This window comes from Thermobia domestica, chromosome 14, assembly GCF_964235325.1.
Source record: "Thermobia domestica chromosome 14, izTheDome1.hap1.1, whole genome shotgun sequence".
NCBI classification, from domain to species: Eukaryota; Metazoa; Arthropoda; class Insecta; order Zygentoma; family Lepismatidae; genus Thermobia; species Thermobia domestica.
The window spans coordinates 131,950,723-132,022,811 of record NC_137467.1 but is presented as its reverse complement, the minus strand read 5'-3'; the positions used below and the strand labels follow the sequence as shown (position 1 = coordinate 132,022,811).

At 36.4% G+C, this 72,089-nt stretch overlaps 1 protein-coding gene and 2 non-coding genes across 3 annotated transcripts; 1 reads left to right on the top strand and 2 right to left on the bottom strand.

Annotated features, from left to right (window-relative positions):
• The first annotated feature begins 22,627 nt into the window (after positions 1-22,627).
• On the top strand, positions 22,628-22,698 carry TRNAG-GCC (transfer RNA glycine (anticodon GCC)). Its single transcript has one exon. It is a non-coding gene; the product is annotated as a tRNA-Gly (tRNA).
• Positions 22,699-23,439: 741 nt separating this feature from the next.
• Positions 23,440-23,510, bottom strand: TRNAG-GCC (transfer RNA glycine (anticodon GCC)). Its single transcript has one exon. It is a non-coding gene; the product is annotated as a tRNA-Gly (tRNA).
• An 18,424-nt stretch (positions 23,511-41,934) lies between these two features.
• On the bottom strand, positions 41,935-47,136 carry LOC145670007 (uncharacterized). The gene has a single exon (XM_081738348.1). The coding sequence runs from the start codon at positions 47,134-47,136 to the stop codon at positions 41,935-41,937; it is 5,202 nt and encodes a 1,733-aa protein (XP_081594474.1).
• Between the last annotated feature and the right edge of the window lie 24,953 nt (positions 47,137-72,089).

Genomic DNA, 72,089 nt, shown 5'->3' with positions numbered 1-72,089 from the left:
GAGGGATGAAGCAGACATAATATTTCATCCAACAAAAAAATAAAGACAGCTGGGAGGAACTTGAATGCGCGAAGAGAATGACTAACATTTCCCTGCTCTCTCGTTCTTCCTTGTTTTAAGATTTAAGAAAAAATAAACTTGTCTACGCAATTAGAAAAATAATTGTCGTTAATTGTTTGAGTAATTGTGGAGTGTGGCAAAAATTTTGGCGCCAATTGAGATGGCGCGTGTGGCACACTACAGTGTGTTGGTTGCTATAGTTTACCAGTAAGTTCTCCGACGAATGTAAGAATGTAGATTTTGTTAAGAATACCGCCGTGCACTTAAGTAATTTTCCTTTTCTTTTGAATAAATGTAAATGGTACCTTATGTAATTATGTAATGGCATGTATTGGAAAGTAACGGCAGGTCTAAACGTAACTCACATCATAACGCATATTATCCCTGAACTACCAACCTAAAACCATTGTGGAAAGTGCACCTTGAATCCTTCTCACCTTCATATGTATCCTGTGACTTGACCAGTTTTTTTATCCTCAATTTGAACCTTTATACTCCGTACACCTGCGGGAGATCGTTTTTTAAAATCCGAATTATATACACATATATACAAAAGTGATCTTGAAGAAAGGTCTCATGACGTGTCCCTGTGTTAAATAAATAACTTAAAACTATTCAAATAATAAGTTTGGAAATGGATCGTCTAAGAGGAGAAACATCCTCTAGTGTAAGTGATTTTTTTCAAAATCCCGAGATGGGTATATACGTCGCAGTGTGCGAGTGCAGATATAAACTGCTAAAAGTTACGAACTAAATATAGTCGATGAATGGTTTTTGTAAACCAATAGTTATATATATATATATATATATATATATATATATATATATATATATATATATATATATATATATATATATATAAACACAAACTAAGTTAAATGGAGCGAAATGTTTTGGACACTATGAATAGTGCGTGATTTGTGATTTGAACGCTCAAAATCATTAATATTTTATTACCCGATGTGAGGTAGAGACTCATATAAGTTCTGATACACCAAAAGTTCTTTTTTTTTCTTTTCTTCCCTCTTTGTCAAATTTTTTTTTTCAAGTGAAATAAGTGTCTTTTTGCGTATGTCGCAAATCATAATTTTGCTTTAGCATGCCTAAGATACGATACATGTAATTATATTTTTTTTCTTTCTATTTGTCAATATGATTGAATATACAAAAATTTACTAAAATATAACACTATGTACTCTATTAATATATAACCAAGAACTTGTGCTTTTAATATTTTCTTCATAATTACTTGTTTTGTCTTTTCTTTTCACTATGAATGTAATAAACTATTTGTACCCTTGTAGCTAGTTGATTTTCCTTTAAACATATATACACTGTCCTGAGTGAGTGAGCGTGTGAATGCCTGATAGATTTAATTTAAGTAATTTGTGTGATATCATTTGTCATATTAACATCTGTAATATATGTGTCATGTTTTGACATATGTGTTAAGGTAAATAACCTAGGTCATGAAGGACCGTCACTAACGTCGAGGAGTGAAGCAAAAATAGCAGGATGAGCCTAAATACGGCATCTTTCTTCCAGGAAGTTGAAATTCTTATTGATACGATACATCAATTTATATTGAGTTTATAAGTCTGATTTTTTTTTTCCTCTTGGCTAATTCATATGTGTGGTCGATCCTAGAGAACAGAGTTCAGATGCTGGATGGTTATCAATCACCGGTTGGAATAACAGTTCAAAGAATGATTTCACCTTTCTCGTTTCCAGGTCTAGGTCTGGGCAATCCCACGGTCGTGGTGCCTGGAGCTATGTCTGGGTGGTATGAGGGAACATGTGTCTATTCCGAAGCATTCCAAAATTGATTAGTCGTTAATAACGTTTAGAATGATTCATCTTGCAACGACTTTCCCGACCTTTTACTATATTTCCGGAATTATCCAGTAATCTGTTTCTTATTAAAATACCCTATTTCTTTTCTTTCTTCTTTTCCTACCTCCTTCTTTTACCCTTCTACTTTCTTCTCTTTCTTTTCTATTTCTAAATGAAAGAAAACGGAGTCATGATTGAGAGTAGTCGCTATTGGCACGGTCAATAAGTTGTTTAGATGAGTTTTCTTCGTAATCGTCCTCGTTAAAGAGAATTATTTTTAGCGACTTCTCTCCAGTACATTGCACGTTATTATTTTTTCTTCGTTTTTTTTCGTTTTCTTTCAATATTGGCTAACCGTGACAGGATCTGTTGCCCTGGAAACGGCGGTTTCTATGGCAACGGATTAACGTTTTCTTTCAATATTGGCGACCGTTGACATCGGACAGTTACCATGGAAACAATTGTTTTCCCTGGTAACGGATCTGAAATTATTTATTAAACACTGTTTAGGATCGAGCACATATTGACTTGGCCACAAAAGGTGCATAATTAAAAAGTTACGGTGAGATTAAATAATTATAGTCATTGGCTGTTCTGCTATCTTTGTCTCTCTCTGTAGAAAGGGGGAAATGAAGGAATTTGCTAAAGTGACTTCTAAAATTTGAAAATGCTGGAAGTTGACCCAAGGAGGGAATTAGATAGGAGTCCCTTAATTTATGAATAGTACCTGATTAATAAGTATAGTTAGTTTATAAGGATATACTTGCATGTGTTTATATTGTGTCTTTTTATATGGATACTATGGCAACCAATAGGGAAGTAGTATCACACGAGAACGCGGAAGTCTCATGTACACAATGTACTTTAGAAAGTAGTGAGAAAAGAGCTCGCGTCTCTCGTAGGCTAGTGAGGTGTCACGAATGTGGGCTGAAATAGATCCATTTCAGTTGTATTAATTTAGAGGATACTGCTGAAAATGCAGAAAAGGTCCGGGCTGGTGAAATTGTTAAATACTGCAAAGAATGTGAGGGGAAGCTCCACCAGTCGCGTGAACCCATGAGTTTATCCTCTGAAAAAGAAAATGAACATCCCGATTCGGACGGTGAGCGAGGGTATAGTACCCCGAAGAACCGAGGCCAAATATCTCCAGTGGAGATATCTGACCTCGATGATGATGAAAAAGATGGGGATCCAATTGGTGATAAACCCAAAGAAAAGCAAAGGAAGACTGTGTCATCTAATAATGACGCTCTCCTCCTTTCATTGCAACAAATGCTACAAAAAATAGATGAGAAAATAGATAAGAATAGCCAGGAAATGAGACGCGAAATGAATGAAAATAGCCTGGAAATGAGACGCGAAATGAATGAGAATAGCCGAGAGATGAGACGTGAAATAAATGAAAAATTTGATACCTCGAAACGAGAAACCGAATCTCGATTCGAGGTACTAACCCAGAAAATCGACAACATATGTTCGGACTTTGCTTCCTCAATAACTACGTTGAGGGAGCAAACGTCTACTGAAATTGATTTGGTCAGATGCGAGGCTCAGCAATCTCTAAAGCAGCTTCAGCAGGAGACTGAGGATAAATTAGATCATGTAAATTCTGAAATTGAACAAATGGATACCAAATTGCATAAAATCAACAATAAATTAGAAACACAGCAGGCCGAAATTGATAGTTTAAAGTCAACCTTGTCAGACTTATCATTGGAAACCAAACGGGAAGTAACTGACCAGAAAATTTCGAAAATTCAAAACGAGATAGTAAATATTCAAAAAGAAATGACAAAATCTAGTCGCGAAAAATCAGAGGTAACCTATCCTTTCCCCGGTAGCGATTCCTCAGAAATATTACCCGCTATAATAACTACCCGTGGCGCAGGAAAAGAAAATTTAACGTCAGTTGATGCACGGGATATTGCGACGCACTACCCCATGCATCGGTCAGAACCAAAGTCGTGGTTCAATTCCAATAGTGTGCCGAATCAGTCGAGTGTTGTGACGACTACGGTCACTAGCGTGAGTGCTCCCTCCTTACATGGAGGTATACCATCACATAGCGTGTTGCCGGGAAGAGGAGATGGGTGCCATTCTGAGTCGTTGTTCACGGGTGCGATTGGTCCGGGGATGGAGCCCAACATATTCAATACGACCCACAAAATCCCTTTCACTTACATGGGTAATTATAACACCGCTACTACGTCGTCGGTGGTAAATCCGGTGACGACTCCGATTGTGCAGGATAATATGTTAATTCCCAGTAACTATTCCCCTGCTTATGTTAGTATGGGTTCCAAGGTTTCGCTGAGGGACATCGAACGTTTTCCCACTTTTGACGGGAATATTACCAATGGACAGCCTCGTGTTTTCCTGCGTAGATTGCAGCAGTGCTTAGAAATGTATCGGCTAACCGATAGAGAACGTTTACAAATAGTTGAAAAACTTTTAATTGCAGCATCAGGCGCGTGGTTTGCTTCTATTAAATATAGAATTCATACGTTTGATGATTTTCTGATCCTTTTTAAGGAAGAATACTGCAACGAACATATAGAGAGGCTTCAGAAACGCAACCTCCAATCTTTAAGATATGATCGAGCCAAGTATGGGTCCCTTTTGGACTATGCTTGGAAGATCATCGAACTGTACTATCAGATTGCAGAAAATCCATCGCAAGCCGAGCTAGTAGACATAATAGTGAACGCTCTTCCACCAGATGAGTCGCGGGCTATTGCTTCCCACTTATGCCAAACGGTGCGAGAAGTTACGTCACGCCTAGCTGCCCTGTGTGGGAAAGAAACTGGAGGCCCACCAAAGAGGTATTTCGCCCGACAAGCAAAAGTTGTGAAACCCGTGAAAAGCAAGGCAACGGCTAGTTGCCAAACGGACTTTCTGAGTTACACCCAAGCTGGATCTCGCTATCCGAGTGGGAGTGGCTCAGAAAGCAATCAATATAACGGTCGACGTCTGTTCCGTAACCGACCGATGTTTAACAATCGCCGGGGTTATCGCCCCTATGACCGCACAATGGGGGAATCGAACCCGAATAGGGACGATAATAGAAGGAACTTTAATGGGGCGTACCGGAGAAGAGAAAACGGTAATGGTCAAAACGGCAATGTTAACAATAACTGTGCAGGTAGATCTCAGAATTCTGCCCCTTCGCAAATACCAACTAATGGCGGAAATGGAATTCTAGCGAATCGAGGGACTGATAGTCGAGAACCTAGATCTTAATGTCATTGGATATGCCAGTCGGCGAGTGAAACCGTATGAGTTGTTTCTTTCAATATCTCAGCTGGAACTCCTGTCCGTCCTGTTCCCTTCTGAACATTTTTTAGCAGTTAAATTATTGAAAAATTGCGCTGTATTACACAATCTAAAAGGTGAAAGTATCGGAACTCACAATTTCCAAAATCTTAAGCTTTTCAACTGTACCGAGGACAAAAAACGGGAACTTCTATCTCAATACCCAAAGTGAATGTTACACTGTCTCATTTGAGTGCATGAGAGTATGAGTGGGTAGTTAGTTTATTAGTATTAATACATGTTAATTCTATTCAACAAAATTTTGTTATTCAAACAAAATTTTTTTTAACGACGCCGGGAAATTCGATCACTCTTCTGTGTAGTGAGTAGTACTTTAATCTTTCTCCTTTCGTTGGCGCCGCTTTCTCTCCCATGTTTCTTCCTTCTTACTTCGAGATTTTTTTTATTTCAACCTTCCCCCCCCCCCCGATTTTGAACTTGTCGCTTACGATTTATTTAACGTACAACTCTGATCTGAAATTACCAGCTGAGACGTTGCAAGACACGATTCATGGATAAAGTAGATAGTGATTGAGTCCTCCATCACATTTTGACCTATCGCCGAAATGAACAAAGACTTCATATTTGACGACACTTAAATTACGTTCTTTCACCGTCGTCCCTTTTAAGTTTTTTTTTAATCCATTGGTCACTTTCTTTTCTGTGTTTCGTTTACCTTGTAGTTGGTCTGGGCCCAGAAATTGTATTTTAGGTTATCTAGTTATATCTTTAGAAATGCTCTGTGTTACGTGCCTGCCTTCCAAAGTTTTTTTTTTCCTTCATGATTTAAACACGAGTTGATTATATAAAAGTGAAAAATTTATAGATGCGCGGTATCAAGTAAAAATCGATTTTCTTTTTCATATGTAATGTCGGAAGTCATTTGTTTTCTTGGACAATGTTTGCAACCTGTTAAAAAATTATTGTTGGGGTGATTAATTTAAATGTGTGCGCATTTATAATAAATATATATAGAGAGAGAAATGAATACGTCGAAATGTATATGTAAGTAGTATGTGAATATGAGTAAAAGTATGATATTAAATGTATTATGAATATATGTAAGAGCGCTCGTGTCTGTCCCCCTAAACGTGTGTTGGTTGCTATAGTTTACCAGTAAGTTCTCCGACGAATGTAAGAATGTAGATTTTGTTAAGAATACCGCCGTGCACTTAAGTAATTTTCCTTTTCTTTTGAATAAATGTAAATGGTACCTTATGTAATTATGTAATGGCATGTATTGGAAAGTAACGGCAGGTCTAAACGTAACTCACATCATAACGCATATTATCCCTGAACTACCAACCTAAAACCATTGTGGAAAGTGCACCTTGAATCCTTCTCACCTTCATATGTATCCTGTGACTTGACCAGTTTTTTTTATCCTCAATTTGAACCTTTATACTCCGTACACCTGCGGGAGATCGTTTTTTAAAAATCCGAATTATATACACATATATACGAAAGTGATCTTGAAGAAAGGTCTCATGACGTGTCCCTGTGTTAAATAAATAACTTAAAACTATTCAAATAATAAGTTTGGAAATGGATCGTCTAAGAGGAGAAACATCCTCTAGTGTAAGTGATTTTTTTCAAAATCCCGAGATGGGTATATACGTCGCAGTGTGCGAGTGCAGATATAAACTGCTAAAAGTTACGAACTAAATATAGTCGATGAATGGTTTTTGTAAACCAATAGTTATATATATATATATATATATATATATATATATATATATATATATATATATATATATATATATATATATATATATATAAACACAAACTAAGTTAAATGGAGCGAAATGTTTTGGACACTATGAGTAGTGCGTGATTTGTGATTTGAACGCTCAAAATCATTAATATTTTATTACCCGATGTGAGGTAGAGACTCATATAAGTTCTGATACACCAAAAGTTCTTTTTTTTTCTTTTCTTCCCTCTTTGTCAAATTTTTTTTTCAAGTGAAATAAGTGTCTTTTTGCGTATGTCGCAAATCATAATTTTGCTTTAGCATGCCTAAGATATGATACATGTAATTATATTTTTTTTTCTTTCTATTTGTCAATATGATTGAATATACAAAAATTTACTAAAATATAACACTATGTACTCTATTAATATATAACCAAGAACTTGTGCTTTTAATATTTTCTTCATAATTACTTGTTTTGTCTTTTCTTTTCACTATGAATGTAATAAACTATTTGTACCCTTGTAGCTAGTTGATTTTCCTTTAAACATATATACACTGTCCTGAGTGAGTGAGCGTGTGAATGCCTGATAGATTTAATTTAAGTAATTTGTGTGATATCATTTGTCATATTAACATCTGTAATATATGTGTCATGTTTTGACATATGTGTTAAGGTAAATAACCTAGGTCATGAAGGACCGTCACTAACGGTTTAAATCGGCTCGAGGAGTGAAGCAAAAATAGCAGGATGAGCCTAAATACGACATCTTTCTTCCAGGAAGTTGAAATTCTTATTGATACGATACATCAATTTATATTGAGTTTATAAGTCTGATTTTTTTTTTTCTCTTGGCTAATTCATATGTGTGGTCGATCCTAGAGAACAGAGTTCAGATGCTGGATGGTTATCAATCACCGGTTGGAATAACAGTACCAAGAATGATTTCACCTTTCTCGTTTCCAGGTCTAGGTCTGGGCAATCCCACGGTCGTGGTGCCTGGAGCTAGGTCTGGGTGGTATGAGGGAACATGTGTCTATTCCGAAGCATTCCAAAATTGATTAGTCGTTAATAACGTTTAGAATGATTCATCTTGCAACGACTTTCCCGACCTTTTACTATATTTCCGGAATTATCCAGTAATCTGTTTCTTATTAAAGTACCCTATTTCTTTTCTTTCTTCTTTTCCTACCTCCTTCTTTTACCCTTCTACTTTCTTCTCTTTCTTTTCTATTTCTAAATGAAAGAAAACGGAGTCATGATTGAGAGTAGTCGCTATTGGCACGGTCAATAAGTTGTTTAGATGAGTTTTCTTCGTAATCGTCCTCGTTAAAGAGAATTAATTTTAGCGACTTCTCTCCAGTACATTGCACGTTATTATTTTTTCTTCGTTTTTTTTTTTTCGTTTTCTTTCAATATTGGCTAACCGTGACAGGATCTGTTGCCCTGGAAACGGCGGTTTCTATGGCAACGGATTAACGTTTTCTTTCAACATTCTGAAGAGTGATGAGTCCAGTTTTATATAAAAATAATTCATATCTTACTATCCTCGAAGGTAAGTTTAGAAAGCAAGTTGAGGAAGGAACAGAGTGTAAATCGGTGACTTTTTCTTTTTCTTTTTTAAGAAAAAGAAAAGACTTAGTAGACAGAAATTCTAATTGTTCTGACAATACAAGAAAATATTATCTTCTATTACTCTGTAATTGGATAGAATAGATCTTTGACCCTCATAACATGATTTTCATAATATCTTTATTTCAGTTGTAGGTTTTAAAAAACAAGACTTTTTTATGTCTCTTTTATAGTTATTTACGGTACAACTGTTATCATTTTTTTCTTTTTCGCAATATATATTTATTTGAGTGTGTGTATGTGTTTACTTCCTTGTTGGCAAGTGTTCCTAGTTAATCATAAGCATCGGAAAAGCAGACTTTGGATGGACTTTGTGCCCAGATTTAAAAAGACACGCAAATGAAGTAACGGTGGAAAGGGAAGGGAGGAGGTGGAAAAGAAGAAGCGAATCTTGAACATTCCCTTCCCTCGTTCCTCCTCCCTCTACTACGTTGCATCATCCTATTAATTCTTACAACATTGAAGTCAATCAAAAACTAATGAAGGGGTTGACCTAATCTTAGCACTGGATGACCCTTCTGAGTCCAGCTGTATACGTAGATAAGGGGATGAAGAAAAAAATAATAATCGCAGTGGCTTTTTTAAAGAAAAAATAAAAATAGTAGCGTCGTATCCAAAGGTCAGTTTTAGCGTCGTGTAAAGTCTTTTTTTAAAAAAACAAAAAATCTTGTTTGTAAACTGACAGATTTATGATCTCTTGTACACTATTATCTACAAGACAAGTTATTGTGCGTATGCACATAAACAACTCGTTTCTTTTTCTTTTATAGGATAACGTTAAGATAATATTACAAGTTTAATAGAGCCTCTATGATAGATATATTAGTAAAAAAAAAAAAAAAAGTGACTATATTATAGTACTATCTTCGTCCCGTGTATACTACGTTTTATAAACCAGTGTTTTAAACGTGCAACGCTGGTAAATGTGTTTTATTTTTGCTCATATACATTGCAGGATTTAAAAACGAATGGAGAAAGAGTGGGAAAGCACAATCTAATAAATAGGGTAGTTTTGTGCTTCTTAAAGTGGGGTCCGCAACACATTCTCCATTTTAGAAGCTACTAGCAGATTGTCCGTCCTTCGCGCTGGTTGAATACGTTTCATTTTGGATATAATGGGTAATGGAGGCTGAATTTGGATTTAAACAGCATCGGAAGTGTCACGGTTCGTCTCAGCGACCCTGAAAACTCTGTAATCAACAATAATATCGGTCATTTTCTATCATTTTTATATATCTTCCCCTCTCCCTCCCTCGAGTTAAAAGTTGCGGGGTTGAATTGGATTTAAACAGCATCGGAAGTGTCACTGTTCATCTCAGCAACCCTGAAAATTATAGATTCAACACTAATATCGGCCACTCTTGATCATTTCTAAACATCTTCCCCCAACCCCTCCCCTAAGTTGTACTGCCAAAGTAAATGATAAAAACCATCCCAGGCCCCAACCTCATCTATGTTGAAAATTTGATCAAGATTAGTCGGGTGGTTTAAGAGTTATGAAGTCACAAACATGATCATTTTCAATTTTATATATATTAGCTATAAAATGGCTTATAAAATAAAGTCCATGCTTTCCGTGCAAAATGTAAGGTATATTTCTTCCTTCATCAATGTCACCAAATGTTCTGTTTGTTGAATCCCGCCGTCTTTGCACAACAAAAACGTGGTAAGTCACATTTTGGATCACACTGTACAATCATCATCTGGACAGGGGCGGATCCAGGACGGACTTCTGGGGGAGGGGGTTGTAATACTGCTACTTAGAGCTACTTTTAAGAGCTCGAAACTCTGGGATGGATTTTATTTATATATAAAATAAGAAAGTCTCCTCTGCTGGGGGCAATCACCACGATCACCCCCCTGGATCCACCCCTGCATCTGGAAGGCACGGTGACCAAACAGTAAAGCGTACGCCTCTGGTGTTAGCAGCCTTGGATTGATCATAGAACATGTGGGTATGGTGGACAACGTAATGTTCATGGTTTTCTCATTTTTTTTTTTTTCGTTTTCTCCCAATGCTTGTCCCCAAAATTATTCAATAATCATTTATTTTTATAATCATTTCTGTACATCAACATAAACGAAGTAACCACGGAACCTTAAACTGGAGGATTGGTTTTGTCTTTTACACAATCATTAATATAGGTAATTACTTTAACCGATTTTGAAAATGCAGAAAACTCAAATTCATTGAAATTTGGTGGGAACGAAAGTTCAACTGTTTCAAAAGAATTATTTTCGTTTCCAAACAACATGCCTACCAGGTAAAGAACGCATAGGGCAACATAATTGCACATGTATATGTATAGTAGAGCTATACGTTTCCTTATCCTGCTTATATTTGACTTATTTATTCTTTAGTTTCGTCTTTCGGAAATTTAAACAAACATTACAGTTCCCTCTTTTTCTACAATGTCAATAGACCAACTCAAAGGATAGTCATTGTACTGTGTGCGCAAGGAAAGATGGCTTCTGACAGGTGGGTAGAGCACGTCGAGTATTGGAGGCACTGTTGCCAGAGACTCTGTAACAGAGATAGCAGCTCTGGCGACAAAATGAAGACTTTTAACAAGTCGTCTCAACTACTGGCAACAGTGTGGTCAGTGACCTTAGTCGCCTAGAAACAGCGTGAAAGAATACTGCTGTGATTGGCGAACAATCCTCCTTTTCATTTTATTTACTCTGTCAGAAGCCATCTTTCAGTAACTCGATAGTACGCCATGCGTAACCTATGCGTTGTATGTTTCATATATAGTATACTAACGTTACCCGTTTCGCTGGGTTGAAATAAAACAGCATCGGAAATGTCATTATTCATCTCAGCGACCCCGAAAAGTATGGATTTGACACTAATGTCAGTCATTCTAAACCATTTTTAAAAGGAGACCTGAAGAAGTGGAAATTATCAATCTATCGCTGATGATTTACCTCCCAACACTTTCTTCTGGGGCCTCCATGGGCTATAGAGAATTCCTTTAAAACCATATCCTGATGCTGCTATGAGCAAAGAAGATATCCTTTAATCACATTCTCCCGGGGCTGCTATGAGCTACGGGGAACTGTCTCCCAGGGTTGCTACGGGTCGAGGAGACATTTTATAATCACCCACTCTGGAGGCTCCTATGAGCGAAGGAGTCATTTACGATCCTGTCTAATGTCATTACAAGCTAAAGACAATTGAACCTTTATTCTGGGGCCACTTTTTTTTTATGTGTCGAGGACTTTATTGAACTATGAAAACATTTAGAGATTTTAACAACTATAAGAACTTTTATTAAGACTTTATTTTTATAATAAAAGGTGATGGATCTAAATCCCATTTTCATTATTTAAGACTCTGCCAACAAAGCATTGCATTATACAATGACAAACTCAGTGTAGAAATTGATGAAACAGTCACGTGAATACCCATTCCTCAAGGATAAGCACTAGGGCGGAGCGAAATGGTGGGTTGATTACCTAAAGTTGTCCAATGAAATAGCACTAAGTGCCAAAGGTTGTGTAACATTTGTGATTTTTTCATAATTCTTGTACTTCATTTTCATTCGCCGCAAGGGCCTTAAATTTTTTGCATTTTTAAAAATGAAAATTTGATTTTTTTTTTTGAAAATATTGATTTTTTTAAAGCTGCTTAATGAAATCGAACTAGGTGACAAAAGTTACATAATGACTAGATTGACTACATCATTCATGATTTTTGAAATAATTTGCATCTTCATTTCCCACAAGGGTCTGGAATTTTGTAATTTTTATGGTATATTTCGAAATTTCACTTAAAATATTGAAAAGTTTTAAAATCGCCAAATCACTTCACACTAGCTTAAGAAAGAGTTGTGTTCACTACAATAGCCATGGGCGGCGATTAGGGGGGGCAAGAGGGGGCAGTTGCCCCCCACTTTTTTGAAGTAACCACTTAACTCTTTTAAATTATATAATCCATTTTTCTGTGATAGCTAGAATCTTCATTATTTGATTTTAAAAGTACCAAAAAAGCTTTTTACTTATGTTTATTTCTCAAGCCTGCAGGCATTGTAGAACACGTTACATATGCTTTCACGCCTTTCTGCGTCGAGATGTAGTGTGATAACGTCATAGCTTAAAAATTTTTTTGTTATGACTTTTTTATTACTTTTTGCAGGGCTTACTTTTGCACCTAGAAGATTGAAATTTTGCATACACATTCAGTGCACCCCTTTATATTTTTCACATTCGTTTCAGATTTCTGCGATAAAACAGAAGAGTCCAGAGGGGTAAAAGGGTAAAAAAAAAGTTATTTTTTTTAACAAAGATCCCTTTTTACGCGATTTTCCCTCCTCAGATAGATACATGATGGAGACATGTGAGTGGTACCGTTTGAAAGGCTGTTCTGTTCTAAAAAGAATGATGTACGAACCATGATCCATGTATAAATAGGGATGTCTCAGGGAATTTTTACCTGAGATCCTTTTTTATACCAGAATCTGGAGTATTGTAGAGATATTATTTTGGCGGGCTTACTTTTGCACCTAGAAGATTGAAATTTTGCACACACATTTAGTACACTCTTTAGTATTTTTCAGATTTGTTTCAGATCTTTGCGTTAAAACAGGGGGATACAGAGGGGCAAAAAAGCACAAAAAAGGAATATTTTTTAAACAAATAATCCATTTTTTATTATTTTTCCACCTCAGGTACACTCATGTCCAAAATGATTGTCGCATATGTATAACTGTCTTCTTGTAAGAATATAATTTGATAATAATTATGCAGGGTACTTTTAATACTGGTACTATGCGTATAATCGGGAAATACATATTTGTGGTAAATTTCACAGGAAAATAATTATAAATACGAAAATTAGAATGAGTAAAACAAAATGTTGCTAAATGGACAAGAAAGTTTAATTTTCTTTTTAATTTTCTTATTTACTGCTCTATTGACATGAAATTTGCCACATATGTGTCATTGCTAATTATACACATACTAACATTATAAGAAATACCGGGCAAATTCATTATCAAATTATATTCTTACAACAAAATATTTATAGACATGCGACAATAATTTTGGACATGAGTGTACAAGATGGAGACATGTGAGTAGTACCGTTTGAAGGCATGTTCTATTCTGAAGGGAATGATATACGAACAATGATCCTAGGATAAATAGGAATGTCTCAGGAAAATTTTATATTACATCTGGGTCATCTGGGGCATGGGGGAATGTTCTTAGCTCATTGGTAAACATTTTCCTGCACTTAGTTTTCAAGATAGAAGCTTGACATTTTTTTAAATACACATTTAGTACACCCCTTCGTATTTTTCAGTTGATTTAGAGATCTGTGCGTTAACATAGGGGGTCCAGAGGGGGTCAAAATTTGAAAAAAATCAGAAAAAAAAACATATTTTCCTCAAAATTTCCTGCCTTAGGGACATGATAGGAAAACGTAAATAGAACCGTTTGAAAGGTTGTTTTATTCTGAAGAGAATGAGGTACTAACCATGATCCTAGGATAAATAGGGATGATGCTGTAGCTGATTGACTGAAATTCAATAATTTACCTTTAAAAAGCCATAATTTAAAATAGTTAATGTATATAGTTTAATTTGGAAATGTAAAGTTTTTTGCATATATTACTGGTTCATAGAAAAAAATTGTACCACATAATATTTGTCGTTGCGTAAGTGGGTATTGGTTATTTGCCATCCCGTGGAGTTAAGACAGCTACAGGAATTGCGTTTTAATTGCAATTCAAAGGAATTAATATTACAATTGCGTCGTAGCATATGCTTGTAGTATTTACTGTTTTTCATTTTCTAAAAGTAATGACATACATTTAATGCAAGTGTGGAATTAAAAATATAAGTTGTTTGTTTATTAATCCCCCAGTTTCAATATAACTTCTACAAAACAAGCCTCATTATTCATTAGTATGATTAATATTATCCTTTCTATTTATTTGTTTTGCAAATATGTTATTAAACAATCTGATCACACAATTTTCCAGACATAATTTTATGATGTTCATGAGCAAGGAATCAAGGGTTAGTACCTAATGTGCGCTGCTCTTGTCAATTTACTTAGATATGAAACACGATATACGGTATTTTAACTGAAAAAGATAGTATTCTATTAGTTATACAACCTTTCGACTAACAAAGTGTTAGAAACAACCAGGAAAACTAACATTGATATACAAATATTCAGATCACATCTTGCCCCCCCACTTTTAACGTCCAATCGCCGCCACTGACAATAGCAACCATGGTTTGTTAAATAATAATTTCAAAAACCTGCTTTATTACCTACAAGGGATTTAAAATTTTGGAATTTATATGGTAAATCTACAGTAAATCCACAGTTCGTGTTAAATCTACAGCACGGAAAAAAAAAAGTTAGTTCGGTCTGCTTCAAGCTTAACTTAAATATGTGTGTACAAGAATTAAATTTCTATAACCGAATGATGATATTCTTTACGTGGGATTTCTTGCAACCGTTTCAAGCTTGAAGATCAGTGAGCAGTAGTGGGAAAATCCAATATTCTTAACCTATACCAATATCCAAGACGGAAGTTCAGTACTTATTATAAGGCAGAATAGCATAATATGCATAATAGCATATGCTTGTCCATATATAAACGTCTATAGTAGTGACTTAGTAATAATAATAATAATATAACTCGTATGATACCTCATGAGAATATTCTGTCTACATATGTCTTGTGTGATATTTCTAGCACACACAGAATAAACCCCTATGAAATACTTATCATTTGGTCGTTATAGATAATAATCGGACAATATTTTCACAAATTTACTGATTTATTATTCATGAGAACAGGTTTTCTGATGCATATGGTATCACTCTGGATATCATTATTTTCACATGAAGAGAAGGTAAAATACAATTTAAATTTAGTTGTATGTTTGTTACTTATTATTCAATGTATGGTAGAAAAGAGAGAAAGTCTAAAGTCTATAAAAATGCATGGTTAGAATGCAAATAGAATAAAAAAAAAACGAAAAGCAGATTTACATATGTATCAAACATGTTGGCAAAATCATTTAACTTAACTTTTATTGTAATATTTCATTTCAAAGTCTTTTTTTATATTACGTTCAAAAGAAGCTTGACTTAAACTGACCAAATAAGCTGTTACTAAGTGTGAGTAACATCTAACGTTTAGCATTTAACTTGTCATTCGTTTTCCCCCTTCCTTTTATAAAACGTCTTTATTTAGTTTCTACTTGATCGAGTTAGATTTGTATTAAATGCTTGTGATGGTGCCGTCAGCGGTCCCTTTGTAGCCAAAGGATTATGAACGTGTCCAGACTTGTTTTTGTCGCTTGTTTCTTCCATCTTAGGTAGTACAAGATGTCTTTTTGAACAAAGCATGGCTGTATAGAGTATTTGCCTGCCGTACACTTCTCACTTATTAATTCAATGTACTGTACAGTATTTACAAATGGAAAGGGTGATAAAGGTATTTTTTTTGTAAGCATTACTCGTTGCTTGGCTTACTATAGGAGAACAAATATACACTGTTAAGATCAACCCATAAGTTCTTTTTCTTAACATTAGGTTACTCTCTCTCTCTCTCTATGGGCTATGGAACCCGGAGGTTTAATGCCGTGTTCACAAAAGCTCTCCTTCAAGGTGACCAGAATTTTCACTTGCGAAAACGGGACGCATACAGGTTGGCTACGGGGGGGGGGGGGGAATCTGACTTCCAGATTGCATTTTGGGACTCAGCAGTGTTCTCAATTTAAAAAAAATACACAAGTTAGAGTGATAACACACCGTTTCTAACTTTACGTGTACCACACAACTAATAATGGTTCCCGATTGCAAGTTTTACCCAACAATTCTTTTTAACTAGAACACTCAGGATTCCCACTCAATACCCACTTCAACCACAAACACTCAATTTCAATTTGAAAATTCAGAAGTTCTAGACACGGCTGAAAACGAGTGTTGGTACGGAACAGAGTAGAATTTGCTTTGACGATTTATATTTTGAATAATAATTATGGGACACCTAGGTCATTTTTACTTAAAAACGGGACATTTAGGCGTCCCGTTCGATAGTCAGAAAAAACGGGACAACGGTTGGAAAAAAGGGACTGTCCCGGCTAAAACGGGACGTCTGGTCACCTTGCTCTCCTTTGACTTCTACCCTTAGCCAACTGGATCCAGTTTCTACTTGGTATCCTATTTCTGCGAGATTCATCTTAATATTGTCCTCCCATCTGGTCCTAGGTCTTCCTGACGGTTGTTTCCCGATTGAACTTCCAGTTAAAATTTTGAAAGCATTCCTATTTTCTTCCATTCTGGCTACATGACCTGCCCGTCTGAGCCTCCTAAATTTGGTCATCCTAACAATGTTTAGTAAACGGTATAAATTATGTAGTTCCTCGTTATGAAGTTTCCATCATCCCCCATTCCCGTTCCTTTTGGGTCCGAATATTTGACTCAGGATCTTGTTCAACTATTTTATTCATACAATCCTGGGATACTTCGCCCTTTTTGAAAGTGGATTTTCTCAATCGTTACACAATCTCAATCTTGAACCACAACAAAATGGAAATGGACCACGCTACAGAAACGTTGTGAATTTAAAGGAGTGCTGATCACCAATAGATGGGAGCACTTATCAATTCTATTTTGGTATGGCACGACAATATTCGTAACAATTCAGAGAAAATCAAGAGAGGGATTTCGAAGCCTTGCCCTGAAAGCGAAAAATGAAAAAAGGAAAGGAAATCCTTTAAATTTTACGTCCCACGGTTACGCCAACTAGGCTAAAGGAGACATGAAATGGTGAAATGAAGAAAGTGGAAGAAAACGGGGAAACACCGACAGAACCCACGCATACGGTATTTGTCCACCACAAAGCTCACTTGGTGCTAGCTGGAATCGAACCAAGGACCCCATGCACCAGAGGTGAACGTTCTATCACGTCTTCCAGCCTGAGCACAAATAGAGGGGTTTAGTGAAAGAGGGAGTTCAGCCAAAATTTCTAAAATTTTAGTTTTTGCCATTTCTAGTGTTCTACTGCCATATGTCATCTATTACGTGAACTAGAATCATATGGCATAGCTATGGCGTTTTCTGCAGCAGCTATTCTGAGTTCATGAATATGTTCTTAGCAGCATTTTGAATGAGAGAAGAAGCTATGCCACTTACGTACCGATGGTGTCTGGTATGGCAATAGAGAAGGTACCAACAGTTGAACAATAAAATAGTACCGAGCGGTAGTACAATATCCGGTGCTAGCTTTTGTGTCACTAAAATAACTGTTGTGAAATTTGATACAACACTACCAGGCATACTTTTCTTCAAAAACATCTATTTTGACATCGAACTATTCAAGAATATGACATTTCTCTCTCCGGAACCAGATGAGATCTCATAGTTGATTATCATTATATGACTATACTTCTTGAAGAAATACCACTACTCTATTCACATGGACGACCCATATCAGCCCTGAAGTTAAAAGATCTCATGACAATAATGCTTTATGGAGTTTATCAAAAACTAACATCCACAGAAACAATGAACAGTGAAGACATGCTATCTTTCTGTAGTTCATACGCAAACCTGTGAACGTGATTTACACCAGGGCCTAAAATTCAACGAAATCACAGCTCCACACTGGTAAAAAATTTATATAGTATAGAAAAACTAGTTTAGTCAGCATTTGTTTAGACATATAATCAGTGTTCTGTCCAGTACATCATGTTTATCTGCAACCAAAAATTATTATTATTATTATTATTATTATTATTATTATTATTATTATTATTATTATTATTATTATTATTATTATTAAGGAAAATTTTGGCATCCAGAGCAAACAAAATTAAAAGCACATTAGGATACATATTTAATTGTATTGTATTAAACCATAAAATACAGGAAACAAACCGGTAAGAAAAATAGTCACACTGGAAGAAAACTAACAAAGTTAATTATGGAATCCAGGACTTCGTAGCGTACTACAGTAAAATCTCTTTTCTCACTGACATATTTGTTATGGGATTTATTGCGACGTGTGTTACGATGAAGTTGATTACCATGTAATGAGTACTATATTTCTCCGTTGACGTTCTCTTACACACGTTCGTTTAAAAACGTTTTTTCCCACCCGCCTAACAGAGGTTTCTCTTTCATACTCTCCAATTGTGCTACAGTTCTATTTTAATTTGTTATTATGTCCAAAAGAAACATTTCATCACTCTCGAACTTCTGCTGGCAGTTCTTTAAAACATAAAGAGCGTCTGTCACAAGACACAGAAGATGAAGGCGATCTACTTCTATCCATTTACGCAGATGACCATTGGCTTCATTACATACATGGCTTTCCGTTTTCAAGTAAAGGCAGCTTGGATACCAATTTTTTAGGAGAGTAGTGAGCATACTGAATGAAAATTTTGTCCACCTGACGTCAAAATATTCTGGGTAGTGCAAAACTTCTAAGTTATTTTCTGAAGCTACCATCGTTAAACTTTTCGTTCGGCTAAATTTTTGGCGGTTATTGGTGTATGTTATCTCTGATAGTACATATTTCTATAACGGGTTCAAAGAATCGTGTAATTTTTATCTACAAAACAACATATTTCATTATATCGGAAAAGTGTAATGTCCTATTGAAACAACAGATAAACGTGCAGTTAGTTGCATATTTTAAAACTATATGAATGCAACCGAAAACGTTTGAAAACTAAATATAATTAAAAAGTTCCTTCACCTCAAAATTGGCAATGGTTTTCCCTGCCATCTAGGAGACACCTATACGAATTAACTCTGGCTTATTGTCATATACTGGCAGTTATATGGAATTAAGTAACCCATTGCATAATGAATGTATTGAATCAGTAAGACATAGTTTGACACACTAAACGCGTTTAAATGCATAATCCGAGAAAAGTAAGGTACTCACATTAACCACTCCACACTTTAAGAATTACAGTTCCACACTCCCTTCCTACAATTCCACAAAGTGTGGAGTACTCCACTCAATTTTAGGCCCTGATTTACACTGTCAAAACAATTTAACTCATGTTAAAACTCAATCGATTTTTTTCACATGGGTATACTACAAACGCTATACCATGCATTTTGTAATAAATACTATTTACATTGAAATTCATATTTTTCCTTTTGCATAATTTACCTATCAAGAGATACGAAGTAAAAAGTTGACCTTTTATTATACAAATGATGAGGCAACAAACACTATGCTTTAGAAAACTCAATTTATTTCCATTTCTTGTCGAAGTGGCATAGCTCCTACTCTCTCACTAGACCTCTTAATTGGGTCAATAATCACAGAGTAAATCGAGCATTTCTTTGACATCTTGTTTCTTTCATTATTGTGAATTCCTTTATTGGGAACATATTTCTGAAGAGTAAAATTAAATTCGCTCAATGGACAAAGTTTCGATAATCATGTAATTAATATTGTAGCTCCTTATAGAATGTATACCTCTAGCTATGATACAGTGAAACCTCTGAATAAGGGACACCAATGGAACATCAATTTTCTCTGTTACGGAGAGGTTATAGAAATTTAATTTCTCACAACAGTAATCAAGAGCGCCAATATATATATATATATATATATATATATATATATATATATATATATATATATATATATATATATATATATATATATATATATACCTTCTGCATGTGAATGCCCCCCCCCCTAATTTACAGAGAAATCGGCGCCCTTGACAGTAATTATATGCAGTAATATACAGTGAATATGTATGAGCGTAAATACGTAAAATTCAATATGAAAATATTCTATTTAATTCGTATTTGAATTACTAGGAGGGATGAAGGAGAAATTCATTTCTGTTAAATAATATAATTGCTGGGGATGTGTTAATATAATAGTAAACTGCAAAAAATAATGAGTGTAAGGTAATTTTCTTCTATCTTCTTCCTCTACAAGGGTAATAAAACTCATTAGCAAGTGTCCTCTGAGAATCCTCAGTAAGGTTGCGGAAGAAACGTGAGTGTGTGTGTGTGTGTGTTTGTGTACAGGCGCGATATCTACGTTGGGGAAATGGATGAAAAGGCAAGTTATTGGGAGTGCATATGTTTATTGACACAGCCCAAACCACAAAGAATTTTCTCTTAGAGAAAGTGAAAAAGGAAGCCGGGAAAACTCAACCCAGACTTGTTCCACTATCATAAGCAGTGGAGTACAGTATTTAGCATTTTGTTTCGGGGGGGGGGGGGATATGCAGAATACGTGAATAAGCACTTATATTTTTCCGTTTGGGTGCCGACAAATTTTAATGAAATTTTGCATATAACAAATTTATTTCGGGGGGCCTTGAGCCCCATAGCAACCCTCCTAAATACGCCACTGATCATAAGTAAAAGAAAAATGTTGCTTTTCCAAAAAAGTAAGAGAGGAAACACTGCTTATAGAAAATCTTATTGTAAAACAAACAATGTTTAGTTATATACTAAATTGTCGGGAAAGATGCAAGTCCCAGAGGAAAAAGAGCTAAGTTTGCTAGGGAAGGATGATATTTCGCATAGAATTCTTGGCCATACGACTGACCCTGCGTAAGTGTTATTACTTATTGAACGTTTTCTAGGATTTCCACCAGAAAGCAGTTTAATGCGGGCAGAAAAAAAGAATAATTTCAAGTTCAGCTTGAAGCTGTTCTATTTGGTGGTTTACCAGTTCTACACTCATGATGGATACACTTGTGGGGAAAAGGCTTTTCTGTCTAATGTAATATATCGCAGAACCGAGAATAATTCCTGTATGTTATGAAGAGGTTATTGAATCGTTTGGGGGGGAAAGGACTGTCCGCGTCTATATCTGAGAGTGTCCGTAAAAGGGAGGGTTTTGTTTCGTAAGAGAACATACATTTAAGCCGGACAAAAAAATGTCCGTATTTTAGAGATGTCCGTTATGTCCGTTAAGAAAGGTTTCACTGTATTAGTAAAATTTAGGAGGGGAATTGCCGTTTTCTGTCTTCTGCAAATGACGCCCCTGATATTTTTTCTGTCTCATCTTTGGAGAATTTTCTTTTTTTTATTATTTATTTATATTCGATAAATGCTGATATACAGTTAAACTGATTCGTATGTGTGAGCAGTTGCGAGAGTGTCCGTGGTAATCGCATTTAAGTTCTAAATCAATAGGTAGGTTTAGGAACCGTTAGTAACAGCATAGATTTTATACAGAGTCATTCATTCCCCTTTATCTCTGCTAGGGTGTCCGAGAAGTCCTTCCCTGATTACAGAAATTGATAACTCAGGCTAGAAATAAGATAGAAATATGAAACTGGTGTTGAATTCTTTACAAACTATAAAAGTTTTGGTCACATTAGTACACTTCCACATGAGCACCCTTCGTAGCATGTAGCACATCTAGGCGTTATCCAATTTCCATCCACGCATTAGCCAACATCACTGGAGGGATCGATGCAACGACTGTGGTTATTCGTTGCTGCAGGGTTTCAAGACCCCCTGGGGGGTTCTGAACCCCAAATGCGTACATTATGGCGATTCACTACTCCACTGACAAAGAATGTCGCTTCGTCGGAAAAGGCAATTCGTCTGAGATAACCATTATCGTCCTCAATACGTGATAGCATTTCGACCGCAAAGTCATATCGACCCTGTGCTCTTGAACTTCTCATACCAGGCTTTAATGCTCTTCACATTAGGTGGAGTCCTCCCAAATTTTGTCTGGAACTGTCTCTGCACCGCGGTTGGTGATCGTGTCTCATGATACCACAGGACACACTGTGCCTTCTCCTGGTTGGTTGGCATGGCTTCTTGGGCTTCTTACTTACGTACTACAAACCTTAAAAAAAAAAAAAAAAAAAAAAAAAAAAAAAAAAAAAAAAAGACTTGGTAAAACAGAACAAACCTAACACAGACAAAAACTTTTATAGTTTGTAAACAATTCAACACCAGTTTCATATTTCTATCTTATTTCTAGCTTGAGTTATCAATTTCTGTAATCAGGGAAGGACTTCTCGGACACCCTGTACTTTATTTTTTCTATGCAAGAATTGTTTCACTTCATTTCTTTCATGTGAAAATCTTGAAAGAACATAAAAGGAGACTAGGCATCGGTGGTTCAGTGGTAGAATGCTCGCCTGCCACGCGGGCGGCCCGGGTTCGATTCCCGGCCGATGCACTTTTATGTCTTATTTTCGAATGTAAGTAAACCTTATTTTACGTCAACAGTCCTTTAATGAAACGTCCACGATAGGCACCTTCATTTGAATTTTTGTACAATTTCTCAAAAATGGTTAATTTTCGAAAGAAAATGTGCTGTGTCAATTTGACAAATTAAAAAATTTTATATCAAATAGAATTTTCGGATATTTTCCAAGATTCATCGTTCTTCATGAATAACGTTAGTTTTCAGACAATTAGATTTAAAATGGCTTCAAAATTTTCACTTTTACTGAAATGTTGAAATGTTTTCAATAGCAATGACCTTTATTCAATTTCAAATGATGTGTTTATGATGTGCAATGAGTTTTAGGATATACAAAATATAACTTAATATTCTAAAACTCATCGTCCACGATAAACTAATCATTTAAAATTGAATGAACGTCAGTCATTACTCTTAAAAACATTGCAACATTTCAGTAAAAGTGAAAATTTTGAGTTCATTTTAAATCTACTTCTCTGAAAACAAAACCATTATTCATGAAGAACGATGAGTCTTAGGAAAAATTCGAAAACTCTATTTGATATGAAGTTTTTCTGTAATTTGTCAAATTGGCACAGCTCATTTTCTTTCGAAAATTAACCATTTTTGAGAAATTAGGCAAAACTGAAAAGAAGGTGCCTATCGTGGAAGTTTTATTAAAGGATTCTTAACGTAAAATAAGGTTTACTTAAATTCGAAAATAAAACACAATGCTGCATCGGGAGGGAATCGAACCCGGGCCGCCCGCGTGGCAGGCGAGCATTCTACCACTGAACCACCGATGCTTGCTATCAACCTTTCTTCTTTTAATATTTTCCGGAAAGAAATGAAGTGAAACCTAATTGTTGGATTAAAAAAAAAAAAAAAAAGTGAGAGAGAGAGAGAGAGAGAGAGAGAAAACTAGGAGAGATAAAGGGGAATGACTCTGCATAAAATCTACGCAGCTAGTAACGGTTCCTGCCAATTGATTTAGAACTTAACTGTGATTACCAAGATCATTCTCGCAACTGCCTACACGTACGAATCAGGTTAATTCTACAGTATCAGTGTTTATCGAATATAAATAAATAAGGAGTATGTTTAATACATGGGGTCGAGAAGCTCGTAAAAAACACAAAATTTACAGGAGAAATGAATGATGGAAGTACTTAGACGTAACATAACGTAACCAACACTACTATAACATAACCTAAAGTAACCTAACGTAACCTAAACTAGTCTAACCTAACTTAAACTAACCAACCCTACCCTAAACTAACCGAATGTGAATAGAAATTACCAAAATTGTTTCGTTTTTTAGAGAAAAAAGCTGGACCCCTTCTGCTAAACATAGGCCATAAATAATAAAAGGCGTCATTTGCAAAAGGTAGAAAATGATAATTCCTGTCCTAAATTTTACTAATACCATAGACAAAGGAATGTAGTAATACCTGTACATATGTTTTTTAATCAATGGTATACTAATAAAAAAAAAACGTGAATCTTTTACGTTGGTGGGAAAACTTGCTCGCGTAGACAAAAACTGAAATGATGTTGCTGAGACATATAACAATCAATAAGTCTTATTCACCTGAACAAAATGATAAGGAGGAGTGTAAATCCTCGTCTGTAATTTTGGAGAAAATCAGTAAAAATGATTTTTTTTTCTAAATCTAAAAATTAACGCTGCTGTGCACACAGTAATCACCCCCATTAGTTAATACTCAATTAATACTGAAGTTAATACTGAAGTATACTGTAAAGTTCTGCTTATGCAGGTGTAGGTACAGCGTAAGTGGAGCTAAATTATAGTCCGAAATCGTTTTCTCCCACCACCAAGTTTTATTGCAAAATCCTTTGAATCTTTGAGTTTTACGTCCCACGGTTATGCAGGATAAAGGAGACGGTGATGATGAGTAATGAATGAAAATGGTGGAATGAAGAAAGTGGGAGAACCCCGAGAAAACCCACGCGCACGGTGTTTGTCCACTACAAAGTTCACTTGACGGGGGCTGGAATCGAACCCGGGACCCCAAGAACCAGAGGTGAACGCTCTACCACTGAGCCACCGCGGCCCTATTGCAAAATTATCTTTTCTATGAAGAGTATATTACAAAAATCACTATGATGTAAAATCCTCTAATAGTTGGGCAAAATATGGTGTTCCAAGGCCCAAGCAGTCTAGGAAAGGATCTCCAAAGAGCTCTCAGCAGGCTAGGCGGAGTGGATTTAGGATTCCTAATGCTCAACGCAAGAAGAGGGGGAATTAAAAGTCACAAGGCTTCACGCAAATCTAGCTGACTGAAGTTACGAATCCCAACAGACCTTCGAGCAAGCTATGTGGGTAGGAAAGGAGGCCTAGAGCTCTGAACAAGTTAGAGAAGGTTCCTCTGAAAGCTCCAAGTAAACTGATAGAATGGAGGTGACCAGCCGAAGACTGATAATAATCACCATGATCTCCTGGTTTTATAGGTGTTCCAGTGTGATGATGGCGCTGGTAGACGTTCGTCGTCACATGACCAGAGGTGACTCTGTGTTCTTGTCGTCTGCCACTGTAGTAAGTCGTAGTAGAATGCACATGCACAAGATTTATATTTATAAATATGAGCACGTGGTGGTTGTTAGTAAACAGCCATGCGCGGGATATTAAAATACACTTACTCAGCTCCGTGCCGTGAAAAATCAGCGCCCGGAGCGAGAGTATACAACGGCGCCCTCCCCCCGTACATATGAGCAACTACTCCGGCTTTCTAAAATTTATGTGGGTGCGTCTGCGGGATGTGTTATATGTTTTCAGGGGAGTCTCGATATTGTTTGATTGATTTCCTTTTAGTTAAAATCTTTTATGAACACTGTCATAAAGGACTGTTCGATTTTATTCACAATATAGTTCAATTTTTCATTGTGAGGGCTGTCTTTGACTAGGCCAGAGACAGGCAAAGAAGTGGAGAATGTGTTGCGTGGTTGTCTTCGCACAAACACATTTGAAACTATCAATTATGTTTTAGAAGTTACAAATTTTAACTCCCATCCCAATGTTTTAATTGCTTATTAATTTTTGATAATGACAAGTGAGAAATATTTTATTTTGTTCCTATCAAACAAGATCTTGTAGGTGCACCGCACTCACAGGATTATTTGTGTGGGTTCTTGTGCCCCGGAGCACCCACGTAGTCGGTGCACATGCATATAGTGAAGTCGACAGACCAGTCGCGAAGCGCAAGAAAATTTTCAAAAATGAACTCGGCTTTTTCTTGATTTTGAGCACTTTTTATTACTTTTTCCTTCACTTATATATATATATATATATATATATATATATATATATATATATATATATATATATATATATATATATATATATATATATATCTTTAATTTTTTCCTCCCAAAGTTTGCACCCCCTTACTTCGGCGTTTCTCCCCCACACCGCAAGGTACTCCACTTAGTAAGCTTTTTATTTTCAGACAGCAAGATGACAATACACTGTATATTAACGAGATATAGTCCATAATTATGATCAGCTGTAATTTTACAATTTTTCTTTAAACTACAGGTATAATATTGTAGAAATATGAAACATAGCCTACATGAACTGATAGATCATATCGAGCTGAAGAAAATAAATACATTTGAGAGTAAATTCTCATATCAGAAATTTCGCCGATCGAGAGCAAGCTGTCTCTTACAAGGGATATATTGCCACGAAATTTACCACATTATCAGGTGTTCCTCAAGGATCCCATTTAGGTCCGCTATTATTTCTTCTTGTAATTAATGATATTTCAACCTATGTTAAAAACTCTCACTTTCTGTTGTTTGCCGATGATCTCAAATTATATTCTAAAATAAGCACAATAGATGACTGCACACAACTCGAGCAGAATTTACAGGGTGTTGGGCAATGGTGTGCCAAAAACAAACTTTCATTGAATATCTCTAAATGCAAGTCTTTATCGTTTTCAAGGAAAGAAAATCCCATCAATCATCTGTATATAATTAATGGCATATCTCTGTGTAAACCAAATTCAGTTAAAGATTTAGGAGTAATTTTTGATTCAAAATTGACCTTCTCTCATCACATTGATGCAATCTCTAACGCTGCATTCAGAAACCTCGGTTTTATCTATAGAATGGGTAAAGAGTTTAGAAACGAGTCAACATTCATTAAACTTTATAATTTGTACGTAAGGTCCCGATTAGAATATGCATGCGTTATTTGGACACCGAATGTAAATAAATACTTACAAGCGATAGAAAACATACAATTTAAATTTCTAAAAATGCTTACGTACAAGAAAACAGCTTTCTATCCCAAACAGATTCCCTACGTGGACTTAGTAAGGAGTTTGAATTTCCTAACGTTGACGAATCGACGAAAGATGTTTGATTTACTATTTTTATATAAAGTATTAAATAATAAAATTTACTGTCCAGAGCTACTCACGAAAATATATCTGAGCGTTCCAACAGGCAGAACAAGACCAGGGAATACTGGTATATTTTTCTGTGAAAGGGCACGAACAAATATTCTCAGTAAATCTCCGCTGTGGAGAATGTGTGAGTCCTACAATGAATTAAGTCATAAAACTGATGTTTTAGATATATTCAGTATGTCAGAATATGTATTTAGAAACAAGATTATTACCGAGTACCTGACACTCGAAGTGAATTGATTAATTGTACGGGTAAATGTATATATGTCTATGTATGTATTATACGACACTATAATTAGGCATTAAGCCTGTTGTGTTGTTTTCTAAATAAATAAATAAATAAATATGTAATTTTCGAGAAAATCGATTTAAAAAAACTAATTTTTTATGACATTAAAACATGTGTCACTCTGCAAATATGATACCCTTTGGTAGTCTACATTCTGCTGGAATAGATAGTTTATTTATTTATTGTTTTGTGTGTGTACTATATATAAAAATGCAAATTGTTAAGTAGTGTGTATCTAGTATTGTTTGATTTTCCCTAACAGTGACACACATACTTCCAACAGTGACGCAATGCTAGTTGTAAGCTATTATCTCTAAAAAGCATTGTTCTATTTAGACCATCTTCTCTCTCCCCGTCTTTTCCCATTGATCTAGGATCGGTATTTGTGATTAACACATATCATTATTTCATACTAACAAAAATATTCACTGCATCACTTTACGTATTGTATATACAACGTGTTGCGGTTGCCGATCTTTTTTGTTTCAATGTGTCATGTGGACCTTCCTCTTCCGTCAGCAATAACCTGTTCACCTATGAGTGTCGTGGTGTGAAAGTGGTGCGGTAAAATGGGCGACCTGACAGACTTCCAAAGAGGCATGATCGTCTGGTTGGAGCTTCAGTGGCAACAGTGGCGAACATTGTGGGGATATCGAAAGGCACTGTGTCCAATGTCACGACGGCATACACAGTTCATGGGCAAATGACATCTGCAAACCACAACAGTGGTCGAAAGACAATCCTGTCAGATAGGGACCGGAGGGCATTAAAACGGATTGTAGCAGCTAAAAAGAAGACCACTGCAATGAAAATTACGTCTGAACTCAATTCTGGCCTACAGAACCCGGTTTCATCGAAAACAGCGCGACGGGAACTTCATAAAATGAAAATTCGTGGCAGGGCGCTATCGCCCAACCCCTGGTCACAACAGTAAATGCGAAGAGGCGTATCCGTGGTGCAAGGACCACAAGGCGTGGACTCATGAGCAGTGGAAACACGTAATGTGGTCCGATGAATCGACCTTCACCTTGTTTCCAACAACCGTCCGTGTTTACGTTTGGAGAACACCGTCGCAGGTCTATGATACAGACTGTCTGTTCCTAACTGTAAAGCATGGGGGTGGTTCTGTTACAGTATGGGCAGTGATATCGTGGTTTTCTGCAGGTCCCATAATAGCTCTGTATAGAATGATGAATGCTAAGGCGTATGAGGCCATTTTGGAGGACCAGGTTCTACCCATGGCCCAAATATTGTTTCCTGATGGTGATGGCATCTACCAAGATGATTTGGCACCCTGTCATGCTGCAAAAACGATGAAATCATGGTTTGAGGAGCATGACCAGGAGCTATCACACCTCCCCTGGGTCCCACAATCACCAGATCTGAACACCATTGAGCCATTGTAGTCTGAGTTAGAAAGGCGTGTTCGTCTCATTTCCCTCTACCAGCATCCCTTAAGGAACTGGAGGATGTTTTGGAATAACAGTGGTACAAAATTCCACACACCACGATTCAGGAGCTGTATAAGTACATTCCACGTCGCATCCAAGCTGTTTTGGATTCTAAAGGAGGCCCCACGCCATACTAGGTATGATTTTCACACTTTTGCAAACGTTTTAGATTTTTTGTCCAATCCCTGTATATATGAAATTAAATGAAATTAAAATTAAATAACAATGGACATAGCAATTGTTACAGCATGAGGTACCGCTATCACGAGTCACCCAGTAGATTTCCGTTTGCAGCCATTTAGAAACGCGGAAATAAATGCCGTTTTCTAAATGGCTCGAAATCGAAAGCAGATAAGTGAGTCGGGAGCAGGTAGGGCGTTCTTGTTCCACATTTCGATTATCTGTTATCTACCTAGGTATATGAAGATATCGCGTAATTACTGTAAAATTAGCGGTGTTTTAATTTCGCCGTGATGGAGCCCTCTTTGGTTATTGCCCTTACATTCTCATTTCTCACCTCACTGTGTCTCTTCTTGTTATGCCACACATCTAGCATAGCATTTTCATTTCGGTGACATTCACTTTCTTTTATATATATATATATATATATATATATATATATATATATATATATATATATATATATATATACTTTCTTGATTTGCCGTCTTTCTACTTCACCCTATTCTTTTGATTCTGCCGTCACACAGTTTCTTTACATGCATTCTATGTATATACAACGTCCATATTACAATTTTTGGCAAATTTTTTACTTCACTTTATTCCAACGTCTGAGGAACAGAATTTATCTTTTTATCTCATTCCTTTATTGCAATCAGCAGTTATGCCTATACTGTTTCAAGCCTGAGTATTGAATTCACATAGTTTGCAAGTTTGGGGGTAGTCAAGCGGTTAGAGCGTTGGACTCACGCCCACGTGGTCCCGGGTTCGATTCCTAATTTACGGCGTCCACCCAGCGTCATGAGGCAAACTGGGGAGTCACGTGAAAACAAGACGTAACGACCACTAGGTCTATAAAGCTCCTGATGCGCCTGTTAAGGACAGGGTGTCCCATCGCACTGAACACGTACCACACCGCTAGGGTAGATCAGCCGGTCGTTAGCGGATGGCGCTGGAGGAGGCTTAGGGCCACAAAATGGGCTGTTACGCCAAGTGGTTTGTTATATGTATATAGTTTGGAAATCTAGTATGTTCCATAGTTTGGTAGTTGCACAGTGTGAAACGAAACTCACCTATCTTTTTATAGCATTACTTCCCCATTTTCTTCTCCGTTCAACTTGAGATATTCAGTTTCCTTTCTACCTTTATCTTCCAAAGACTTTCTCGAACTCTTCACTCTCGTTTCAGCTTCTTTTATTTCGATCATTATGCCTAAAATGAAACTCAAGTGTTACACAAGACATATTGACCATATGCTTAAATGACACTGCTATAGGGATGTAGGTGGCATAAAAACACACATTCTTCACCAAATCAATATCGCCAGTATCGGTAAACCAATATAGCCTTCTGGCAAATGAAACTTTTGACATAGATGTTCCATTTATATATTAATGAACTTCTAGTGCACATTGAAATAGTATGGTGTATTTGGTTTACTATCGTGAAGTATGTATGCTAGAAACATATTTCTCTCACTGAGATGCGCTTATAGATGTAGTTTCTCTGTGATATGGGTTTCCTCTGATTTTGGAAACGGTTCGTTCTTGGATAAAAGTCAAGTTTACTGGAGTCACTGCTTTTTAGATTGGAGATAATTACAATTTTAGGTTAAAGGATTGTTTAAACTAAGGTTCAGTGATAGTTATCGTTGTGCGCATTAGCTTTTAGCTCTTACGAGAGAGGTTCTTAGTCTACTAGCAACTAGTAGAGCTACTAGAGGTCAAGAACTGAGTTTCGGAAATACTCAGCTTATATAAGGAGATGTAAGGAAAGAGAGAGAAAGTCTTTGTTGAAATCGTAAGATCTAGTAGGCTGACATGTTTTATTTTAAATGGCATTACCCATTCATGGTTCCTCAGAAGGAAAGGCCCAGCCAGGAGATAAGACACCGCAGAACCAAACGGTGAGCGATATATAAAAATCAATTCGATGGGTCCGTTGTTGCGGCTTCTGGCAAGGTGATCAAGCGCCAATTGTTACGTTTTCAAAATAACTCACTGACTGTGGAACGAGCCAAATGCCCTATTGCAGCAGGGTCAATTCCTGGGGCCTCAAATACTACTCTGCGCCGAGGCCCGAAGAGGATTGTTACGGCACTGTCCAGTTCCCATTATCATGTATTCTTTATGTCTGAGGCCGCGGTGACAAAGTGGTAGAGCGTTCACCTTTGGTGTATGGGGTCCATGGTTCGATCCCAGTGAGCTTTGTGATGAATAAACCGTGTGCATGGGTTTCCTCAGGGTTTCCCGGTTTCCTCCCATTTTCTTCATTCCACCATTTTCATAATTTTTCATCATTATCGTTTCCCTTTGCCTAGCCGGCATATCTGTGGGACGTAAAACTCAAAGATTTCATCTCATTTTTATTCTTTGAGTGTCTGTACCCTGGCCATCCAAGACACATTTATTCCCATTGTCGTGTGTCCTTATATTAATAGCACCAAGTATCGTCGCCTGTGACGATATTATCCAGCAATGAAGAGTCCATGTCACGTACTATCAAGTATACAGCAATCGAGTCTGCCAGCTCCTTGCTTTCCGATTAAAGAATGAGGCACATACATCACATAAATCTAAATCTTCCTTTTTCCCTGATCTTTCAGGATCTACCGGATCGTTCCGTGTTTGATGTGTAGTGCATTCTCCATCATGCAACGATCTGACTACAGCAGGTTGTAAATACACTGCACATTATCGTCTGAGTGAGTGATTGATAGACGTCTACTGCTGGGGTAATCACAGAAACATCTTCACCACTTTCATCACAAAATCAGGCGTACCATTCAAATACATGACCACGAGGTAAGACATTCTCGCGGTAAACAGTTCTGACCATCTTGTAAGTCTCTGTTGCTGATTTCCCTAACTTATAGCAGAACATAACGTTTGTCCTTGGGTTCATGTAAAAATCCACTACAATGGGAATCAGGCTGTCTTCGATGACCGTCGTTTAGTAGATCACAGATCTCTCTTGACCAAATCTTCACATATTCTGCAAAAGAAGATAGCATAGCATAAGTTTTACATGATAAACAATTTTTATATCATTAACAGTTTATAACGATATATTTGCCCACAGCCCACACAGTTTTTTATTTTCACTCTTGAACTCATTAATATTCGCTATTCAATGTATACATAATTACACATTAGCTTTAGTAGATTAAAAATCCGATATATTATGGATATTTGTACTATACACTTACAGGTGTCCTTATAGTTCCATGATATAACTCGTTATCAAGGTTTATAAAATAACAGGTAGCCCCAGCTCGCGTTTAGCGTTCTAGGGATTTAGGATTTAGATTTCTGGGCTTTCGGCATCTAAGGCCATTTAGCCCGTCACGATTTGAGGGATGACGTCCCTCGGCGAGCACACAATCCGGGGAAAGGGAAGGAAGAAAGGATTGGGGAGGGAAGGAGGCGGCCTGGGACCTATAAGTTAGGTACCACCCCGGCATTTGCCTGGTGTGAATGAGGAAAACCCAGGAAAACCTCATTCAGGGTGGCTGGCCTGAAAAAGCGTGTTACACTTTTCGACCGAGTGACCCCACCGGGAATCGAACCCGGGACCGCTCGCACCGAAGGCGAGAGTGTTAGCGACTACCACGCGTTTAGCGTTCTGATTGGGCTGGCTCCCTGTCCGTGAAGTCTTGTGGGAAACTTTTGCGTATGTAGTATTTCACTTGTTCTCTTGAACGATACCTCGCGATATCCAAGAACGTTATAAAACAGAGGATCTGCCCATATGTATCTTCATCCTGTTGGGTAATTGAATCACCGCCATATACAGTATACTGGCTCAAAACAATGTGTGACTATTGTTTATTTTTATTTAAGTCGTTGCTTCAGATTTATATTATACAATGGTTAAATGCTGCACATATGGATGTACAAATATAAACTAGAATAAATCACTCGAAATAACCTTTCACAGGTAAGAAAATCACCAATCGTAAGATATATATGGCTGTAACGTATGGCTTTTCGATTTCGTAATATGGGCAGATCCTCTATTTTTATAACATCCTTGGTGATATCTCCACTTCACGTCACCAACCGCAAAGTATCCTGGGAAAAATGAGAGCAAAAAGGCTGAATCGAGAGTCGTCTGACTTGTTATATGGTCTCTATATTAAATAAACAAGTACCTAGATCCGTTCGTTGCCATAACAACTAGTAAACCACATAAATCAAAATACAAACTAGAAAGAATCAACCAACAAATCGATATTAATACGTTTTAAACAAGGATCTTGTAAAATAGAGGATCTGCCCTTACAACAAAATCTTGAAGCCATACATCACAGTTTCACCACCCTTACTCTGCCCACTCCGCCCAATAAGATCGCAATGTTTTAAGCCAACAATCATGGCGGAAACGAAAATAGCCAATCAGACGATGGCAGATACGAGAGTAGCCAATCAGACATGCCGATGCTCGGTTGTTTTTTGGCTTCATCGATTTAGTAGGATGAAGATACATATGGCATATTTATAACATCCTTGTTTTAAACTAACTTTCTTTTTCTTCTACTTTTTCTTCTTCTTATAGTTAGTGTGATATTTAAAAGCACTTTTTACCTAAAGCTGGTTATACACAAACATTATACAAATGTTAAGCTAGGTATACACGAACATTATACAAACGTTATAGTTGCAAGTTCCAAAGTACCAACATAAAGTTCTGGAACCATATTGTCAAACCTTGTATAAGGAATACGTAGTGTTAGTGTGAATTAGAACCGCCTCTTAATTCTGAGAAAAGCTTCCAATGAAACAATGGAGCTTTTATTCCAACCTGAATATCTCGTGTGTAAACATCAAAAGAAAAGAAGTGTGCTCTTTATATTCAACTCTGTGTTTAAGGTGACACCTGATCATCAACTATGTATTTTAAATGCTGTAAGAATATTAGTAACGCATTATACGACCAACTTCTCTAACCTGTTGCTTCTTCATTTAAAATTACGTGGCCAGGCAGGTTTAATAGAAAACGGCGTTTTTTGTTCGAGAGCACTTTTCGAAGAGGATGGATAAGCGAAACAAGTTTTTTTTTTTTTTTTTTTTTTTGTCTTTCTGCCTTCCTTATAATTTCTTGGTCGTCAGAATAATTAATATCATTCATTGTTGCCAACTCTAAATAATGCTGCTAAAAACTTATCAATAAATAAGAAAATTCGCTATTTTTAGCTCCTGCTTTTGTCCTCTAGGAAAACAATGATGCTATCTCTGTGACCAGTGGCGTATTTAGAAGACAGATCAGGCTCAAGCCCTCCCTGAAATAAATTTGTTAGTTTTCCGCATTTCAGTTACAACAATAATCCTTCTTACCATTTGTAGGAATTTCATTGACTTTTCATTTTCTTACGCTCTTTGTTCAGGAATAATACTGTATTTCTCCAATTTCATTTCATGTAAGAACTACGTTCTTTTTTCCTTCTTTTCTCGAGTCTACTATTCTGTTTCTTTTTGTTAGTTGTTTCTTTCGTTTCTCCTATCACGCTTTCGATCGTTGTTAGTTGTGATTCGGCTGTCGTCAGTAACATCGAAACTAAGAGAAGCTGATAAGCAAAACTAGTGTTCCACACCAACTTGCACAGGTATTAACATAACGGGACTTCAGTTGTAATAGCAAAGGAATATTTACATCGTTTAGTTATAAAGAAAGATAAATGTTTGAATTAAAGAAAATCAAGAGGGGATAATAAGTAGCCCTTGAAATTAGGTAGGCCAAGAGGATGCATCCTTTTTCTTCTATGAATAGAATAAAAAGTTAGATTCAGTGATAAATTTTTGCGTGTATCATATTACATAAGATTCACCAGTCTGCAATTCTTGTCATTAAAACTTCAATTTATCCATAAATTAAAGTATATTTAATTCTCAAACTCAGGTAGGCAATTGCCCCCTTGCTTTCCCTATTGTGCATAACCCCTCGCCGAAACAAAAATCTTATATCCGCCACTGTCTATAATAGTAAAGTTTTTAGTATATTTTTGATGGTGTAATGGATTTTCATATTTTCTTTGCTGGAAATATGAAATTTATAAATTAACATAAAAAAAGTTGTTGAATAGTAATATAGGACGTACAAAGATAACAAATGTGTTGTGTTTTACATCATGGAACTACAATAGTCTTGCAAACTACGACGATTCAATATTGGGACTGGAGTTACTGCATCTGTTGTATCACTTCTTGTTAAATCATTTCATTTTGACGGCGCAACTTAGGGGATGGTAAGTGGCGATATATATAGGTCTAATGATCAAAAATGATTGATATTAGTGTCGAATCCATAGTTTTCGAGTCGCTGAGACGAACAATGACATTTCCGATGCCGTTTAAATTCAAATTAAGCCTCCGTTGACCTTTAGGCCTATGTACAAAGTGAAACATATTCTCCTTGTACGAAGAAGGGTATTCTGGTATTGTGCTGCCAAAATGTCTTAAGCCTGGCAAAAATGCGAACTAACGCTCACACCCTCACACTCCCACGCGTTGAGCCAATAAGGGTTCAGCTGTTGTTAAGCGAGAGAAAGCGAGTGGAATTCCTTAAGAGCCGGCGGGAGTCAAGTGACCTTGACAAATCGAAGATATCGCAGTGCAAAGTGTTTCCTTATTTTGGCAACAGATGGGGTTGTCGCTGAAATGCCGTCAAAGCAAATGCACCCGTCCTTTTCCTTCGTTTTCCCCTGCATGTGGTCAAAGTTGGACAGCGTAGGAGGGGGATGGTTACGGCTGTAAATGGGACAGAAGAGTGAAATTCTTTTCTTTTGGCTAAAAGAGAAACAGAACTGAAGAAACAAATAAATAAGAGGGACCAACATGATATCAGCCGTCAGCTCCCTGTCAGAGAGCCACTCAAATATCTACAACGGTCACAAACATACCATAGAGAACTAAAGCACTTGTCGCCTGTCTCTTTCTCAAAGCCTATGGTAAATAACAGAATAGTGCGGGAAGAATCTGATATAAAATGAAGAACCATGCCAATATTAAAGAAAAAAAAAAACACACACACACACACACGGGAGAGTCGATATTCTAATTTATTTAGAGCCTTCGTGGTTAAAAAAAAAAAAAAAACTTGGAATTGAAAGGCAGAAAACCCAGACAAAGATTTGAAATGTATTGACAATGTGAATCATTTTTTTAGTGGAGTCCATTTCCTTATTTTCTTTTCAAAATATGACCACCAGATTTACCCTCTCTCTCGCCTTCACATTCGAATGGTCCTGGGTTCGATACCAGTTGCTGACCATCCTGAGTTTTTCCTATTAAAACAGGGAAAAGCCGCAATGTTACATTCAGCCTTGGGGGCCGGCTTAGAAGGACAGGAGGGAGCACATGCCCCGCTTGATGTTGGTTTTTATTGGGGGAAATAGACCACTTCATTAACAATAGAATTAAAAGATGTGTCACTCATGTCCAAAATTATTGTCGCATGTCTATAAATATGTTATTGTAGGAATATAATTTGATAACGAATTCACCCGGTATTTCTTATAATAATAGTATGCGTACAATCGGCAAAGACATGTATGTGGCAAATTTCATGTCAAAAGAGCAGTAAATAAGAACAATAAAACGAAAACAAAACTTTCGTGTCCATTTAGCAACATTTTATTTTACTCATTCTAATCTTCGTATTTATAATTACTGTATTTTCCTATGAAATTTACCACATATATTTCCCGATTGTACACATAGTATCAGTATTAAAAGTCTCCTGCAAAATCATTATTACATGATATTTTTACAAGAAGACAGTTATAGAAATGCGACAATCATTTTAGACATGAGTGTACAAGGATGTAACAGGTGTTTGTTTCAAACATTAAATAAGTGTTCGTATAAATTGAACTTATTTCCTGACGTCATAGAACTAAGAACTGTTGCAGAGCGATGTAAGTCCGGTGACAATACAATATTCCATTCTTACTTTCATACTTTGCAATATATCTATTTATTTTAAAAGCAAATTTTAATATGTTTTTATTTTCAACTTCGTTATCCTAAAATAAATACTAGCCTTTAACCAGCCCTGGTATCCCTGGTTGCATATCACTTTAGGATTTGGAGAAGGTGTCCAACGAATTTAAAAAAATGATAAGACACCTTTTAAAGACATTCTTTTGTTAATAAATTCCCACTAAAAAGTTAAAAATAATTTTGTTTATGCAAGACTAAATAAAAAGAATGGAGTGCGTCATTTTAAGAATTTATAAAGTAACTGTAAGCCTATATGAGAGCACATCCCTTTTTTTTTAGTCACGCATAAACATTTTTTTTTTAAACTTTTAAGTGCGACTTTATTAATGAAAGAATATCTTTAAAATGTTTATTATTAACTTTTTTTATTATTGTTAATGTTTGCGTCCTTGGCATAGGGTGTTTATTTTGGTAAGGTACCGTATGGTACGTTTCTATACTACTAGGGTATATAAAAATTTAGTTTCCTATGCGTTACTACATACATTAAAAAACATTTTTTTAAAAGAATTACTACCGAATATTACTACCGCTCTGCTAATAAGAGGGAGACAGATTGAGGATACCAAACACCCCTACCGTTGATTGAGAAATATTTAGGTGTCGACACTGATGAGCAACATCTACATATGAATTTGAATGTTTTATGGGCTTTAGACAATTGATTCAGACCGGGAAACATGGGGGACAGAATGTTGGAAGCAAGTAATCCAGTCCCTAGTTTGAATGCCTGGAATGAGTAAGGACTCTTCCCCCCTTGGTAAAACCTGCCGAAATTGGAAGCAATATCAAAGAAGCACTGCTTCGAAAAAAGAGGGAGCAAACATGCATAAATAGTCAGAGTCGAATTTAGGTTTAGTGGGGCCCCAAGCTGTTGAAGGTAATGGGGTCCTTTATGTGTCCAGATGAACATACGCACCCTACATACAGCAATGAACAAACTAGAGATAATTTAGGAAGCAGACTGGTAGAACGAGCCCTATTAATTACACGAACGTAGGCTACACAGCAGGAAGCACTGTTGCTACGTATATATAAATTTTACTTTATTTTTTTAAATTTTCTAATATTTTAGAAATCCAATTTTTCTTTAGATTTTGGGGCCCCCAAGAGAGCGGGGCCCTAAGCTATAGCTCGTTTCGCTTACACGTAACTCCGGCACTGTAAATAGTATACGTATACAGGCACGGATCCAAGGGTGGCTATAGAGGCTATAGCCCCCCCCCTTGACGCTCAGGTATACACTGGATAAAATGGGCTTCAATCCTGTTTACTCTGGATAAAGAGGCAAACTATGGTTTACCTCCTCCCTTGATCATATCCTGGATCCGCCACTATATATATATATATATATATATATATATATATATATATATATATATATATATATATATATATATATATATATATATATATATGTACATGTATGTATGTATATAAATGTGTGTGTCTAGTATGTTGTACGATGGAAGCTGATGAAAGAGCTTTATACCATATTATTCTTGATTTTTTGACAGGTAAACAAAGAATATTTCGGGAATTAATCTATCCTAAAGATTATAATAATGTATCTTATTTTTTCTCTTGCATGTATATTCTTAGCCTGCAGGAAGTTTTCATTTCTTTCTTGGAATAGATAAACGAAGACTTTGGTTCGGCTTCTCCTTCACAAATTTTTGTCGAAAGGTTGACTTTATCGCTACAAACACAAATTACTTCTTCTCACAGAAACCATCTACAAACACACTGTACTGCTGAAACAGAAACCATCAACCAGAGAGGTCATAAATTTTGCCATTCCTCGTGTTTGAAGTTCCTGTTCTTCACAATGATTTCCTTCCTCCCGCCCTTGTTAAGATGTTCAAAGTAGATTTTCAAAAGGACTGGCTCCCGCTGAGAAGGAAAGGGGGATGAGGAATGACTATAGTGCCATCTAGCAGTTATACGGCCAAGTACGTGAACACGAAAAAATATGATTTCTGATTTCTGTAGATTCAATTATGAAGGATATAATTTCTCATCGATTGTGAAATGGATGTCTTTGGAAACAGCGAAAAAATAGTACAGTAGCGCACAAATACAAAGATTGTACTCCATTCTCAAAAAAGTCCGGAGTTTTTAGCTCTTTTCCTTACTGTAAAAAAACAGAAGACTTTTCCGTCTGATTTTGATCATTTTCTTATGGGAATTTGGATTATAATTATCTGTATTTATAAGAAGAAAATATCATGCACAGCGTTCAAATTGCACCTTTAAAATGAGATGCATCATATTTAGTGCGCTACTGAGACATTTTTGCGAAAGAACGAAATGAAACCGTGATTTGCCTAAAAAATGGTTGAGATCCCATGTTAAATTGAACACCAATATTCCGGCCGCTGTAGCGCACTCCTTCTCCCTCTTAAGAGTCGGAAGGAGTCAAGTGACCTTGACAAATCGAAGATATCGCAGTGCAAAGTGTTTCCTTATTTTGGCAACAGATGGTGTTGTTGCTGAAATGCCGTCAAAGCAAATGGCACCCCTCCTTTTCCTTCGTTTTCCCCTGCATGTGGTCAAAGTTGGACAGCGCAGGAGGGGGATGGTTACGGATGTAAATGGGACAGAGGAGTGAAATTCCTTTCTTTTGGCTAAAAGAGAAACAGAACTGAAGAAAAAATAAATACAGAGATATTGTAAGAGGGACCAACATGATATCAGCCGTCAGCCACTCAAATATCTACAATGGTCACAAACATACCATAGAGAACTAAAGCACTTGTCGCCTGTATCTTTCTCAAAGGATTCTACCTATGGTAAATAACGCGGGAATAGTGCAGGAAGAGTCTGATATAAAATGAAGAACCATGCAAATATTAAAAAAAAAAAAAAAAACCAGGAGAGTCGATATTCTAATTTATTTTGGGCCTTCGTGGTTTAAAAAAAAAAAAAACTTGGAATTGAAAGGCAGAAAACCCAGACAAAGATCTGAAATGTATTGGCAATGAGACTCTTTTTCAGTGGAATCCATTTCTTTATTTTCTTTTCAAAATATGATCACCAGATTTACCCTCTGTCTCGCCTTCACATTCGAATGGTCCTGGGATCGATACCAGTAGCTGACCATCCTGAATTTTTCCTATTACAACAGGAAAGGGGCGCAATGTTACATTTAGCCTTGGGTACCGGCTTAGAAGGACAGGAGGGAGCATATGCTCTGCTTGGTATTGGTTTTTATTTGGGGAAATAGACCACTTCATTAACAATAGAATTAAAAGATGTGTCACCTTCTTCAGGAAGGTACACTCATGTCTAAAATTATTGTCGCATGTATATAAATATGTTGTTGTAGGAATATAATTTGATAACGAATTCACCCGGTATTTCTTATAATGTTAGTATGTGTACAATCGGCAGAGACATGTATGCAAGTTTCATGTCAAAAGAGGAGTAAATAAGAACAATAAAACGAAAATAAAACTTTCGTGTCCATTTAGCAACATTATGATTTACTCATTCTAATTTTCGTATTTATAAATATTATTGTGTACCACAATGTAAAGAAACATAATATTTAATTGGATTTTAAAATTTGTATAAAACAGGCAATGTATGAAGTGGAGGCAGTTTGAATATTCTTTAGGATTCATAATCCAATGGAAAATTTAGAGTGCCTTGACTTCTACAATGCAAATGACCGGCGATGACTTCTAGAACTAGGAAGACTCAGAAAGAATGTGCAAGAATGTTGACATGACGGAAAAATCATATAAATACTACCGGATTCTCTTCCGGGTAGGAGAAGTTCTATTTTGACGTCGAAACTCTGCGAGTCAAATTATTCATAATTAGTTTTTGTCACTCCGTCATTCTGTCCATCAGAGGTTCTGCTCGTCATCGTTACCAAAAGTAAGTGATTATGCATTGTCTTCTCTAGTCTTTAAGTCATACCAGTCCACATCATGCTCTGTAGTTTTTCAGTCATTCAAGATCAGTTCATTAAATTCTTGTTCTAAATTATTTCTGTGTTGTCGAATTTTTATCTTTGAAATTCTACTCCCATGTTTCTAATTCTGAGCTACGCTATCTACGCCCCCAAGACTCGCATTAGTTTAAATTACTTCTTGGAGGAACTGGGTGGATGTTAAGGCCATTCAGTAGTTTTCATGTATGAGAATTGTTTGGGGTTTGCGACCCAGACAAGAGGTCTCCGTTCGACATGCCTCCAGAAGTTTCTAACTGCCTTTTACGTCACAAAACCAGTCACGTTTGAGGTAGATTGCAAACCTATTTTTAAGGTTTTAGCATGGTGGAGGCGCCGGGTATTATTTCAATATTTTCCTATGAAATTTACCATATATACATTTCCCGATTATACACATAGTATCAGTATTAAAAGTACCCAGCAAAATCAGTATTACATTATATTCTTACATGAAGACAGTTATAGATATGCGACAATCATTTTGGAGATGAGTGTACAAGGACGTAACAGGTGTTTGTTTCAAACATTGAATAAGTGTTCGTATACATTGAACTTATTTCCTGACGTCATAGAACTAAGAACTGTCACAGAGCGACGTAAGTACGGTGTTTTGTCTTTTGATGAATAAATGTTCACAAAACAACTTAATTGTGATAAATGAATAAATGTTTATTTGCACTAACTACACAACAACTGAAACACTTACAACTTACTGTTATATTGTCTTTCTTTTACGAATTCCGGAGGACCATCTTGTTTAGATCTCTTGGTGCTCAACTTGCTGACACTCACACACACATACTGCTATTTTTAAACAAAAGAGAAACGTTATGCAAATATAATGGCAATGATACAAACTCACTATAAAAGTCTCTACATTCTCCCCTCTCTTGATTGAACCAAGTCAATCAACTTACACACAATCCACATTCTCACTTTTAGGTAAAGGTACAATTTTAGTAATCGGTCTTTTAACAGTCCCTGTCTTACACTTTACACTCACTACTCTCACTAGTCCATCTTTTCCCGGAAACACTTGTTGAATGACACCTAATTTCCATGACAATGGAGGAGAATTGTCTTCTTTGATTAGAACCACATCTCCAATAGAAATATTAGGTTGTTTTGTTGTCCATTTTCTTCTCTGCTGGAGTTCATGTAGATAATCTTGAGACCATCTTTTCCAAAAATGCTGCTTCATCTTCTGAAGGTGATTCCATCTTGATAATCGGTTGGCCGGAATGTCCACTAGATTTGGTTCAGGAATGCTCATCAAAGGTTCACCAATAAGGAAATGTCCTGGAGACAAAAATGAAGGATCATTGGGATCATTGGATAGAACAGTGATTGGTCTTGAATTCAAACAGGCTTCTATTTGTATTATGACTGTGTTGAGTTCTTCAAATGTCAACATCGTGCAACCTACTATTCTTCTTAAATGAAACTTAAATGACTTCACTGCACTTTCCCAAATGCCTGCAAAATGACTTGCTCTGGGTGGAATGAAATGCCATGTAAATCCTTCTTGCACTGCAACATCTTGAATTGAGTTTTGAAATTGTTGTGAACTGAGTAGTTGTTGAAGCTCCTTAAGCTCTCGCTGAGCTCCAATGAAATTGGTTCCGTTGTCACTATAGATGTTCGAAAATTTGCCTCTTCTTGATACAAATCTTCGAAGAGCTGCTAAAAATGCTTGGCTACTCAAATCACTCACTAACTCCATATGAATCGCTTTGGTTGCTAAGCACACGAATATTGCAACATACGCCTTTGTCACTTTACGAGATCTAGTTCCTTGCTTAATCATTAGGGGACCGGCGAAATCCACCCCTACTTGAATAAAAGCTCGAGCTGGCTGTACTCGTGCTGATGGTAATTGACCCATGAGTTGTTCTGAGGCTGACGCTTTCAATTTAAAACAAACTAGACACTGATGAATGATAGATCGAACGACTTGTTTAGCTCGTGGGATCCAATATTTTTGCCTCAATGATGAAATCAATAACTGCGGTCCAGCATGTAACAATCTTCTATGTTCCGCTTCAATTATCAATTTGGTGAGATGCTCTTTAGGTGGTAAGATGATCTGATGTTGGCTATCATACGGTAAGTCGGAGTTTTTGAGCCGTCCTCCCACGCGTAGCAACTGTTCATTATCTATAAATGGATACAAAGATTTAAGTTCACTTTGGGATGAAACTTGGCCTGACGAAGCTAAATCTTTGAATTCTTGCGAATAACTGACCTCTTGAATTAACTTAATGCATTGTTGTAAAGTATCACTAATTTCAGAAGTGGAAATAGTTCCTACTTTCTTCTCGTTATGATTTTTACAATTGTAAATAAATCGACGACACAAACAAATAACTCGCAATAGTTTCCACAATGATGAAAATTTTTCCAGAAAGCTTATGTCACCTTCATAACTAACTAAAGATATGCTCGTTACTTTCCTTTCTTCTGGAACATCTTCGTCTACCACTTCTGATTGTTCGGGCCATGCAGATGATTCAAGCCATGCGGGTCCATGCCACCAAATATCTGCTTCCTTCAACTGTTTCGGATCCATTCCCCGTGTAATAATGTCGGCTGGATTGTCCATTGACGACACATGATGCCACTGGTTGACTGATGTGATCTCCTGTATCTCTGCAACCCTGTTTGCCACGAACTCCTTCCATCTGGCAGCTGGCGATGATATCCATGCAAGCACTATTTTTGAATCGGTCCAGAAGTAAGTACTATTCACTGAAATGTTTAATATCGGAATTATTTTTCGATACAGCCTGCTCAAAAGTACTGCCGCACAAAGTTCAAGTCTTGGTAACGTTACCTTTTTAATAGGAGCTATTCTCGATTTAGAACCCAAAAGTTTAACAGTAGTTTTGCCTGAAATGTCCACAGTTTTAACATAAATGCAACAGCCGTACGCAAGTTGACTGCTGTCAGCAAACCCATGTATCTCGACATGAACATAATTCTTCAATACTACACATCTATCAATTTGTATTTCGTTAACACTTGGAAGATGATGACACAGGTCTAACCATTGCTGATAGAGCTCTGATGGTATTTGATCATCCCAATTGATCTTATGGATCCACATTTGTTGTAAGAAAATCTTGAACGGAGTAACTACAGGGCTTATAAGTCCTAAAGGATCAAATATTTTTGCTATGGTCGAAGTCACTTGACGTTTGGTTGGTATGTTGGTCGTGAGACATTCTCTAACTGACTTGTTGGTGATGAGAAGCTTATCTGAGGCAGGATTCCACGATAAACCCAATGTTGAAACACCTGATTCGGACTCAAATTCAAACGGTAAGTGTATTTCCCTATGTTCTTCTGGCACTGCCTCCAACAATGCTGGCTCGTTCGAACACCATTTTCTTAAAGTAAACCCACCGCTTTGCAATAATTGAATAAGTTCTTTCTGAAGCTTTAACGCCTGTTCAACGTTATGGCATCCTGAGCTTACATCATCCATATAAAAATCGCGTTCCAATACTACCGCTGCTTGAGGATATTTACATCTTTCTTCTTCCGCTAACCTTCGAAGACACGCAGTCGCCAAATATGGTGATGATGCTTCACCATATGCAACCCGCTGCAACTCATAAATCTTGACTGGTTCCACTGATGAATATCTCCACAGAATTCTTTGAAGTCCAATGTCATCTTCATGAACTTTAATCATTCGATACATTGACTGAATATCCGCCGTAAAAGCAATAGGAAAGGTTCGAAATCTCGTGACAATTGAATGTAAATCTTGCTGGATTGTTGGTCCTGTCATAAGTATGTCGTTTAATGAAACCCCCGTTGAAGTCTTTGCAGAAGCGTCGAAAACCACTCTTAGCTTAGTTATGGTACTGGATGGTTTCAATACTGCATGATGTGGCAGATAACATTTCATACCATTATCTTCATGTTCTTCTTTCACTGGTTTCATATGATCTAATTCTTCATATTCCCTCATAAAGTTACAGTACTGCTCGTTAATTTCTGGACACTGCTGCAACCGTCTTTCTAGCTGGTAAAATCTACGAAGAGCTAAATTATATGATTCTCCTAATGGTTTATGGTTTGGCTTAATTGGCAGACGTACAACGAATCGACCACTGCTATCTCTGGTAATGTTTTCCTCAAAGTGTCGTTCACATTGCCTTTCTTCTTGAGTCATGACTGTTGAATGTATAGTTTCGAGCTCCCAAAATGCCTGTAACTGTCTATCAAGGCTACTTTCTTGCACAAAAAATGACACTTGTGGTATACTAGAATCTCTTGTTGTAGGAACTTTACCCGCCAAAATGTACCCAAATTCAGTCTCTTGTACTACTGGATAATTCCCTGGTCTAGTTAGTTTATGCGATCGCAAAATGTCCAAAAACACTTCCGCGCCTAACAAAATGTCAATAGTATCTGGTTGGTGAAAGTTAGGATCTGCATACACTATGTCTGTCGGCAAGTTCCAATTAGCATGATCTATTGGCCTACTTGGAATGTTATCTGTTATTTTGAGCAAAACTAAACAGTTTACATCAATTGCAAATTCACGAATTCTTGATTCTATATGTACATCTACACAATGCTTTGTTTCACTAATCACACTATTAATACCTTGAATTGGAACTCGGTGTTTATTTTTAGGTAGACGCAACCTTTGAACTAAATCTTCAGTCACAAAATTGCTTTGACTGGCAGAATCTAATAGTACTCTACATGGATGTAATTTACCATTCGCATCTCGTACATTTACTATAGCAGTAGATAACATAACAGTAACATTTGGTTTTCCCTTAAAAATGCAATAAGAACCTTGTGTCATATTTTCCCTATTCGTATTAGAATGACTCGAAAAATTTCTTGATTGTGAATTAGCAACACTGGGTTTCTCATCTGATTTTGACATATCGTCATAATGCAGCAAGGTATTATGCCTTTTCGAACAGCGTTTACAGCCACCTGATCTGCACGTTTTTACCTTACATTCTTTTTTGAGACAGTTGAAACACAATAAATTATCTCGAACATAGTCTTGTCTTTCTTTTACTTCAGCGTTTAAAAATGCAGGACATTTAAACAACTGATGTATTAGGTTTTGTTTACAAAAGTTACAGAAAGACTGAGTTGTTGTCACGTATGATTTGGTTGTTTTTTCTTTTTGTTTCGGTTCAGCACTCTGTCTATTTTTATCGCCCCTTGACCTTGACACTACTTCCTGCGATGGTGTATTTTTTATAGTTTCAAATGCTTGACACCTACGTTCCAAGAAAGCAAAGAACTCTGATAAGGGAGGGAAAGAATGATCTGTGATTTGTAACTCCCACGCACGCCTAGTGTTACTGTCTAATTGAGAAACGAAATGTTGAACTAACAAAACCTCTTCTAGTGGTGTCTGCAAATCTAAAGCTCGTAATGCATTCAAGTTACTAGTAGCTGTATTAATAAATTCTCTTAATTCTGATGTAGTTTCCTTTGTGATACATTTAATATGTAACAAATTACGGACATGAGTAGCTGCAATCAAACGCTTATTTTCATACCTGTCTTTCAATAATTGCCATGCAATTTTATAATTAGCTTCTGTAACTTGCAGATTCGCTATTAAATCATACGCCTCCCCCCTCAATGCACTCCTTAGGTAATGGAACTTTTGCAACACTGACACGTTATCGTTATTATGAATCATAACTTTAAAATTGTCTGAAAATGAAAGCCAATTTTCGTATCGTCCTTCAAATGATGGCAATTCAACACGAGGCAATTTTAATTGATCATTTGACACCTGATTCTCATTTTTTGAGGAATTGTTTGAATGAGATTCCTGGCTATGCTGAATAATACAATCCTCTAGTTGCGCTAATACATCATAGTAACTGGTTTCAAAGTCCTCTCTATATGCATCGTCCTCTACTTGTTCGTAATTTATTTCTAACTGTGATTGCACTTCATCGAACTTTTTATATAACTCAATCATTGCAGTCTTACGTACTTTCACCTGACTAATTGTAGTTGTTGAATTAATATTACTTACGTAGTTTTGAATTCTTGTCAGCTGACTTTTGCACACACCACGTTGTTTCACTAACTTGCTTCTGTCTGAATCCTCCATCTTGAAAAATATTCTAAGTCCACACTAACTAATAAACACAAGTCCACACACAAGTCCACACTGATGAACGTGTTCTCATTTATGTCTATTCACATAAGTTCCCGAAGAATTAATAAACGTTACTGCACACATGAACAGAACTAAACAAAGAGCAATGTAACAATTGTTCACATACACATTCACAGTTTATATCAAACGCTAGTTCACTGTGATCCGGTCGGAGCTGACCAATGTTTTTGTCTTTTGATGAATAAATGTTCACAAAACAACTTAATTGTGATAAATGAATAAATGTTTATTTGCACTAACTACACAACAACTGAAACACTTACAACTTACTGTTATATTGTCTTTCTTTTACGAATTCCGGAGGACCATCTTGTTTAGATCTCTTGGTGCTCAACTTGCTGACACTCACACACACATACTGCTATTTTTAAACAAAAGAGAAACGTTATGCAAATATAATGGCAATGATACAAACTCACTATAAAAGTCTCTACATACGGCGACAATACAATATTTCATTTTTACTTTCATACTTTGCAATATATTTATTTATTTTAAAAGCAAATTTTAATATGTTTTTATTTTAAACTATTTTATCCTAAAATAAATACTAGCCTTTAACCAGCCCTTATTTCCCAGGTTGCATATCACTTTAGGATTTGGAAAATGTGTCCAACGAATAAAAAAAAATGATAAAACACCTATTAAAGACATTCTTTTGTTAATCAATTCGCACTAAAATGTTAAAAATAATCTTATTTATGCAAGCCTAAATAAAAAGAATGGGGCGCGTTATTTTAAGAATTTATAAAGTAACTGTATGTAAGCCTATATTAGAGCGCATCCCATTTTTTTTAAGTCATGCATAACCAAAATTGTTTTCTACTTTTAAGTGCGACTTGATTAATGAAAGAATGTCTTTAAAATGTTTATTAGTATGTTTTTCTATTATTATTGTTAATGTTTGCATCCTTGGCATAGGATGTTTATTTTGGTAAGGTACCGTATGGTGCGTTTCTATACTACTAGGGTATATAAAAATTTAGTTTCCTATGCGATACATTAAAAAGCACTTAAAAAAAATACTACCGAATATAGAGTATTTCTCCGCTAATAAGAGGGAGACAGATTGAGGATACCAAACACCCCTACCATTGATTGAGAAATATTTCGGTGTCGACACTGATGAACAACATTTACATTTGAATTTGAATGTCTTATGGGCTTTAGGCAATTGATTCAGACCGGGATACATGGGGGACAGAATGTTGGAAGCAAGTAGTCCAGTCCCTAGTTTGAATGCCTGGAATGAGTAAGGACTCTTCCCTCCTTGGTGAAACCTGCCGGAATCTGAAGCAATATTAAAGAAACACCGCTTCGAAAAGAGAGGGAGCAAACATGCATAAATAGATAGTCAGAGTCGGATTTAGGTTTCGTGGGGCTCCAAGCTGTTTAAGGTAAAGGGGTCCTTTATGTGTCCAGATGAACATAGGCACCCTACATACAGAAATGAACAAACTATAGAGATAATTTAGGAAGCAGACTAGCAGAAGGAGCCCCATTAATTACATGAACGTAGACTACACAGCAGGAAGCATTGTTGCTACGTATATATACATTTTATTTTATTTTTTAATCTTCTTATATTTTAGAAATGTACACCCTCCATTCCAAAAGAAACCGAACGTTAAAAAAAAAAAAGCAATGTACATTTTGGAACAAATCATTTTTATTAATCAATGTATTCCCCTTCTGCATCGATACACATATTTGCACGCTCCAACAAGTTGTCAAACGACTTCTCCATGTCCTTTATTAGAATGGTCTTTAGGACGGCAGTCGTCGCCTTCTCAATGGCATCAATCGATGCGTGCCACTTTCCTTTCATCGCCAAATGCAGTTTCGGGAACAGATAGAAATCGCACGGAGCAAGATCTGGTGAATAGGGCGGATGATGCAACCGAATAATGTGTTTTTGACCAAAAATTCAGTTACAAGTCGCGAACGATGTGATGGTGCATTATCGTCCAAAAGAGTCCAACTGCCGATTTCGCGATATTCGGGCCGAATACGACGAATTCTTGCCAGCAAACGCTTCATGACGTCCAAGTAAAACTCTCCAGTGACTGTCTGGCCGGGCTGAACAAATTCTTTGTGGATAATTCCTTTTGAATCATAAAAACAAATCAGCATCACCTTAACTTTTGACTTCACCAAGCGACTTTTTTTGGGTGTTCCTTCATCCGGCGCTCTCCATTCAGCACTTTGCCGCTTTGTTTCGGGCTCATATTCAAAACACCACGTCTCGTCACCAGTTAAATCGATTTCAAGAAGTTTCGATCCTGCCGAGCACTTTTAACGATGGCTTTGCAATGCACAATTCGATCAACTTTTTGGTCTTCGGTGAGTTTGTGTGGTACAAACCGCGAATTAACCTTCTTAAGGCCCAAAACTTCGGTCAAAATGCGGTATGCGGTTGTTTGAGGAATGCCTAATTCCATTTCAATAACTTTCACCGACGATTTTTTGTTATGTTTGATGAATTCACGCAATTTTTCGATGTTTCCTTCCGATAATCCGGTTCTGGGACGGCCTGATCTTTCGTCATCATCCAGCGTCTCTCTACCCGAATTGAATCGCCTGAACCACTCGTAAACTTGCGTACGGGATAGACACTCATCACCATATGCATTTTGTAGCATTTGGTGCGTTTCACTAAAAGTTTTACCCAGTTTAACACAAAACTCAATTGCAGCTCGTTGTTTGAAACTCATTTTCCGACCGATGTACACAACACACTGACAGTTGAAACGCAATAACTTTGTTGCCGTGCATCCAAATGTCATGACATTTATACCAGTTGTCAATGAGGGACTACGCCATCTACCGGTAAAATATTACAACAGATGGCACTAGTGGTACTATTTGTTTTCAAAAGTTCGGTTTCTTTTGGAATGGAGGATGTATATCCAGTTTTTCTTTAGATTTTTGGGCCCCAAGAGAGCAGGGCCCTAAGCTATAGCTTGTTTAGCTTATACGTAAATCCGGCACTGTAAACAGTATACACATACAGGCGCGGATCCAAGGGTGGCTATAGAGGCTATAGCCCCCCTTCCTTGACGTTCAGGTATACACTGGATAAAATGGGATTCAATCCTGTTTACTCTGGATAAAGAGACAAACTATGGTTTAGCTCCTCCCTTGATCATATCCTGGATCCGCCACTATATATATATATATATATATATATATATATATATATATATATATATATATATATATATATATATATATATAATGTTTGTGTTTAGTATGTTGTACGATGGAAGCTGATGAAAGAGCTTTATATTATTCTTGATTTTTTGACAGGTAAACAAAGAATATTTCGGGGATTAATCTACTCGATTATTATATTTTAATAAGATTATAATAATGTATTTTATTTTTTCTCTTGTATGTATATTCTCAGTCCTGCAGGAAGTTTTCATTTCTTTCTTGGAATAGATAAACGAAGACTTTGGTTCGGCTTGTCCTTCACAAATCTCTGTCGAAAGGTTGACTTTATCGCTACCAACACAAATTACTTCTTCTCATAGAAACCATCTACAAATACACTGTACTGCTGAAACAGAAACCATCAACTAAAGAGGTCATAAATTTTGCCATTCCTCGTGTTTGAAGTTCCCGTTCTTCACAACGACTTCCTTCCTCCCGCCCCTGTTAAGAATTTCAAAGTAGGTTTTCAAAAGGACTGGCTCCCGCTGAGAAGGAAAGTGGGATGAGGAATGACTATAGTGCCATATAGCAGTTAGACGGCCAAGTACGTGAACACGAAAAAATCTGATTTCTGATTTCTGTAGATTCAATAATGAATGATATAATTTCTCATCGATTGTGTAATGAATGTCTTTGGAAACAGCGAAAAAATAGTACAGTAGCGCACAAATACAAAGATAGTACTCCATTCTCAAAAAAGTCCGAAGTTTTTAGCTCTTTTCCTTACTGTAAAAAAACAGAAGACTTTTCCCTCTAATTTTGATCATTTTCTTATGGGAATTTGGATTATAATTATCTGTATTTATAAGAAAAAAATATAACGCACAGCGTTCAAATTGCACCTTTAAAATGAGATGCATCATATTGAGTGAGCTATTGAGACATTTTTGCGAAAGAACGAAATGAAACCATGATTTGTCTAAAAAATGGTTGAGATCCCATGTTAAATTGAACATCAATCTTCCGGCCGCTGTGGCGCACTCCTTCTCCCTCTTAAGCTGATAGCAGCGCTTGCAACGGAAGACTAGGGATCAAGTCAATGTAGCATATCTATAGTAGTGACATAAGATAAAAGATGGAACCTATTTTCGAGACTGAATTAATATTTAAAAATCAGTTTCCCGCTACTTACTGCTGTTCTCGCACTAAACGGATTAGAATTGAAACCGGAAGTTCAGATTGCTATAGTTCTCGGTTTTTCTAAAAAGAAAGAAAAAAGAAAAAAACGGCCCAGATAGAAGGTATTCTTCCAACATTGAATCCGTATGACGCTGTCTATTATTATTATTATTATTATTATTATTATTATTATTATTATTATTATTATTATTATTATTATTATTATTATTATTATTATTATTTATAGTAATTAATATTGAAACTGGAAATCATGGATTTCTATAACTCTCGGCTTTGATATACGGATAGAAGTCAAATTGAAACCTATTCTTGTGATGTTAAATTCACATGAAAATTACGTAATTTCACTCTTCCTGTCACCGTTTTTGCTCAATGACGATTATCGTTCAAACAAGAAATCAAATTTCTATCACTTCCGAATTAATAGAGGACAGAGATGGCGTGGTCAATGTAAACTTAACCCATGACCAACCATGACCCACCACACACAGTGACCCATGTGCCTTATCCAAAAATCCATGTTACAGAATCCTGCGGTACTCACGCGGCGATTTTTATATAGGAAGTTTGGCTACGGGCATATAGTTTGAAGTACTTATCAACTATCTCTATAAAAATTGTTGCGGAAGTAACACAGGATTCTGAAACATGGACTTTTGTACAGGGCACATACTAGTTACTAAGTGAAGTCTTGACCCGACTACGGTAGATCCCATAGTTTTGAAGCTATCGACCTTTAAATTTCATTTTTTCATGTTTTCGGCAGCCCATAACTCTGAAAGGAAGAAATTGTACACCCAGGTTGGGTTATACTTTTTATCTTATCTTGGTGTCAGGAATCATCTCCCAAACGTTGTCGGTGCTGTTTTGAAACACCCTGTATAATTATTTCCGTTTTGAATTACAAATACTTCTCAGTGGAAAATATTATGAAATTTGAAAATCTCAAATCAACGAGAAGTAGGGAACTTAAAGAAAAAATATGTAAAATTTGACTGTGTCTTGAAAGCCAAGTAGTAAGCCTTATGGCTATTTTTACAATTATAGATATTGAATCCAAAAGTGAACAAAAAGACTAGATTGTGAATTCTCATGTGTAGGCATCTAATTGTTTACAGTAATAAGTCGACAGCTTGCAATCCGTTGGAACAGATTGTATCTTTATTTATGTACTTCATATGTTTTCAAAAAATAAGTAACAGATCGTATCTATCATTGTTCACTTTTTTCTAACAATGAAACATAAGTTATATGATTCAGAATTCTCAGTGACGAAGCTAGTGATGTCACTGTAAGATCGTTAATAATTTACATTTTTGATTTCAGCTGTTTCCATACAGCTGACTTAAAAATATTAAAAAAAAAAAAAAAAGACCAGTTGCGTTTTATACACATGAATGCGGGCAAGAACTTAGAATGCAGTTCAATGAAGTACCTTGCGTAAAAGCTGGGTTAGTTAGATATTTTGGAAAAATAAACATTTAGCATATTAGGATCAGGCACGTAGCCAAGGGGTGGGTCCGGGGGTCCGGACCCCCCCCCCCCCTTCGAGACCAGAAATAAAAAATTAAGGAAGGACGAAACAAAAAGAAACAAGAAATAGGAAGAATCAGCGTTAAAAATAAAGATAAAAATATAAAGATAAAAATAAAGCTAAAAATAAAAATAATTTTTATCATCGCTTCCCTGTAGTATCAAACATGTTATTTGAGAAACGGTTTTTTACTGGTCCTTTAACTTGTCATCTGGAACAGACAGTAGTTTACGGAATAATAAAACAAAAAAATTATGTGGAAAGCAAGACCTGCTAACATTTGATTCCACAGAAAAAGGAACGCAGATATAAAATATTTTACAAGACATTATTGGATACGTACTTTTTTTTAAATAGTTGAGGTCATAAAGAAAGGAAAATTGTGAACAAAAGAAGTAACGTAGATATTGTAAATTAAAAAAAAATATATAAATATTCTTTTATTCGAGATTTCTTCATAGTTTGTTACTAAAATACTTACTAACATGCATGGGCGCCGATCCTGGGGGGCCAATGGGGCCCGGCACCACAAAGGTCTTGTGGGCCCCCTTGTTGTATTTATGAATATACAATATATTGGCATAATTTGAATGCAATTTGTCTTTAAACCCTCATATATGCCTTCTGCATCTGAATGGACCCCCCCCCAAATTTACAGAATAATCGGCGCCCTTGCTAACATGTCCTAATTTTAAAGTCTTAACAAACCAATATATGATGCTAGTAAAATAGTTTAAATTGATCAAGCTCCTGGTGTGATAACCACAATATTTCATATCAAACTCCCCCCCCCCCCCATTACGAAATCCAGGCTAAACAAACCAATATATGTTACCAGTAAAATAGTATAGAATAATCGAATTCTGGTGTGATAACCACAGTATTTCATGCCTCGGACCCCCCCTATTACGAAATCCTGGCTACGTGCCTGTTAGGATACACATAGAAAATCTAAACCAATATGAAATTTGATACTAGACTTTCTCCGTGATGAAATTCTGTGGACGCCACTTGATTCATTTTCAAATGTGTGCGGTTTACATCTAAAATAGGCACTGTCTCAACTTTTGGACTTTATTATCTAAAAAGAAATGAAAGGCTTACTTCAAATTAAAACAGTTCCATAATGGAAAGGCGGTGGTGGCAAAGTTTTCGAACACCTGCTTTATATTCACTGTCCTCCAAAGCGTGTAGTGAGCGTAAGATTTTAAATTTGAAAAGCTGACAACTTCTCTGTTCTTAATTTTGCATCGGTATATTTACTGAAAATTATATATCAAAACTCCTAACTTTTCAGGAGAAGCGTTTGAAAGTTTTGAAACGCGGTGAAAACAACTTGGCGCAAGAACGACACAAGTGCTCCCTAGAGACCAGTTTTGGAAACACATCTGTAGAATTTTTTTACCAGATAGACATCAAGCTTAGTTTCATTTTCTGTCCATAAGTCATTAAGGGAGAATTTTGAGTTATGTCACTCTTGAAATAAATAGGCGATATATATTATTAGTTTATGAAATGATAGGGTTATATTTACTGGCAGATAGGAAATCTTTGTTTCATTGAGTTGGCAACAGTGATATTAGCATTAAATTCCGGTAGCCCTAGCAGTAGAACGGATAAACATAAAGCGGCAGGCAGCTTGCATTTAAATGAACGTAGATAGCGCTAATGTTGCCCTTATCAAAAATCCATTTTTTTTCTTCTCAGGCTCTTCGTTAAATAAAGTATCAAAACAAAATTGAAAATTATAAATAAGCAACTAACTGTATGTTTGGTTTCCAAAACAGGTTTCAAATGACTTTATCTGTGAGAATAAACTATTCTTAGGATAATCAGAAAAAAATATGCACAAATTAAGGTACATTATATGTTGGATTGAATAATAAGTGTTTGTGATCAACAGTTTCCCCAGAACGCCTATTTACAGATCCAAGAACGATGGTGTGAACTAAACTAATTGCCTAATCTTATTTTTCGTGTGGGCTTATACGAGGGTCCAACAATAAGTTTCTATTAATGTACGTAGTTATGTACACATAACGTTTGGTTCTTTGGTGGTAGATGGCTCTCAGGCTCAATCATCCTCGAGCTTAATAATTGAGTGCGAGACAGAGAGAGTCCTAGTCAGAAAGAGCACGATGCCCAAACAGGTGCGAGCACAAGAGAAAAAATGAAATGAAATCTCTGAGTTTTACGTCCCACGGTTATGCCGGTTAGGCTAAAGAAGACGGTTATGATGAGTAATGAATGAAATGGTGGAATGAAGAAAGTGGGAAGAAACAAAATTTCATGGATGCCGGTTGACGACCGGGACAACCTCGCGTTCTATTGGATGCTGAAATTGGTAGATCTAGATCAAGCTTCACGACTCTTGCGATCACTATAGTGACTGCGAGTCTCATTGAGATTAGTGAGCAAGAGTCTCATTTAGATTACTGAGTACGAGGCTCATTGAGATTAGTAAGTAGGAGTCTCATTAGATTGGTGAGAACGAATCTCATTTAGATTAGTGAGTACGAGACTCATTGAGATTAGTCAGTAGGGGTCTTATTTAGATTAGTGAAAACGAGTCTCATTGAGATTAGTGAGAACGAGTCTCATTTAGATTAGTGAGTACGAAACTCATTGAAATTAGTAAGTAGGAGTCTCATTGAGAATAGTGAGAACGAGTCTCATTGAGATTAGAAAGTACGAGACTTATTGAGATTAGTAAGTAGGAGTCTCATTGAGATTAGTGAGAACGAATCTCATCTAGATTAATGAGCAAGAGTTTCATTTAGATTACTGAGTACGAGTCTCATTGAGATTAGTAAGTAGGAATCTCATTGAGATTAGTGAGAACGAATCTCATTTAGATTAGTGAGTACGAGACTCATTTAGATTAGTAAGTAGTAGTCTTATTTTGATTAGTGAGAATGAATCTAATTTAGATTAGTGAGTACGAGACTCATTGAGATGAGTAAGTAGGATTCTTTATTTAGGTTAGTGAGAACGAATCTCATTTAAATTAGTGAGCAACAGTCTTATTTAGATTACTGAGTACGAAACTCATTGAGATTAGTAAGTAGGAGTCTCATTGGATTATTGAGAATGAATCTCATTTATGTTAGTGAGTACGAGACTCATTGAGATTAGTCAGTAGGAGTCTTATTTAGATTAGTGAGAACGGATCTCATTTAGATTAGTGAGTACGAGACTCATTGAGATTACTAAATAGAAGTCTCATTTAGATTAGTGAGAACGAATCTCAATTAGATTAGTGAGCAAGAGTCTCATTTAGATTACTGAGTACGAAACTCATTGAGATTAGTAAGTAGGAGTCTCGTTAGATTATTGAGAATGAATCTCATTTAGATTAGTGAGTACGAGACTCATTGAGATTAGTCAGTAGGAGTCTTATTTAGATTAGTGAGAACGAATCTCATTTAGATTAGTGAGTACGCGACTCATTGAGATTACTAAATAGAAGTCTCATTTAGATTAGTGAGAACGAATCTCATTTAGATTAGTGAGCACGAGTCTCATTTAGATTACTGAGTACGAGACTTATTGAGACTAGTAAGTAGGAGTCTCATGTGCCCACACAAACCCAAGAGAGCATTGTAAACTTGCAGAGTCGCCGATTTTTACATAACCTTCAGGGATGCCGTCCATATATGTGAGTCTTGTGGTTAGATATCCAAGCTAAGATATCCAGAACCTTGGAACGTCAAGGAAACTTTGGGAAGTAAGTGCCCTCCTTCCCCCTACCTTCCCACCCATGATTATCACCCAAGCAAAATGACCGTCTTGGCTTTGCACAGTTGATTATGGTGACTTCGTTAGCTTGTAGTGTTCAGTAGTTCTGAAATATTAGATTTCAAAATAACGAACTCTTCATTGAACCATTAGTCTATGATCAAATCTCTGATAAGTACTAAAACTAATTTGAGGAACCGATATGATTTCTAATACGGAGCAACTTGGAGCAGTTGATTGAATGAGAAGAATCGATTCAGAAGAACTGTTTTCGGATTTAGATAGGTGGAATCAGACTGTCGACCAATGAAATAGAAGCAACTTTTCGTGAACCAAAGAATCAGATGAGAGACTATAATAGAACTCGAATTATGAACTCAGCTAAACCACTGCATTGCATCCGAAGAAGAGAATCCTTGTAGTGAATTGAAGAAAATTGATTCCGGAAGATAAAAGAACTTCCCCATTACTACTGTGACACTGCGTGTGAACCCTCAAATTGAGACCCTGGTTACCCTAGCAGACATCTGCTACCTTAAATACAAAATGTTAACAGGGTTGCCAGCAACATAGGAAATTTCATACCATACAGTGTTCAGTTTCATACCATACATACATAATAATCTACATCGATCCAACTATAATTTATACCCACCTAGAATCTAGGGACGGTACTACAAAAGACCGAAAATACGAGGTGTTTTTAAAAATAATTTTTCAAATTCAAGTCCAGCTCCCATACCAATGAAGACACAAAAAAACCGGAAGTGACCTTATAAAAATCGAAATCCAAGTTATGCAATAATAATCTACATCGATCCAACTATACTTTATGCCCACCTAGAATCTAGGGACGGTACTACAAAAGACCGAAAATACGAGGTGTTTTAAAAAATAAATTTTCACTTTCATGTCCAGCTCCATACCAATCAAGACATAAAAACCGGAAGTGACCTTATAAAAATCGAAATCCAAGTTATGCAATAATAATCTATATCGATCCAACTATACTTTATGCCCACCTAGAATCTAGGGACGGTACTACAAAAGACCGAAAATACGAGGTGTTTTAAAGAATAATTTTTAACTTTCAAGTCCAGCTCCCATAGCAATTAGGACACAAAAACCGGAAGTGACCTTACAGAAATCGAAATCCAAGTTATGCAGTAATGATCTACATCGATCCAACTATAATTCATACCCACCTAGAATCTAGGGACGGTACTACAAAAGACCGAAAATACGAGGTGTTTTAAAAAGTAATTTTTCAAATTCAAGTCGAGCTCCCATACCAATGAAGACACGAAAACCGGAAGTGACCTTATAAAAATCGAAATCCAAGTTATGCAATAATCATCTACATCGAACCAACTATAATCAATGAGTAAGAAGTTTCTGCCTTTTTCCATTTGTTTTTATATTTTTCTTAGAAAACTGCCAATGCAAAACATAAATCACACAAAAAAGTCACTTTATCTCTCAAAAAGTAACTTTTAGTGACAATTTTTTTAAAAAAGTAACTTTTAGTGGCCAAGTTGGAAATAAGTAAATTTTAGTTTAAAAAAATGGCTCGCTATGAGCCCTGATCTACTCAATGAATTTACGTGAATAAAAATATACTTTACAAAAATTAAGCTAGCGCCAAATGCGTTCCTGCATACCACTAGGCTCAGTCTAAAATATATATATATAATTCTTAATTCAACCGATCTCTTCATTTCTATACACGTTTTGACTACACCCCTCTAACGTCCGTCCGTTGATACACCACTTGCAGAGCAGGCTCGAAACCAGCCTCATATCTTTGGGGGGCCATGAATATGTTATGAGGGTCCAAGTAATTAAAAATTCTCTTACAAATATCTATATTGTGCATTTTGTATTGCTGTCTGAATGGGACATGAAAAATTTAGGGAGGGCCAGGCCCCCTAGCCCCCCTCTGATTGCGATCTGTTGCAGAGTAGCACTTACCAACTGAATCTGGTATAGGCTTATTACTATATTGTCACATTTTTCATTATTGAAGAGGCGGTAGGTGAATGACCCCTTAAGACGTTGCAAATTTCAGTCATCTGCATCAATCTTTTTTCTCGGTAACGACCGCGGAGCCCAGAAGGGTAGGAATCAGCGGTCTGTTTTGTCAATTGTTTCGATCGAAACACCGCCCGAAACAATGAGGTAATGTGGTTCTCGAAGCCGTACATGAGAACGAGGTCGCTTCGTATTTTGAAGTCAAATAATATAAATAAGAATATTGCTTTCTTTCCTAAACGCTAAACCTTTTTTGACTTGATGTAATAAATAAGATATGTGATACTGATTGATACAATTGGATTTGGAGGAGCATTCCTTTTCCATCCAGGGGTGTGTGTAAAGAAATTTGGAGGGGTGTTATGGGGGTGTTGGGGGGTGTAGTTTACTACCTGCAACCTGTTATATCCGCATCTGCAAATAGCGGTTATACTTCATCTGTGTTCCTGAGTCTTTTACAGTTGGGAGGGAAAAAATAAACATTTTCTCTGGAGACCTACTGGATTTACAACATGCTGTTTGGAACAATGTATTTACTCATATGTTTCGTATTTTGTGAATCTACCGTCGGCAAATCGAACAAAATGTTCTTTCTTTTTTGTGTCCTGTACGTTTGTTTGAAGCGGTAAAACCTCCGAACTTCTAGATAGTGAGAGACTTGGGCCACAAAAAGTCAACAAAAAGATGCGGGAGAAAATACTTATAAGCTTGTCTAAGTAGCGGCCTAGCTGATTTGAAAGAAAATGAAATTAAATATTTAAGTTTTACGTTCCTCGATTTTGCCAACTAGGCTAAAGAAGACGGTGTTAATGAGGAATGAAAGAAACCGTGGAATGAAGAAAGTGGGAAGAAACGGGAGAACACCAAGAAAACTCACGTACACAGTGTTTGTACACCACAAAGTTTACTTGGCACGAGCTGGGATCGATCCAAGGACCCCATGCACCAGAGGTGAACGCTCTGCCACTGAGCCACTGCGGTCCACCTAGGTGATTTGTCCAAAGGACATGTTTATAATATTTTTGTGGTAATAATACGTTGCGTTTGCCACGAACATTAAAATATTGAATATTTCAATAGATCGTGTGGATCGTGTGAGTGAGCTAATCTTTTTCAGAACTAAGGATGTAAGAATATCTAGAATAATATGGGAAAAAAAATATTCTTTATGACACAAAAGGACACTAGAAGTGTATTTCATTTCAGTTTCCCAAATTTTGCCCTGAAATAGTGGTTGCCCTAAGTGACTCTTCGCATCCCCAGTTTTTTTCGAGGGAGATACCATTGAAGTTATAAATTAAGTGAAGATCAAAAGCATCACAAATTATAGTTCTGAAATTAGAAGGTAACTTCCAATTGTCTTACGCAAAGAAATCTCGTCTAACAGATTTGTCGTGATCTAGACCTATCAGCCTTTTGAATGCTTCTCGATGAAATTTCAATCAGTGCGTGTTGTGGAAGTAGGGAGGGGAGAGCAGAATAACAGTCCACACGACATTAGGTCTCTTTAAACAATAAAACGTTCTTTTATTGAAAGTGTGTTCTGCTATCTAAGCTATTAGGATAAGGGAGAGGGAACAGTTAGGAACAGAAAAGGTGCTATAATTTTCATTGTGGATGGATTTTAAATTTCTGCGCTTTCGCCATCTATGGCCATTTAGCCCATCACGTTTGAGGGATGACATGCCCCGACGAGCAGTCTCCGGGGAAAGGGAAGAAAGAAAGGATTGGGGAAGGAAGGAAGGAAGCGTCCTGGGACCTATATATTAGGTACAACACCGGCATTGGGCTGCTGTAAATGAGAAAAACCTAATTCAGGATGATTGGCCTAAAAAAGCTTCTTACACATTTTCGACCGAGTGCACCAAGCGGGAAGCAAACCCGGAACCGCTAGCACCGAAGAGAATTTTCATTGTGTAATGCTATACTGTTTTCAATCATTACGCAGGAAATTAAGCTGATCCGAGGTCTACCAGCTTCTGGTAGAGATGCCAAGGAATGCACTTTCCCTGGGAATGTACTTTATGTCTTAGGGCAATTAATTTGGAAGGTCCTATAAACGTATGACTCCATGCCTACCATCACCCTCCTCCGAAATATAAACCCGGAACCTTGTGAACGAAGTCCTTGCCTCTTAGACATCACGACTACCGAGATTGGCAGTCAACTAGTTTTTAGTATTCAGATACAAACCACTTCATATTCTTACATGATGTTATAATAATAATAATAATAATAATAATAATAATAATAATAATAATAATAATAATAATAATAATAATAATAATAATAATAATAATAATAATAATAATAATAATGTGTTGTAGTAGTATCATTGATAATAATTATTGTCTATGTAGCATACTTGAAGAGAGTATTTAGAACTACACACAGGAACTGGCTCGATTTGGCTCGTTTTGGCTCGACTCGACTCGAAACAAATTCGAGTCGAGTTGGAGGAAAGTTTTCGAGTCGAGCTGAAAGATGTATGTTTCGAGTCGAGTCGAGTTTCAAAGAAAACTCGCTCGAATCGCTCGTACCCATCCCTAGTATTTTTTCAACTTTGTACCTAATTTTTAATAAGTCTCTTCTTTCCTTTTCATAAACTAGAAGGTAAAGTACTTTGAATAAATATTCATAATAATTGCAATTATGCATATTTGTAACTTAAATTTAACGTGATGTTTTAGTGATTACACAAATTACAATTATGAGCATACTCCAGCAGAGCATGAGATGCTCTTACAGACAGTACTCGAGCACCTTTATACGCTATGGAAAACTGATTTTTCAAGTCTTTTGGAGAAAAATACAGTGAACTGAGAAATCATAACTTTTTCCATATTGTACAGAAGTATTTTTCTGCGGATAGAAGTTTCGTTCGCAATGCATTTAGAAATTAACACTCGCAAGAATACTATCTTAGTACAAGTATATGTTAGGCACACACTAATTTCCCCCCCACCTCGAAGTGCTTCAATTTCCTCATTGACAAACACTTTACCATTTTATATCGTAAAGGTCAGATCCACCTTTATTGTAACAGAGTGGTGCATGAGCGATTGACCGTAAAAATTCAAACTCCGATTAGTGACAATTTCAGTCTTCTTTTGTTACAAGTGTAAACTCGTTAGTCAGTAGAAGGGCCATGGATTATACTGTATGTAAAAGTTGATGACTAGATTTTGGTGAGTCAGAGTAGGTCACAGTGGATGAGAGTGGTTGATGGCGGGTGGTGGGTCAGAGTGGGTCACGATGGGTGGTGGTTCAGTGGGTCATGGGTCAAGTTTTCATTGACCCACGCCAACTCTGTAAGTGGAATCTCTGTAGATCATTACTGCATAATTTGGATTTCCATTTCTATAAGGTCACTTCCAGTGTTTGTGTCTTAATTGGTATGGGAGCAGGACCTAAAAATCAAAATTATTTTTTAAAACACCTCGTATTTTCGGTCTTTTGTTATACCGTCCCTAGATTCTCAGTGGGTGTCAATTATAGCGAGATCGATGTAGATCATTATTGCAAAACTTTGGTTTCGATTTTTATAAGGTCACTTCCGGTTTTTGTGTCCTAATTGGTATGGGAGCTGGACTTAAAAGTACAAACTTATTTTTTAAAACACCTCGTATTTTCGGTCTTTTGTAGTACCGTCCCTAGATTCTAGGTGGGTATAAATTATAGTTGGATCGATGTAGATCATTATTGCATAACTTGGATTTCGATTTCTATAAGGTCACTTCCGGTTTTTGTGTCCTAATTGGTATGGGAGCTGGACCTAAAATTACAAAATTATTTTTTAAAACACCTCGTATTTTCAGTCTCTTGTAGTACCGTCCCTAGATTCTAGGTGGGTATAAATTATAGTTGGATCGATGTAGATCATTATTGCATAACTTGGATTTCGATTTCTATAAGGTCACTTCCGGTTTTTGTGTCCTAATTGGTATGGGAGCTGGACCTAAAATTACAAAATTATTTTTTAAAACACCTCGTATTTTCAGTCTCTTGTAGTACCGTCCCTAGATTCTAGGTGGGTATAAATTATAGTTGGATCGATGTAGATCATTATTGCATAACTTGGATTTCGATTTCTATAAGGTCACTTCCGGTTTTTGTGTCCTAATTGGTATGGGAGCTGGACCTAAAATTACAAAATTATTTTTTAAAACACCTCGTATTTTCAGTCTCTTGTAGTACCGTCCCTAGATTCTAGGTGGGTATAAATTATAGTTGGATCGATGTAGATCATTATTGCATAACTTGGATTTCGATTTCTATAAGGTCACTTCCGGTTTTTGTGTCCTAATTGGTATGGGAGCTGGATCTAAAATTACAAAATTATTTTTTAAAACACCTCGTATTTTCAGTCTCTTGTAGTACCGTCCCTAGATTCTAGGTGGGTATAAATTATAGTTGGATCGATGTAGATCATTATTCCATAACATTGATTTCGATTTCTATAAGGTCACTTCCGGTTTTTGTGTCCTAATTGGTATGGGAGCTGGACCTAAAATTACAAAATTATTTTTTAAAACACCTCGTATTTTCAGTCTCTTGTAGTACCGTCCCTAGATTCTAGGTGGGTATAAATTATAGTTGGATCGATGTAGATCATTATTGCATAACTTGGATTTCGATTTCTATAAGGTCACTTCCGGTTTTTGTGTCCTAATTGGTATGGGAGCTGGACCTAAAATTACAAAATTATTTTTTAAAACACCTCGTATTTTCAGTCTCTTGTAGTACCGTCCCTAGATTCTAGGTGGGTATAAATTATAGTTGGATCGATGTAGATCATTATTGCATAACCTGGATTTCTATTTCTCGAATAATGTGTAGAACTCCGTATGGTATTAAATTTCAGATGTTGCTGGCAACCCTGTTAACAATTTGTATTTCACGTAGCAGATGTCTGCTAGGGTAACCGGGGTCAAATTGAGCCATACAAATCAGAAGATTAAACTTAAAATAAGCAAAGAAGCGACTTCTATTAAATGCCAAGCCTAGTCCAAGGTAATTGAGAGTGAACAGTTCAAAAATAACGTTGGCTACAATACGAGACAAAATACACTTTTCGTGATGAGACACGAGACGAGTCAAAATAGACATTTCGTAATGGGACACCATGCGAGAGAAGATAGACTTTTCGTAAAAATATACGATACAAGATAGACTTCTCGTAATGAGAATGAAGACAACACAAGATAGACTTTTTGTAAAGAGACACGAGATGAGACAAGATAGGCTTTTCGTAATGAGACACGAGACAACACGAGATAGACTTTTCGTAATGGGATACGAGACAAGACAAGATAGACTTTTCGTAACGAGACATGATAAGACACAAGATAAACTTTTCGTAATGAGACACAAGACGACACAAGAGTTTTCGTAATGAGACACGAGATGAGACAAGATAGACTTTTGGTAATGAGACACAAGACGACACAAAAGAGAGTTTTCGTAATGAGACACGAAATGAGACAAGATAGACTTTTGGTAATGAGACACTAGACGAGATCTTTTTTCAATAGAAACAGTTAGATCTTTCAAGACGAGACCGTACTTTCGCGACGAGACAACCTTAAATCTCATTTTCTCAGCAACACTACTCAGATGTATATGAAAAGAAGAATTAACAAAGGGGTCATGCCTTCCTTCTCCCTAGCAAGATATAATTATGGTAATAGGTATCACAGGTCTCTATCAATTGTTGTAATGAGGCCCAAAAGTGGGTATCACTGGTTCAGGAACAGTAGTACTTGAGGTTCATTATCTAAAGTATTAATACTAAACTGTTATTCCCTCTTTCTCAATTTCAGAGCAACGAAGCACGATGCTTTGGGCAAGATATTGTTGCTTATCGTTTATATCGATCAGTATTGATATATTACTTGCACATAAAAAAAGAAGAAGAAAAAACGAGTTCCATAATCTACATATGCACAGACATACTGACATAAACAGTATGTCTTGTGAAAATAAAATTAATATGATTCTGGTCAACTAACAGGTTATTTATGACACAAGCTTCAACCTGTACAAGGTTGTTTCCATCGAAATAAGCACTTATAACATAATCGAACTTCTAGAAGTTTAATATATATGGGCTATAAACATTAGTGGAAAGCAGCTGAGTTTTCGCGTTAGCAAACGTCTCGCATTTAGTGAAGGAGAACCCTTTAAAATAAAAAAGATAAGTAAGATGTTATATGGGAAGGGACGGTAACATATCGTGGGAACGTAGCTGAGGGGCTCTTAAATCTTTACTCTTGATACGGACGGAGTGACCGCAATAAACTACCAATGGACCAATGTTCTTTCTCAACCAGAGCCACCACGGATGAGAGACCAGAAGCCCATGGAATCTGGTGTTGCTGCTTCTGGTTCTACTCAACCATGGAGATCGGTTCTTAAGTTTTACCCATTTTTTTTTTTCCACACGTAACATGGGATAATGAATGTATTCTACGTTGTTTCTCCCCAGATTTTTGGTTTTAAGGTGAAAACCACAAGATTTTTACATTTTCAAGGTTTTGGTGGGAAAACTCAGATACCGGAAACAAACGAAGGGTAAACTCAATGTCATCTTCATTTGACTTGCGATGAACTTGTACTCAGTAGTTTAGCCTTGTTAAGCTGGAATAATTATTTTGTAACATTTCTTTAGAAAGTAAAATTGAAAAAAAAAATAACATTAGCGTTCATCTCGTAATTTTAATTGTAAAAATTACAGTTATGAAATGTATTTGATTTCAAAATAATAATGATTCGTATTAAAAATATTAATCAATAGCAATTAACCACAATAATTACACAGCCACACACACAAAATAAAAGTTCTGTGCATGGAATCCCAGGGTATATATTCGATGTATTTTGTTACACAGAATCCAAATTTCGAAACCCTAGGACGATTGCACGTGTCAATTTTGTTCTATGGGCTAAAACCGTGTGTCCTCCCAATCCAAAATCGTTCAAATTTTTCGCCCATAAAAAATTATTGACATGGTCAATCGTCCTGGGGTTTCGAAGTTCGGATTCTGTGTAACAAAGTGCATCGAATTCGCGCCCTGGGATTTGATGCACAGAACTTTTGTTTGTGTGTGTGTGTGTGTGACTGTATTATCAATTGAATTTAACTTCAGTTGACTGGAATTTGTTGTAATTTTACTAAAGAATAGTACAATGAACAAAAATCAGGACGGTGTAAGAATATTTTCTTTTTCTTCTTTTTCTTTTTTCTTTTTACTTTCGACTGACGACAGGAGAGAAGAAAGTACGGTGATCATAAAAAGAAAAAACGAAGTCGAGATTTCGATGGATTTACATTTTTCATGTCCCCTAAATGCTGCAAAAATTATTTCAAGTGTCTGTCCGTCTGTCCGTTCGTTCGTCCTGAGGTAATCATATTCACTTTCATAGAGGTCATATCGTTCAATGTATTCGTATTAGATCTTATACTCGAGGTTTCTATAAGATTCTGTAACTTCTATAAAATATAAGACTTTATTTATTTACTAGCTGAACCTGCGCTCTCTACACAACGCATCATTCACATATGAGCATCAATCTCCTTGTCATTCCTCACATCTATACATGTCTCTTAACAGACACAAGTGAAGGACGTCTCGATAAAAATTGGCAAGAGATACCGTAAAGGGGAGATTATTTTCGATTATTTTTTCAATATCTCGCACTGCTTGCAAAATTGAGGCTACTTCTGGTTGGAGTTTCTAATTCATGTATGATCAGTGTTTGTTTCTTCTTATATGTAGTATGTAATAAGCAAATACATTACACACACAATTAATTATAATGTCAGTGATAGATGGTGCTCATTGGGCAAAACACTCCAAACAAAGCATGGGCAAAGATTCATCTTATGTTAGACTGGAGAAATAGTTAGCCTTCGTTTTTCATTATCATTTGGCCATGAAACAAACGCTGAAGATGTATACTAACCCCGTATACAAATGTGTGGTGTTAGAATGTATAACTCGTAGGATATGATACTTTTAAAATTTCAATCCTTCCAGTATACCACTAAAAATGTAATAAAGAAATAGCGGTCATTTTTTAAAAAAAAATATTCAATTAGAACTGAACAATCTACACAAAATTTGCAATGGATCAGTGAAAACGGAGTCTTTTTAGAGCTAGTGGTTTCCGAGATATATTGTCAAAAGAATTAGCCAGAAACATATGAACGTTCATAAACACATATACCTTTCTTGACCAGAAACATATAAACCTTTCATTTTGATATATAGATTTTCTTCCTACGTCAAAAAATAAGGGTAGCTTGCTGAATGGTGAAAATGGAAAACTGATTTTTCTCGAAAAACGGCTTTAACAACTTTGTTTATATTTTACTAGCAGAATTCCGGAACTTTGAACAGAGAGAATACGTTTATAGAAAATATTGGAGCTTCCTCTCTGTCTCTCTCTCTTAGGATAAGCTATCAATGGAAGTGTAACAATAAAAATCGAATAAGTTTTCTATTCGGGGGAAAAGGTTTAATCCCCTTCCTTCCCTTAAGATTCACTCTTTAATTCCAGTTTCATAATTAAATCCCAGCTTGAGATAGGTATTAACTATGTTCAAAATGTCATTGCAAATTGTTACTCGCTCCCCCGTGAATCAATCACAAATAATAGGCAACATCGCTTTTAATGTGATTTAAAAACTGTATAAAATGCCCCCTTCGACCACTAAAACGGGTATTCTCAAAAAAAAAAAAAAGAAAGAAAGAAAGAAAAGAAAAGAAGAAAGAAAGAAAGAAAGAAAGAAAGAAAGAAAGAAAGAAAGAAAGAAAGAAAGAAAGAAAGAAAAAGAAAAAACACTGAAATGAGTTTTCGCTTATTTTTAATGAAGAGTTAATTTACCAAGTTTCATCTTCCTAACTTGAAAGGATCGTGAGAAACTCAATTTTACGCATAAAATTTGACCCCTTAGAATACGTATTGTGATCAAAATAACTTATATAAACTGAGTTCAAGATAGCTGATAATTATATCCAAAAACTTCACTTCAAATGGTTCTGGTGGCTAAGCGGTTAGTGTCCGCGCCTTTGGCGGGTTCGATTCTCGGCAGGAGCTCATGTGGTTCGGATCCCACATTAATCAGTAGGTTCACGTCTCATATACGGGACGTTAAGCTCAAAATCAACTCAAACAACTGAAATGGTTCCGCCATTTTCTTGTGGTGCTATCATAAACAATATCCTTTTCATGTTTATATAGTAGATACATTTAGACTAATATAATATTTCATTAACAACCCTATCTGGGAAAATCCGGAAAATTTATTTTACTCTTGGTCGTGAGTTATTTTTGAATGATTTTCTAATGAAAATAACTCGGATCATTTTGTTCATACTCCATAAGTACATATTTCATTACTAACCTGACTATATAAATAACTTAATTGTACTGAAACAAAACACGAGCTAGTTTACTCCTGGGGAAGTTTTTTTGGGTGTCCCGACAAAACGTACCAGCGACAAAACGTACCACTTGAATTTTCGCGACAAAACGTACCACTTTTGACGACCTGTCATAAATGATAACCTGTCATGGATTAATTAAAGCATTTCTGACATTTATTCCACGACAAAACGTACCACTTATATAAATTACAACCTGTCTTGGACTAATTAAAACATTTCGGGTATTTAATCCGCGACAAAACGTACCACTTCAAGCATTTTCTTTTAGCAGTGTGTTCACAGATTATTCTGCAGATCGAACAAACTTCTCTTAAAGGTTCTGTACGTGACAAACGTAACATTAAACACGTTTATCAGCAAGTAAGAGAACACAAGTCTTCCAAAATACATTAGACCAATGTGTGTGCTTACATATCTAACAAAAGAGAACATAATGTTAAGAAACTACTTCCTCATGAACAGGTAAAACAACGGCAGTATAAGGTTGAGAAGAAGAGACAGGTAATGTATCGAGTTGTCAAAGTGCAGAAACTCATTGGTAAAAGAGGGCTCATTTACAGAGGAAATGTAGCAGCCTATAAACTGAAAGACACAGCTATAGATCATGGAAACTTTTTGGATATTGTTCCTTTCTTAAGCAAATTTGATCTTCCGCTTAAAAGTAATTTAGATAAGGTCACCGAGAAGAGTCATATACGAGGAAGTAAGCAGGATAGTGGTCGTATAACTTTTACTAAACACGGTGAATTATGTTTTGAATGCTATCAACACACTTATCAGAGAAGATATTTCGAAAGAAGTCTCTCAAGTTTCAATATTTTCTGTTCTGTTAGACACTACTCAAGATATACTAGTTTCAGGCCAGTGCTCTGTTATTTTACGGTATGTTGTTAAAATGGTTGTTAAACAAAGTATTGTTGTCATTGTAAAATGCATATCTACCACAGGCCAGTGTCCTTGCGGTTTACTGCTGGAAATTCTGCAGAAGTTGAACCTTGATATTAAGAAGTGTATTTGAAATTCAACCGATGGCTCAAGTAACATGCAAGGACAATATTCGGATTTTTTCAATTCACCTATGATCAGTTACACGTGTGATTCAGTTGATTTTGAGTTTAACGCCCCTTTTAGCAGCGAGGCTATATGAGACGGGACATACTGACTTACGGGAAATCCGAAGCACATGAGCTCCCGCCAGGAATCGAACCCAAGTCTCCCACGATAAAGGCACATACGCTAACCGCTTAACCACTAAGGAACTTAGTTACACGTGTGGTGTTACGCTCATGTACTCAATCATGTCATATGTGGTCTGACAAAAAATTGCATTGATTCTGTGTCATTGTTCTGCTGAATGACTGCGATATTTATGCGTGAGTCTTATCAGCGAATGGACATTTGGAAGATCAAATGTTAACAAAGGCGTCTTACAGTTATTGCGGAAACAAGATGGTAGAAAACACACTGTTTTACAGAAAAAGTTTGGTCATTTTTCGAACCCAGAAAGTGCTTTGTATACAGAGTTGACCATAATAATTAAGAAAATTGCTTCTACAAAAAATATCAAACCAAAAGCTAGGTGTAAAGCGAAAGGATATATAAAAGATCTTTTCAAGTTCAAAACAACTCGGACAGCACAAATGTTCCTTAAGATATTTCAAGTGACGACGACCTCTCTGTCAAACTATCTCCAAATAGAGGGTGCTGCTAGTGTAGTCCTATCGGATGGTGCAGACTACTCTGTTCCAATTGAAAGAGTAGAGAGATGATTTTGAATCCGTTAAGAATGCAGCATTAAGCTTTGCAGAATGGGCCAATAACAAATTTGAAGACTTAGAACGTGATTTCTTTCTTCTTCTTCTTCTTCTTCTTTTTTTTCTATTGACCTATCGACAATTCGCCTTCAGAGATGGACAAAGATTTTTCCTGCGAATATGAAGATGAAACTGCTTCTATCCAATGACCAGGTACTGCATCGAAGCATTCAACACAATATTGGACATGGTAGTTTCGAGTATTTCTTCAAGATTCAAGAAGCAATGTACTTTATGGATTATTTGGACCCTAGACACTTCAACCAAGTAACAGAACTTCCAGACGTGCCTTTCGATAAACTTACATATTTTCTGAAAAACTTCAGTAAAGAAGTTTTCAAGGATACTATAAATGTATTCTCTTGGACTTTTGAAGGACGTGGATATCCTTGAAAGTCGGTCTTGATGACGAGCACAACCGAGAAAAAAATGATTGTGCTGATGGTGCAAGTGATTCAGAATTAGGAGAAAATACATTTGTTTACAAGGAAAGCGAATGCAAAACGTGTTGCAAAATTGTCCAATGTGCTGCTTTTTAATTTTGCAGAATTGTAAATTTTGCAGTAATACTTATCCAGGTTTCCAGCATACAAATTTTTATTGACTTTGCCCGTAACTCAGGTAACATGTGAAAGAAATTTTTTCAAAACTTAAATAAACTGAAATACATTAAAAATAGGCTAACGAGTACCATGTCTCAGGAACATTTGAAAACATTTATGTTGATGTCTATTGAAAAAGATTTATTAAAAAATATTTCGAATGCAAAAGTGATAGATACAGTAGCATCAAAAACTAGTCTGCTAATTTTGTAATATAGTATACGTTCTTCTTAACTTCATATAATATTTTGGACAATTCAGAATAACATACTGATGAAAGAGTATCAGGTTTTAATTGTCAATTGTTAATACTATTGACTTACTGTAGAAAGAAAACTGTGCAACTTGATTTGTGACATTGAGATGCTGGTGGCCCTTGTGGGAGAAAGCGCCCGCGCCCCTCTAATAATACCTATCCTTCCCTGATCCAAAGCCTGGATAAAGTGTGATGGAAATCAGCAAATATTCAAATATTCCATATGCAAGATTCTTGTTGGTCTTGATCTGGCGAAAATCTTGCAGGTATGGTCTTAGTCATAGCTAGGGATGCGCACGAGACAAGATTTGTGGCTGTCTCGACTCGAAAATGTGCTGTAAAAGTTATGTCTCGACTCGAAAAATATATATTTTTCTATTGGAAGAGCCGTGTCTCGACTCGAATTTTGTCAGGAAAATCCTGTCTCGACTCGTCTCGTGCGCATCCCTAGTCATAGCCTTAGTCTTAGTCTTGGTCTTGCATCGGCACTTTTCTCATCACAAATCTGTTCAACTTTTAACCTTATTTTGGCCGATATATATACCGTCCTATCAAGTGGTACGTTTTGTCGCCTGACATTATTTGATGGCTGATTGGAAGAATCTTCGCAAGTAGCCCTCCAGACAAGTGGTACGTTTTGTCGCTTGTCATTATTTAAAGTGTTTTTAGAAAACCCTTCACAAGGATCCCTCAGGGTAAGTGGTACGTTTTGTCGGTGGTACGTTTTGTCGCTAGTACGTTTTGTCGCGTATTCGTTTTTTTGGACGAGTTTTCAAAAATGTACTAGTCAATTTTGTTAATATTTCATAAACAAATGCGTCATTGATATCACACAATATGCTATAAGTAATTCCTCATGAAACACTCGAGAAAGGGTGTTTGGGACGAGTTTCTTTTCTATTTTTTTTTTCAAAAACGACACAGGCGTTCATTTTCATATTTTTTAAATAAGTATTTTATTAACTGCCTATAATGTTGTGTAAATTTCTTCTCATAAATGTATTCAACCTCCTAGCCTGCCTGGAGCTTTGTGGGAACTCAAATATTCTCTTAGCTTGCCAGGAGCTTTGTGGGAACTCAAATATTCTCTTAGCTTGCCTG

Excerpts from the sequence above, each read along its gene's own strand:
- LOC145670007 (XM_081738348.1), bottom strand. The coding sequence starts at position 47,136 with ATGGAGGATTCAGACAGAAGCAAGTTAGTGAAACAACGTGGTGTGTGC.